General features: G+C 34.6%; 3 protein-coding genes across 3 annotated transcripts; 1 reads left to right on the top strand and 2 right to left on the bottom strand.

Annotated features, from left to right (window-relative positions):
- Positions 1–44,325: 44,325 nt before the first annotated feature.
- Positions 44,326–51,270, top strand: LOC141724305 (OVARIAN TUMOR DOMAIN-containing deubiquitinating enzyme 1). Its single transcript, XM_074526381.1, has 9 exons — positions 44,326–44,445; positions 45,969–46,177; positions 48,187–48,252; positions 48,338–48,421; positions 48,524–48,646; positions 49,934–49,986; positions 50,131–50,180; positions 50,296–50,396; positions 50,765–51,270. The coding sequence occupies exons 2-9, from the start codon at positions 45,986–45,988 to the stop codon at positions 51,020–51,022; spliced, it is 927 nt and encodes a 308-aa protein (XP_074382482.1). The 5' UTR covers positions 44,326–44,445; positions 45,969–45,985; the 3' UTR covers positions 51,023–51,270.
- Positions 51,271–52,401: 1,131 nt separating this feature from the next.
- On the bottom strand, positions 52,402–52,758 carry LOC141660274 (auxin-responsive protein SAUR77-like). Its single transcript, XM_074467244.1, has one exon. It carries the CDS (start codon positions 52,756–52,758, stop codon positions 52,402–52,404), a length of 357 nt encoding a protein of 118 aa, XP_074323345.1.
- Positions 52,759–57,293: 4,535 nt separating this feature from the next.
- On the bottom strand, positions 57,294–66,605 carry LOC141724304 (AT-hook motif nuclear-localized protein 8-like). The gene is made up of 5 exons (XM_074526380.1): positions 65,931–66,605; positions 65,389–65,441; positions 58,553–58,684; positions 57,897–58,055; positions 57,294–57,818 (listed from the first exon to the last, which is right to left on the bottom strand). Exons 1-5 carry the CDS (start codon positions 66,469–66,471, stop codon positions 57,570–57,572), a joined length of 1,134 nt encoding a protein of 377 aa, XP_074382481.1. The 5' UTR covers positions 66,472–66,605; the 3' UTR covers positions 57,294–57,569.
- Between the last annotated feature and the right edge of the window lie 5,484 nt (positions 66,606–72,089).

Here is a 72,089-nt window from a genome sequence, read left to right as displayed (position 1 = left end):
AGGGTGATTCACCATGAGTTAAAATTGATGGTTGAGGGCATAAGAGATACATATATTTTATCCCCTGTAAGTTGGGAAGATTCGAGGAAACCTTGAGATAATTCGAAGGATAAATAATGAGACGCGGATAGACTAAGGAGGCAAGGAAGTAAGAAACTAGGAAAATTGGATGAAGGAAGTGACCTTCAAGAATGTGAAGTGTAAGATCGATGGCTTGATACCCAGAAAGGGAGACGCCAGGTATGAGAGATATCCCAACATTGAGATGACTGTTGAGATAAATAACAAAAGTAAATAAGGAATTATTAAGAAGAAGTTCACGTTGAACATGACCAATATCTTCCAGAACATCCTTGTTATCGTTACCAAATTAGGCAAGAAAAGCAGATAACCATCGTTATCTTTTGGAGGCCATATGGATTGACCTCAATTTGAATAAGGATGCTATTATGAAATTAGGTATAGACTATCGAGGTGGGAATGATGAATAAGATAATCTATCAAGGATATATGACTTGATTTATCCATGAAAGGATGCAAGTATTTTTTTAAAAGGTTGAATTAAGGATATAACATCGGTAACTTAAAACGAATCCTAGGGGAATGCATAAAGGTTGGCATTTCACCCTTAATAGGGATAGTATGAGTTTTGACAGTATGAATTGGAAAGGGATTAAGGTAATAACAACCTTTAAGGATCAGTGGAGAAATTTTTCAGAAGTATATAGACAATGGTTTTAGTATTAGTAAATGGTATTTTGATATGCCCTGTATCTAGGGAATACAGGAGGAACGATTTAAGGATAACCTTAGAGGTTTTACAAGGAGAAAGGTAATATTCAAAATTCTCATGAATAGAAATGTTGATAAAGGAAATATGACATAATTATAATGTTGCCAAGTGGGGCACGTGTTAAACCACGAGAAAGTATGGATCGAACCAGTAATGGTCGAAATTGTTCAGGGCAATTAGGACTTAAGATAAAAGATGTTCTAATTATGATTGAGAGTCAGTCATGACAGTGATTAACCTCTAAAGACTGAGGGGATAACTTATGGAAAAATGGTAATATTTTTTTTTTACTCATCAGATTTTAAGGAAAGCATCTTCACACAAGCAGTGATGGAAATGAGGTAGAAAATTAGTGAAAGAGGTTAAGACAACATTGATTGTAAGGAAATATTACTATCAAGAAAGGCCAAAGAGGTGGCCGACACTTTAAGTGTAAGAGGATAATTATAGGCGCTTGTACCAAAGGAATACAGTGATGATGGTTAAAGCTATGAAGGTTGTATTATGGTTTGGAAGATTGACATTCCTTCTGATGACTGTGCAATACCCAACCATAATAGTAGTTGGTAAAGGTTTAATTCGTGTAATCGCCATGGGCGGGCTATCTATCTCAGAAGGTACTATCTTGAGATAAGCCAGGACCATGTTTCAAAAAGGACTAGATGAACCTTTGAGTTAAGTCTTCTATTTAAGGCATATGATTAAGAATTGTATTAACCTGCTATCGTTGCATTGATGGAAACTTTTCTGCAATTTTATCTGCTTCATGTCATGTATGTATGTCAGGATCAGGAGTGTTCTTCATGAATCAGGAATGGTGATTATGTTACCTCCTTAGAAGGATTTGATACGACATGTATGTACTCCGTATGGTTAGATATTAAGATTTCATGGAACGTGAATGACGACAGTAGGTCAGTAGTGGACCATAGTAATGCAACAATGATTCTGCGAGTAATGAGCTGGTTACAACCGTGAGAGTTGTATTGGAATGGATGTTGAGATTGAGTACCACTAAACGGGTCGTGGTAGTGTATAAGTTATCATTGATAGACTAATTAAGTAGAGTATCTACCTATTGAATATTTATTCTTTCTTATCAATAGAGAGTCGTATTATTATACGAGGAAGGTTACGGTGCAAGCATAGAATTCAAGTAACGATGATGTCTAGAATGAGATCCCAGGTTCGATTTTTGGTATCGAAGGAGTTTCAAAGGTGATTGTGTATAAGCTCGAGGAGGAGCATGGGTCCATAGAATGATGGACGGAATAGCAAAAATATTTAGGCGTGTGAAATACGATGTTATAATACTTGATGTTGATATAAATACATATATGTTTTGTTCTCCTATGACAAACCTCTATAGTTCAGAGGTAGGTTCCAATCCAGATATTTTGTGGCAGTATATTTTTTTATATATATACAATTCTCTTCAGTTCGTTCTTTTCTCTTCTTTTCATTTCATGTAAGCTGAGAAGAACAACCCTTCCAGAAGGGGAGGTATTGCCGAATGACTATCTATCTGTGTGATAGAAGCCTAGTAGGATACCATCTATTGTTTAATTGCTTGTCAAGTACTAAAGGCTGGCCACCTTCTTACTAACTATGCGATATAACAAGTGTTCATAATCATAGTGATCTCTCAACAAATTCCTTTACTTCTATATGATTGATCAAACTTTGGGAAATAGAAACAGCTGAAAAAGGAGTAGTAAAGTTGTGGTAGTATTCGGAATGGAAACACATTCGTGATACTAAGGTTGACGTGGTTATTAAAAGGTTATAGAACGCTAACGAGCAAAAGTATAACCAGTATAATATTAGGAACGAAAGGTAGTAGCGATTACGAACTGGAAAAGAATGGGTATTGAGAAGCAAAATCTCTAATGCTAAAAGCTATAATGAGAGTCTGTGCAATAGACTTGAAAGAAATTGGAATGATCACTTAACACAGATTGAGTTTTCTTATGATAATAGATCATATGTCAGTATTGAGATATCGCCTTATGAGATCCTTGAGGGAAGACAATGTCGATCCCCCTTATGTTAGGATGAAGTTGTAGAGCGCAAGATGCTCAGACCAGTAGTATATAATAGATCTAATCAGAGGATGGCTGGTAGTAGCCCAAGATGGACATAAAAAGTATGTTGATTTGACACGAAAGGACAAGGAATGGGAAGTAGGGGACCTAGTGCTGCTATAGGTATTCCCTCGGAAAGGATTGATGAGATTCGGAAAGAAAGAAAAGCTAAGTCCATAATGTGTCGGACCCTTGGATATATTAAGAAGTATTGGGAGGTTAGCATATGAGCTAGCCTTACCCCCGAACGTGTAGCAAGTCGTAACGTGTTTCACGTATCAATGTTAAGGAAGTGTAATTCGGATGCCAGACAAATAATGGCATATGAGTACATAGACACGCAACCCGACGTAACCTATATGGAGCAACCAAGAAGGGTTATAGAGTGAAAAGGAACAAGTGCTTAGGAGAAGGATTATCAAACTAGGCGGAGTTTGGTGGTAGGACCACAATGTGGGAAAATTTACTCGAGAGTTAGAAAGTGCAATGTTAAGAAAGTATCCCTATTCATTTTCTATCTGATTCCGGGACGGAATCCTTTTAAGGAGGGGAGACTGTAATAACCCCAAATTTTGGAAAATTTTTGAAACCCTTATGAATAGTGTTTTTGCTGAATGAGAAAAATTTTCATGCCACACTAGGTAGGGGTTCTTTTATGGATATTCTGAGATATTATTAGTACTCTATGTGGTATATAAGTGTATGTAAAGATCGTCAGAATCCAATTTCCGAACACTTTGATTTTTCCCGGAAATCCACTAGATACGGAAAGAATTGAGAAAAAGGTAACAGGATAAAAAGGATTTAAATTAAAGGATTATAAGAGAGGATCATAAAAAAAGAATATAATGTATTGAGATAGGTTAAGGGAACCTAAGTAATAAGATCCCGGGTATGATCCCTCAAACGAGAAACGAGAACGAAAGTTAAGCGAACCGTATAACAGATCAGCGGTCATTAGGCAAACCATTAGGAAGTTAATCAAAGGGATTAGAGAGAGTGATGTCACCCAACCAATGAGAGGAGGACAAAGAGGGGGGGATGACATCACATCATGACATAGGCATGACATGGGAAGGAAGGAGATGTGGTGGCTTTTTAACCACACAAAATCAAGGGCAACTAGGTAATTAACTAAAACAAACACAAAAATCAACCAACCAAGCAAACATTTCATTTTTTCACCAAACAAAACACAAACCCCCCATTTTCTTCTTCATGCTCTCGGCCCTTTTCTTAAAAAATGAAGATCCAAGCTCCACCACTTACTATTTAGCAAGGTAATTATCTAAGCTTCCCCATGGATAGTTACATACTTCCTATAAGTTTAAGCTTCTAATTCCAAGCCAATCTTTTTCTATAAATCATGGAAGAAGATGGTGAATAGTGTTTTTCAAGAACTAAAATTTGTGTTCTTGAAGTTTTGTTTAGATTAAGCTTGGATAAGGACTTTAAGGGTGATTCCAAGCCATTCTCTTGATTCTCCACTCTCCAAGGAAGGTATAAACTACAAACCCTAGCTTTAGTTTTGAGTAATTAGGAATGAATATGTTTGATATAGTATATGTGAAGCATGATGCTTGATTGTTTGAAGTTTGGTTGAGTTTGTAGAGATTAGTTGGTTTTGTGGTATTGTTGGAGTTGTAAATCTTGATAATTAGTTAAAGAACCTAAGTAAAGCTTTTAGTTCATGTGAGGAATAAGTATAAATGGTTAATGTGGATTTGTTGGGGCTGTTATGATGTGGTTTGGATGGATGTTGGTTGTGTGTTTGATTTGAGGTTGAATTGTGGTTGGTTTTGAATGGTTTAAAATTGGGAAATCGCGTAAACATAGCCGTCGTAATGTCCGATTTTCTTTAGACTGTTTTTGTGCATAACATTAGGACCCAAGAACCCCTGCTAGATTTTGACCATTTCCATTTTTAGATAGCTCATGTTACGAGCTTCGTTTTGATATGTAGTTCGTTCGATTCCGATGCACGGTTTAGGAGAAACGACCTTTTCAAGTAACGGTGTTTCACGAACGAAACTTTTCCCCTCGCCTTACTTTGAAACATAGGTTAAAGACCAAAAAGGGTTAATTAATGTATGAAACAATTATGGAAAGAGTTTTAGGCAGTTGGTAAGACACTCGCGAAGGAATTGCCTTAAAACTCATAATGGTTAATTTATTAAAAATGGTGGAGCCGAGGGTACTCGAGTGACTTAAGAAAATCAGTAAGCGCAAAATAAGCGTTAGAGTCTAAGTTAGTTAAAGTATAGATTTACAAGTGACTTTGGTTTAATTCCAACTTACTTGTTGTTTATAGGTTACCAGACTCGTCCCGAGCCATTCGTAACCCCCAGTCGCTCAGGCAAGTTTTCTACCCGTTATAACTGTTGTTGTGATGTATATATGTATATGCATTATCTTGCGCTAGATGCATGTTGGTTAATTAGCAAATGTTGCAATATATTGAAGCATGCTGCTGTGGTATATATATATGCATGCCTGTTTCGTATTCTTTCCATATATACCTGTTGATTCAGTTGATAATACCTATGCTAGAGGATAGCGGTAATTTGCATATACCCTTAGTATAGGGACCCAAAGGTGAAAACGTTTTCTAAAACCGGGAGTCGAGGATCCCGAGTAGATTTTGTATATATGTATATATATACATATATATTTATATATATATATGGTTATAGTTTTCAAAACTATTAATCGAATAAGGTTTATTCGATAACTTTATTTTATTTAATGAATATTATTTGAATATTCATTCGAGGGCTTATGACTCGTTTATATTTTTTATTGAATATTATTTGAATATTCATTCGAGGGCTTATGACTCAGTTTATATTATTTAATGAATATTATTTGAATATTCATTTGAGGATCTATGACTCCGATTATTTGCTGAGATATATTCTTTATTTTATTAAAGAATAAGGTGTCAATAATCAAACTTATTTTCGATTATTCAAATAAAGATAGTACTTTCATATAAGTATATCTTTGGTTATTTAATACTCGTTTCAAGTATAAGTTTTAATACTTCTACTTCAATTATTTTTATAAAGATTATTCTTTATGGGAATATTATTTAAATAATAATATTCAGACATTTTCTAAATATTCTGGTGACTGATTTACTTCATTAAATCAGCTTTACTCCAAACACTCTTTAAAGTGTTTTCGAGTCTTCAAAATGATTTTTAAAAGTTAGAGCGGATCCCAAAACTCATTTTTATATTTAAGATCTTCCTTTTTAAGGGGATTTAAATACTCGCTCAAAACCTGAGGGATCCGGCTCTGAGGTGTATTTTGTATTCGCAATACGGTTGCAGTTTTGGTAAATGAATTGATTACTTACCCAACATTCGGGAAGTAAGTCCATCTATTGAGTCGGCATAAGCAACATGGGCTCAGTGGACGTCCATGATAGTGTAAGTGGCTCAGTGGGAGTCCATCAAATGCATAAGTGGCTGAGTGGCAGTCCAGCATAAGGTCCTATTACGACCAGGGTGATGACCAGTGGGGAATTCGTCCATCTACTAGTAGAAAAGGTTACTTATGGGTATCTTTGCCTGATCAGCAAGATATCTAGTTTATGCCAAATTCTTTTCCTTTCCAAATTTATTGGATATTGCAATTATGTTCATACTTTACATGGCAGATGTTTTCAGGAAATGTATAAAGGAAGATGTATATGTGGATATATATATATATATATATATATATATATATATATATCAGAACTTAATGAAGTATATCATAACTTCATTTCCTTTAATAATATTTCAAAGGTTTAATCTATTCAAATCTTGTCTTGTAGTCTCATCTATGTGATGAACTGTTGAATGCTCATTATACTTTGAACAATGGTAGTTCAAGTAGCTTTATAAATGATATAAGTGTAGTGAAGTATTTGGTAACTTCATCTTTTAAACTTATATCTAGTTAATAATTGTCTTATGAATGACAAAGATTTTCAGAAAAGCGTTGAGACAAGGTTAGATTTATGAGAGCACCTTGCAACGATATTTTTTTATACAGTTATAAACTGGAACTTTGTGTATATTATGCATGGAAGAGGACTTCCAAGATTTTGAAAAGTATATATGTATATATACTAAATATTTTGCGACTTCCTCGCATTAAGATATCAAACTTGGTTCATTTCTTTTGACCAAGACTTTCATTAGTACTATGAGAAGGCTCATATATTGTTAATCATTATATACATATTATTTTGGTGGGCTTGCTGCTCACCCTTGCTTTCTTCTTTCATCACACAACAACAGATAGAAAAGATGAACAGGACTAAGCTCCCAATTCGCAGGCGGATAGGAAACATTCCGCAGTTTCCTGTAGGCGTGGATGTCGCTGTAGCTGAGGTAGGAACTACCAATAGGCTAGGTTTTCAACTTATGATGTACCAGACTTATGTATAATTATGAATTGTAATAATGGCAAAGAAATGTAAATTTATTCAGAAACCTTTTTAGGGTGTATTGACATATAATTGTGGAATAAAACGACTTGTGTTATTTTTTTGAGTATTCATCTCTGAGACTATAACTTGTGGTGTGTGTGTGTACATTGTGGGGTCACAGTAAAGAGTAGTTGATTGTTTAATAAGATTGGGTGTTGTTAAGGGAAGTGGAACTCGTGACAACCCGGATCCCCGACCCCGGATTTGGGGGTGTTACAGAAATGGTATCAGAGCTAAGCGTTATAAACCTCAGAGATGATGTGACGTTAAGATAATAAGTTCACTAAGATAATAAGAACTCTTGCCAAGTTCATAGTCGGACTACCTAACGTAGTACTGACAGTTAAAACCCTTATGGGAACCCTTATAAATATCGTGATAGTAGCGTAGTTCGTTATCGTATATGGTAGCGGGACACCGAACCCTGAGGTTGAGGAGCAACAACGCGATGATGTATTATTACTTATTGGAGACCAGATTATGGATCCGATAGAGCGTCCTAACGCAGGACCGGATGATGTTGATATTGAGGATGTAACGGTTGAGGATGTTGTCCTAGAAGGGATTGTTGCTGAGGAGGATTCCGTGAAGGATCCTGACAAGAATGAATAAAGGACCACTGAGGAATTGATGACCATGGTTAGGGCAACTCCCAGAGGTAGGATTGGTCGGTCACTACCGGCGGTTCATTCAAGTTTGTAAAGATAGTAGCCCCTTTAACGCGGCTTACTCATAAGACTGAGAAGTTCGAATAGACAGAGAAATGCGAGAACAGCTGTTAAGAACCGAAGCAAAGGTTGGTGACTGCCCCTATGTTGGCATTGCCGGATGGAAAAAGGAGATTTTGTGATTTGGAAGTGACGCTTCGCATAAGGAATTAGGGTGCTTCTTATACAGCACATCAAGATAATCGCGTCCGCGTCAAGACAATTAAGGGAATATAAAATTCGATATCCCCATCCATGAGCTTAGGCTCGTGGCAATAGTTTTGCCCTAAAGATTGGAAGCACTACTTGTATTGAGAGAAGTGCAAGATTTACACAAGCCATAAGTGCTCTAGTGCATTTTCGCGTAGAAAGAGCTCAACATGCGCCAGAGAAGGTGGTTAGAGCTAATCAAGGATTACGATTATGAGATTCTTTATCATTCGGGGGAAAGCCAATGTGGTGGCTGATGCCCTTAGTAAAAAGGAGAGACTCAAGATGATAATGTCTTTGGGAGAGTTGATAAGAGATTTTGAGAAAATGGAAATAGTAGTGAAGGTAACCGGAGCCGGTACCGAAAAGCTGTTTATAATTGCAATAGAGACCGAATTATTGGAAAAGAGCATATTGTGCCAGAAAAAGGTGATGAATGAAGGCAGAGAGCCAACAAATAAATATGAGATTAATACCGAGAAAGATGATAAGGGAATAATGAGGTATTCCTATAGAATTTGGGTTCCGAAAGTTCAAGAGCTTAAGGATGAGAACTTAGATGAGAGCCATAGTTTGAGGAATAGGATTTAGGGCAAACCCAGAATGTGATAGTCAGGGAGGTTGCCATCAAGAAAGAAAGAACCCATAACATAATAGAGTGGAAAACAAGGTTTTTAATGTATAAGATAACCCCGATTATGGGAGAAGGTTGAAACATTTCATACTAAGGAAACAGAAAGTCGAGTAAGGAAAGGAGACCCGAGATGGTACTCCTATACAACAATTTATGGACCTGTCTAGACAGAACTTAGACTATTATCCCCAACCACCACCTTGAGGAAACAATGTGATAGGAAATTCTTTCAGGACCTTTAAGTCTCTAAGCTCTCAGAGTTCCAAGGAACAGGTTGACCTAGTCGAGGCAAGAGCCTGGCTAAAGGAAATAGAGGAATCATTTGAGATTCTGAATGATTGACGAACCACAAAAGACTGTTTTTGTCACTTACCCTCCTAAGAGAGAGACCACCCACTGGTGAAAGACCAAGGAAGGCACGGAGCAAGAGATTATAATAAACTGATTTAAGTTCAGTCAATTGTTTTCGGGAAAGTAATTCCCAAAGATAAGGAGATAGTGTAAAAGCTTTAGAGCCAGAACAAAGGCAGACGAGTATGATGAATTATGAATCTAAGATGTAAAAGTTGTCAAGATTCGTTCTGAGGATACGAATCCAGAATGACGGGATGTTTGAAATCAATGCTTATGTTGTGTTGGTTCATGAAATAATGATAAGAGAAAGGAAAATAAAAAGAAACTGAAGTGGAAAGGAATATAAAGTCAATAGAGTTTGAGGTATGATAAAGGAGTTGGGTATGAGGAAACCCTAAAGATTCATAGCAATAGAAATAGAAAAGCATGTAATCGTCAGGATGAGGGTGATTCGCCATGAGTTAAAATTGATGGTTGAGGGCATAAGAGATACATATATTTTATCCCCTGTAAGTTGGGAAGATTCGAGGAAACCTTGAGATAATTCGAAGGATAAATAATGAGACGCGGATAGACTAAGGAGGCAAGGAAGTAAGAAACTAGGAAAATTGGATGAAGGAAGTGACCTTCAAGAATGTGAAGTGTAAGATCGGTGGCTTGATACCCAGAAAGGGAGACGCCAGGTATGAGAGATATCCCAACATTGAGATGACTGTTGAGATAAACAACAAAAGTAAATAAGGAATTATTAAGAAGAAGTTCACGTTGAACATGACCAATATCTTCCAGAACATCCTTGTTATCGTTACCAAATTAGGCAAGAAAAGCAGATAACCATCGTTATCTTTTGGAGGCCATATGGATTGACCTCAATTTGAATAAGGATGCTATTATGAAATTAGGTATAGACTATCGAGGTGGGAATGATGAATAAGATAATCTATCAAGGATATATGACTTGATTTATCCATGAAAGGATGCAAGTATTTTTTTTAAAGGTGAAATTAAGGATATAACATCGGTAACTTAAAACGAATCCTAGGGGAATGCATAAAGGTTGGCATTTCACCCTTAATAGGGATAGCATGAGTTTTGACAGTATGAATTGGAAAGGGATTAAGGTAATAACAACCTTTAAGGATCAGTGGAGAAATTTTTCAGAAGTATATAGACAATGGTTTTAGTATTAGTAAATGGTATTTTGATATGCCCTGTATCTAGGGAATACAGGAGGAACGATTCAAGGATAACCTTAGAGGTTTTACAAGGAGAAAGGTAATATTAAAAATTCTCAAGAATAGAAATGTTGATAAAGGAAATATGACGTAATTATAATGTTGCCAAGTGGGGCACGTGTTAAACCACGAGAAAGTATGGATCGAACCAGTAATGGTCCAAATTGTTCAGGGCAATTAGGACTTAAGATAAAAGATGTTCTAATTATGATTGAGAGTCAGTCATGACAGTGATTAACCTCTAAAGACTGAGGGGATAACTTATGGAAAAATGGTAATATTTTTTTTTACTCATCAGATTTTAAGGAAAGCATCTTCACACAAGCAGTGATGGAAATGAGGTAGAAAATTAGTGAAAGAGGTTAAGACGACATTGATTGTAAGGAAATATTACTATCAAGAAAGGCCAAAGAGGTGGCCAACACTTTAAGTGTAAGAGGATAATTATAGGCACTTGTACCAAAGGAATACAGTGATGATGGTTAAAGCTATGAAGGTTGTATTATGGTTTGGAAGATTGACATTCCTTCTGATGACTGTGCAATACCCAACCATAATAGTAGTTGGTAAAGGTTTAATTCGTGTAATCGCCATGGGCGGTCTATCTATCTCAGAAGGTACTATCTTGAGATTATCCGGGACCATGTTTCAAAAAGGACTAGACGAACCTTTGAGTTAAGTCTTCTATTTAAGGCATATGATTAAGAATAGTATTAACCTGCTATCGTTGCATTGATGGAAACTCTTCTGCAATTTTATCTGCTTCATGTCATGTATGTATGTCAGGATCAGGAGTGTTCTTCATGAATCAGGAATGGTGATTATGTTACCTCCTTAGAAGGATTTGATACGACATGTATGTACTCCGTATGGTTAGATATTAAGATTTCATGGAACGTGAATGACGACAGTAGGTCAGTAGTGGACCATAGTAATGCAGCAATGATTCTGCGAGTAATGAGCTGGTTACAACCGTGAGAGTTGTATTGGAATGGATGTTGAGATTGAGTACCACTAAACGGGTCGTGGTAGTGTATAAGTTATCATTGATAGACTAATTAAGTAGAGTATCTACCTATTGAATATTTATTCTTTCTTATCAATAGAGAGTCGTATTATTATACGAGGAAGGTTACGGTGCAAGCATAGAATTCAAGTAACGATGATGTCTAGAATGAGATCCCAGGTTCGATTTTCGGTATCGAAGGAGTTTCAAAGGTGATTGTGTATAAGCTCGAGGAGGAGCATGGGTCCATAGAATGATGGACGGAATAGCAAAAATATTTAGGCGTGTGAAATACGATGCTATAATACTTGATGTAGATATAAATACATATATGTTTTGTTCTCCTATGACAAACCTCTATAGTTCAGAGGTAGGTTCCAATCCAGATATTTTGTGGCAGTATATTTTTTTATATATATACAATTCTCTTCAGTTCGTTCTTTTCTCTTCTTTTCATTTCATGTAAGCTGAGAAGAACAACCCTTCCAGAAGGGGAGGTATTGCCGAATGACTATCTATCTGTGTGATAGAAGCCTAGTAGGATACCATCTATTGTTTAATTGCTTGTCAAGTACTAAAGGCTGGCCACCTTCTGTACTAACTATGCGATATAACAAGTGTTCATGATCATAGTGATCTCTCAACAAATTCCTTTACTTCTATATGATTGATCAAACTTTGGGAAATAGAAACAGCTGAAAAAGGAGTAGTAAAGTTGTGGTAGTATTCGAATTGAAAACACATTCATAATACTAAGGTTGACGTGGTTATTAAAAGGTTATAGAACGCTAACGAGCAAAAGTATAACCAGTATAATATTAGGAACGGAAGGTAGTAGCGATTACGAACTGGAAAAGAATGGGTATTGAGAAGCAAAAGCTCTAATGCTAAAAGCTATAATGAGAGTCTGTGCAATAGACTTGAGAGAAATTGGAATGATCACTTAACACAGATTGAGTTTTCTTACGACAATAGATCATATGTCAGTATTGAGATATCGCCTTATGAGATCCTTGAGGGAAGACAATGTCGATCCCCCTTCTGTTAGGATGAAGTTGTAAAGCGCAAGATGCTCAGACCAGTAGTGGTCCAAAGGACCAAGGATATAATAGATCTAATCAGAGGATGGCTGGTAGTAGCCCAAGATGGACATAAAAAGTATGTTGATTTGACACGAAAGGACAAGGAATGGGAAGTAGGGGACCTAGTGCTGTTATAGGTATTCCCTCGGAAAGGATTGATGAGATTCGGAAAGAAAGGAAAGCTAAGTCCACAATGTGTCGGACCCTTGGATATATTAAGAAGTATTGGGAGGTTAGTATATGAGCTAGCATTACCCCCGAACGTGTAGCAAGTCGTAACGTGTTTCACGTATCAATGTTAAGGAAGTGTAATTCGGATGCCAAACAAATAGGGGCATATGAGCACATAGACACGCAACCCGACGTAACCTATATGGAGCAACCAAGAAGGGTTATAGAGTGAAAAGGAACAAGTGCTTAGGGGAAGGATTATCAAACTAGGCGGAGTTTGGTGGTAGGACCACAATGTGGGAAAATTTACTCGAGAGTTAGAAAGTGCAATGTTAAGAAAGTATCCCTATTCATTTTCTATCTGATTCCGGGACGGAATCCTTTTAAGGAGGGGAGACTGTAATAACCCCAAATTTTGGAAAATTTTTGAAACCCTTATGAATAGTGTTTTTGCTGAATGAGAAAACTTTTCATGCCACACTAGGTAGGGGTTCTTTTATGGATATTCTGAGATATTATTAGTACTCTATGTGGTATATAAGTGTATGTAAAGATCGTCAGAATCCAATTCCCGAACACTTTGATTTTTCCTGGAAATCCACTAGATACGGAAAGAATTGAGAAAAAGGTAACAGGATAAAAAGGATTTAAATTAAAGGATTATAAGAGAGGATCATAAAAAAAGAATATAATGTATTGAGATAGGTTAAGGGAACCTAAGTAATAAGATCCCGGGTATGATCCCTCAAACGAGAAACGAGAACGAAAGTTAAGCGAACCGTATAACAGATCAGTGGTCATTAGGCAAACAATTAGGAAGTTAATCAAAGGGATTAGAGAGAGTGATTTCACCCAACCAATGAGAGGAGGACAAAGAGGGGGGGATGACATCACATCATGACATAGGCATGACATGGGAAGGAAGGAGATGTGGTGGCTTTTTAACCACACAAAATCAAGGGCAACTAGGTAATTAACTAAAACAAACACAAAAATCAACCAATCAAGCAAACATTTCATTTTTTAACCAAACAAAACACAAACCCCCCATTTTCTTCTTCATGCTCTCGGCCCTTTTCTTAAAAAATGAAGATCCAAGCTCCACCACTTACTATTTAGCAAGGTAATTATCTAAGCTTCCCCATGGATAGTTACATACTTCCTATAAGTTTAAGCTTCTAATTCCAAGCCAATATTTTTCTATAAATCATGGAAGAAGATGGTGAATAGTGTTTTTCAAGAACTAAAATTTGTGTTCTTGAAGTTTTGTTTAGATTAAGCTTGGATAAGGACTTTAAGGGTGATTCCAAGCCATTCTCTTGATTCTCCACTCTCCAAGGAAGGTATAAACTACAAACCCTAGCTTTAGTTTTGAGTAATTAGGAATGAATATGTTTGATATAGTATATGTGAAGCATGATGCTTGATTGTTTGAAGTTTGGTTGAGTTTGTAGAGATTAGTTGGTTTTGTGGTATTGTTGGAGTTGTAAATCTTGATAATTAGTTAAAGAACCTAAGTAAAGCTTTTAGTTCATGTGAGGAATAAGTATAAATGGTTAATGTGGATTTGTTGGGGCTGTTATGATGTGGTTTGGATGGATGTTGGTTGTGTGTTTGATTTGAGGTTGAATTGTGGTTGGTTTTGAATGGTTTAAAATTGGGAAATCGCGTAAACATAGCCGTCGTAACGTCTGATTTTCTTTAGACTGTTTTGTGCATAACATTAGGACCCGAGAACCCCCTGCTAGATTTTTACCATTGCCATGTTTAGATAGCTCATGTTACGAGCTTCGTTTTGATAGGTAGTTCGTTCGATTCCGATGCACGGTTTAGGAGAAACGACCGTTTCAAGTAACGGCGTTTCGTGAACGAAACTTTTCCCCTTGCCTTACTTTGAAACATAGGTTAAAGACCAAAAAGGGTTAATTAATGTATGAAACAATTATGGTAAGAGTGTTAGGCAGTTGGTAAGACACTCGGGAAGGAATCGCCTTAAAACTCGTAATGGTTAATTTATTAAAAATGGTGGAGCCGAGGGTACTCGAGTGACTTAAGAAAATCAGTAAGCGCAAAACAAGCGTTAGAGTCTAAGTTAGTTAAAGTATAGATTTACAAGTGACTTTGGTTTAATTCCAACTTACTTGTTGTTTATAGGTTACCAGACTCGTCCCGAGTCATTCGTAACCCCCAGTCGCTCAGGCAAGTTTTCTACCCGTTATAACTGTTGTTGTGATGTATATATGTATATGCATTATCTTGCGATAGATGCATGTTGGTTAATTAGCAAATGTTGCAATATATTGAAGCATGCTGCTGTGGTATATATATATGCATGTCTGTTTCGTATTCTTTCCATATATACCTGTTGATTCAGTTGATAATACCTATGCTAGAGGATAGCGGTAATTTGCATATACCCTTAGTATAGGGACCCAAAGGTGAAAACGTTTTCTAAAACCGGGAGTCGAGGATCCCGAGTAGATTTTGTATATATGTATATATATACATATATATTTATATATATATATGGTTATAGTTTTCAAAACTATTAATCGAATAAGGTTTATTTGATAACTTTATTTTATTTAATGAATATTATTTGAATATTCATTTGAGGGCTTATGACTCGTTTATATTATTTATTGAATATTATTTGAATATTCATTCGAGGGCTTATGACTCAGTTTATATTATTTAATGAATATTATTTGAATATTCATTTGAGGATCTATGACTCCGATTATTTGCTGAGATATATTCTTTATTTTATTAAAGAATAAGGTGTCAATAATCAAACTTATTTTCGATTATTCAAATAAAGATAGTACTTTCATATAAGTATATCTTTGGTTATTTAATACTCGTTTCAAGTATAAGTTTTAATACTTCTACTTTAATTATTTTTATAAAGATTATTCTTTATGAGAATATTATTTAAATAATAATATTCAGACATTTTCTAAATATTTTGGGGACTGATTTACTTCATTAAATCAGCTTTACTCCAAACACTCTTTAAAGTGTTTTCGAGTCTTCAAAATGATTTTTAAAAGTTAGAGCGGATCCCAAAACTCATTTTTATATTTAAGATCTTCCTTTTTAAGGGGATTTAAATACTCGCTCAAAACCTGAGGGATCCGGCTCTGTGGTGTATTTTGTATTCGCAACACGGTTGCAGTTTTGGTAAATGAATTGATTACTTACCCAACGTTCGGGAAGTAAGTCCATCTATTGAGTCGGCATAAGCAACATGGGCTCAGTGGGCGTCCATGATAGTGTAAGTGGCTCAGTGGGAGTCCATCAAATGCATAAGTGGCTGAGTGGCAGTCCAGCATAAGGTCCTATTACGACCAGGGTGATGACCAGTGGGGAATTCGTCCATCTACTAGTAGAAAAGGTTACTTATGGGTATCTTTGCCTGATCAGCAAGATATCTGGTTTATGCCAAATTCTTTTCCTTTCCAAATTTATTGGATATTGCAATTCTGTTCATACTTTACATGGCAGAGGTTTTCAGGAAATGTATAAAGGAAGATGTATATGTGGATATATATATATATCAGAACTTAATGAAGTATATCATAACTTCATTTCCTTTAATAATATTTCAAAGGTTTAATCTATTCAAATCTTGTCTTGTAGTCTCATCTATGTGATGAACTGTTGAAAGCTCATTATACTTTGAACAATGGTAGTTCAAGTAGCTTTATAAATGATATAAGTGTAGTGAAGTATTTGGTAACTTCATCTTTTAAACTTATATCTAGTTAATAATTGTCTTATGAATGACAAAGATTTTCAGAAAAGCGTTGAGACAAGGTTAGATATATGAGATCACCTTGCAACGATATTTTTTTATACAGTTATAAACTGGAACTTTGTGTATATTATGCATGGAAGAGGACTTCCAAGATTTTGAAAAGTATATATGTATATATACTAAATATTTTGCGACTTCCTCGCATTAAGATATCAAACTTGGTTCATTTCTTTTGACCAAGACTTTCATGAGTACTATGAGAAGGCTCATATATTGTTAATCATTATATACATATTATTTTGGTGGGCCTGCTGCTCACCCTTGCTTTCTTCTTTCATCACACAACAACAGATAGAAAAGATGAACAGGACTAAGCTCCCAATTCGCAGGCGGATAGGAAACATTCTGTAGTTTCCTGTAGGCGTGGATGTCGCTGTAGCTGAGGTAGGAACTACCAATAGGCTAGGTTTTCAACTTATGATGTACCAGACTTATGTATAATTATGAATTGTAATAATGGCAAAGAAATGTAAAGTTATTCAGAAACCTTTTTAGGGTGTATTGACATATAATTGTGGAATAAAATGACTTGTGTTATTTTTTTGAGTATTCATCTCTGAGACTATAACTTGTGGTGTGTGTGTGTACATTGTGGGGTCACAGTAAAGAGTAGTTGATTGTTTAATAAGATTGGGTGTTATTAAGGGAAGTGGAACTCGTGACAACCCGGATCCCCGACCCCGGATTTGGGGGTGTTACAGAAGCCACCGGAATTTATGGGTTCCACGGATCCTACAAAAGTGAGAGCTTGGCTGAAAAAGATGGAAAATGCTTTTTCGTTGGTAAAGGTTGAGGAAGAACAGAAGACGGATTTTGCTAGCTACTTTCTGAAAGGCGAAGCTAATTACTGGTGGGAATTGAAGAAAGCTTTGGAAGAAAAAGGTGTGGTGACCTGGGATAGATTCACTGATCTTTTCTTGGAGAAATATTTTCCTCGTTTTATGAAGAACCAAATGGAGATCAAATTCCTGGAGCTGAAGCAAGACAACTTATCGGTTGTGGATTATGAGACCGAGTTCACTGAATTGGCAAGGTTTGTTCCAGAGCAAGTGGATACGGACGAGAAGCGGGCCAAGAGATTCCAGCAAGGACTGAAACCATGGATTCGTAGCAGGGTAGCTGTGTTTGAACTAACAACTTATACGGCTGTTGTTCAGAAGGCTATGATTATTGAAGGTGAAAGCGAAGCAGCTCAGAAAGAGAAAGGACCAGGAAATTTTCAGAATCGTTTCAACAAAAGGCCGGGATTTCAAGCTCGAGGAAAAGTAAACTTTAGGAGGCCAGAACAAAACAACCAGAGGATGGGTAATCGACTTCCTGCCCCAACTCAGGAAAGGCTTATTCGACCGCCTGTACCTGATTGCAGAACGTGTGGTAGAAAGCATACGGGAATTTGTAACAAGCAAAATGTCACGTGTTTCAAGTGCAAGCAAAGGGGACACTATTCTGGAGAATGTCCAATGGGAAAAGCAGAAGTTACTTGTTTCCAATGTGGGAGAAAAGACATATCGCCAGAGACTGCAGAGGAATTGCAATGGCCGCTAGTATTCCAAGAGTTTTAGCATTACCTCCACCTCCACTACCACAGCAAAATCAGCCCAGAGCAAGGATATCTTTTGTGGGCATCGATAGATCTCATTTCATCTAGCTCATCCAGGTAAAGATTGATATCTGAAAACTCCTTTATATCACAGATAAAGAGTTGATCTCCTTTATTGACTGTTGGCTTGGGTTTAGATAAGGTTTTGGATTTAAATTGGACAGACTTGACTGGCTTGCTTGGTATGTTCTTTCTTCTTTTAGAGGAGGTTGGAATAGGGAGATTAAGCTCTGGAATAGGTAGGATTTCCTAGTCTATTGGTTCATCCTTAGGAATGATTGCCTCATCATGAAAATTCACACCATGATGAACCTTGATTTCAACTTGCTCCATTATGGGCATAATTGGTTGATTAGTAGTTGTAGACTGAGTTGGATTTGGTTCTTCCTCTTCTTCTTCTTCAAATACCGGCTTCATTTTTGCTCTTTCCTTCCTATACCCCTTTCCTCAATTCCTGCTTTGGTTCCTCCGGCTTCTCAGTTCCAGTTGTGGTGGCAGGATTTTCAGCTTCTGACTTGGTGACAAACTTTTCAACTTGTTTCTTAGCTTCTAAAGCAGCCTGCCTTTTTTGATGCTTAAGCCTCAATTTTTCTTCTTTCTTGGCTTCTCCAAATTGAGGATGTCCAGCCATCACACAAATTAGTTTTCCATTCCTATAGATTTTATCTATTCTTTTCTTCAACACTGAGTCTCTTGGATCTTTATGATTGGCAATGGAGTGACCAAGCAGCTTCTTTTCATCAGGTTGAGGCGTTGCATAGACTAGTTCCAAAGGATTCTTGCTTGAATGTTTTGATGAATGATTCTTGGGCTTCAAAATCACAGTGGCATTTTGATGTCTTCTAGCTGAGATTTGACCTCTTTCCATATTCCTCAAACTCATTTCACTTATTGGAATCTGTCTAAATTATGTGAAATGCTTCACATGTTTGTCTTTATTTTCAATTAGACCAAATACCTTTTCAATTTTCTCATCAATTTTCTTCATTTATTCCTTCAAATTGAGTTCAGTTGCTGCAATATTGATCAATTCAATATTGTGCAACACTGGTGGCTTTGAGAAAGTAATGGCTGGAACAAATACTTTGCTGACTTGAATGTGCACATCCTTCTCCCCCTCACTAACTTGGGAAATTGCATCCTTCTCCCCCTTTTTGTCATCATCCTTAGCATAGAAGTTATTATGTGCACCAAGTTTAAAGTCCTCTCAGCATCCTCATTGCACTGTTCAGCTAGAATTTAATATGTTGGAATAGGATGAGTAAATGCCTCATCATCAAAAGAGATATAATCTAAAATAGCTTGATATATATTTTTAAATACTTGCTCCTTTTCTACATCATTGACATCCCTTAACTCACTAATAATGGGATCTTCCCATTCTTTTGTACCTGCTTTTCTCTCATTATCTCTTTTTTCTTGCATCAAGGGCTCCCTTAAGATTCACACCCTCACCTTCAACATCTAAGGTGGGACTCATCTCACTCATTTTTTCCATGCTGCATGAAATATCATGCATTTGTTCACTATTTTCCTCTCCTTTTGCCTAAGAGCAACTCAGCCTCTCACTCAATTCACTCTCTTCCCTCAATCCTAAGAGTGATTGAACAACCACTAAGTCATCTACACCAGTAACATGTTTGGAAATTTCAAGTTGTGTACTTCCAACGGATGAGAAACATCCATCGAAATAGTAGTTGTGAATGTAGACGGATAATTGATGTGAAGCTTATCCGCCGAGAGACAATCACTTGTTGACGGATGAGAAATATCCGTCGAGAGAGTAGAAATGATAGAGTTAGGAGTTGAAACTACTATAGAATCTGTGGTGATTGATTTGAGAGTATGCACATATTTCTCAGTAGTATCAGAAAGAAATGGCAAATGTGCCAACAAATCATTTATAAGATGATACTCACTTGCTTTGGATTTTGGCTCCTCCATGAGTGTCAAAGATGGAGAATCAGGAATTGATGTGTTTATCATGTCCACATCCAGTGAGTTTGAGGGAGAATTGTGTGTATGGGGTGTTTCATTGTGAGATATTTTGGTCATGACTTAATATTTATTGGAGCCACATCAACCTGACTTTGTGATGGTGCAATAACTGAGTCTTGGACTGCAGTTGGCATTGTGTGTGCGCCCTGTGACTCCCCCATAGGTTTATATTTCTTCTTTCTAATATAAGTTTGAGGTTGGTTAGTGTCCCTTCCTCTTTTGGCATGTGCTTTTGGTTGAGAGCTTGTTTTAACAGTTACCTCCTTTTGGGAGGATGTAACTAGCAATGAGCTTGTTTCCTTATTAAGAACTACAGTCTGTTGGTAGACTGCAATGTGGCTGGTTTGCATCACACTTACCTCACTCTCCTTATCCTTAGGGTTTCTTTAATTTTAACCCTGTCCTTCACCTTCCTTACCACCATTCACACTCCCCTCTTGTTCTTTGGTAATTTTTGAAACTAGTTTCTTTTGAGAGGAACTAGAAGTGGGGTTTCTTTTACTTGGATTTAGAAATTTTGTATTTTGTGGCTTAGGTAGGCATCTGTTTGGTCACTGTCACAGAAGCCATAGCCACAGTAGTTTGTAAAGAAATTTGAGGTTGGGAAATAGTAGAGACATAAACATTTACCTCACTTACCTGAGGTGCCTCCATGATTGCCAAATAATTGAGAGGTACCTCACTGTGGAGATTGTTCCTGTTATGATCAGCAAGTATCCTCTTTGCTTGGACCCAACAATCAAGCTTGTTTGTTGGGTTCTCAATCAAGAGGTCCTTAGACATATGATTTGCTAGCATCATAATAAACCTAGCAGAGTATATGTTGGTAGACCTCTTCTTAAAGTCTCCTAACTTATACCCTAGTTCATACATGACAGAACTACTGAAATTGAAGTACTTATCACTTAAAAGCATGTAAAGCATGTTAACCATAGAGTATGTAATGGCATCAAAATTGCTAATCTTTCCTGAAAATACTTTTATAAAAGAGTCATAGAGAAAGATCCACTTTTTCTAAGGCCCATTCTCCTAACCTCGCCTAATTTTGCAGGATTAAGAGAATAACCCATAGACACAATCATGGTGCTAACATCTGTGTCTGTGTGTGGAACAAGTGTGTTATTTTCAGGCAATTTAAAGCATGCTTAAAATTTCATCATAGTTAATGCAATAGTCATTACCTTTGAGAGAGAAGGCAATGGTCTTATCTTTGGAGTTGTACACTGCAGTAGTCCAAATCTCCTCGACAACTTCACAGTAGATAACTAGAGATTCAAGCATCGCATAACTTAGTTTGTAACTTTAAATGAAGTCCATCATCTTGTGATAGTCTTCAGAAGCAGCAATATCTTTGTTTACCAGTGTTACAAAGTTGTTCTTTTCATAAACAAATCCAGATTGAGACATAATTTTGACTACATGTACCATTGGTGTGATTTATAGTAGTTACAGAGAAAAGGGTTTTTGCTTTAGAGACGAAGCGAGTAAAATTGCTTTGAGAAAGATAAAAGTAAAATGAAAAATGAAAGGGGGATTTTATACTTTCTCATAAATAAACAACTAAAAGTTAAAAGTACACTAAAGTACCCAATGAAAATTGCCCAAAATAGCCGTTTAAAAATGAAATAAACTGTAGAAATTCTAAAGATTATCCATCGACATATACTTATATACTGTAAGTAAATTCGACGGATAAGGAATAGAATTAACGGTTATGATTAAAGCAATTCAACGGATATAGATTAAATGGATATTCGTCGATATATAATGTACCCAGAAAAATATTTGATTTTCAACAGATAATGAAATTTAACAGATATTCATTTTTAACAGATAATGAACATCCGTCGAGATGTAATTTTTGACTTAGCCAAATTTTCATCTATATAAGAATAATCAAATTTGATGCTGGTTGCATTACAACTTGCTTAGACATCAAAATAATTTAGGAATAATAAAGCTGTAATATTCATGATTTTAATAATAATAATAATAATAATAATAATAATAAAAGTTTATTAGTTTAAAAAATGATTAATTCAATTTTATGTGATATACGATAAATTTTCGGGATCCTATTTCGGTTAAAAGATCCTCACTATGTATATAAACACGCCGCACAAACCCTTAATTTTTATATTCACTTAACACAAATCCTGAAAAGAAGTTCTTGTGGGCCGCAGTGGAGGAGACCATTTGCATCCATTATTCTCTGCTTATTGTGTGATGTGAGTTATCTATATTCATTATATTAAATCATGAAGTATTTTAGAGTTTCACTTTATTAAAATAATATACTCTATCTTTTGGTGTTCCTGCCTTGTTTTGCACAGCCATGTTTATACTTGTATAGTATTATATCCACCCATGTTTAACCTTTATGTACATTATTATATTAGTTAAGTTTCGTATTATATAAGTGTTAATTTATTTAAACACCACTTTATATTTATTTGCAAGTATGTTTTGTCCATATCATATATCGATATTAATTTAGATGTTAATTTGTATTGTCAAATCGTATTGTAACTTTGTGAGCTATTATTTATTTTCAATCATATGTATTAAAGTATGATAATATTGAGTTACTGAACAACTAAGTTTGTCAAATTATTATTAGTATAACTGACTATGTATATAATGGTTACTTGTTATTTATATATTTAATTATTTAAATGGGGAACCATCATAGTTTAGTTACTCTCGGATAAGTGTCATACTATGTGTGTACATGATGTATTAGTCTAGGGTTGCATACTGTATAATTGCTTTGTTGATTTTGTGTAAAATTTATGTTTAAATTTATAATATAGTAATGGCATCATCATGGTACATGGTATTCACGTCAATGTCATGTCATGTACTTAGCTAGTAACCGTAAGAGTACAAATTAATTATAAGAAATTTTACAGCAGGCTAGTTGCTGATTAATAAAATAAGCAATGAGTATTAATCCTAAATTATAATTTTGTAATTAGATCGCAGGCCGGGAAATTAGCAAATTGTTCTCAAATTTCATTAGTATTAGTGTTTACGGTTATCGAGGTACAAATTATATCCCTTTTTTTATTCAGCGTTACTCTTAGCATTTAGAGATATTTGATTCGTTCAGGTTACTCATTCCATTAAATATTCAATTTGACTTTTTCTGACTTCCAAAAATTGTTTTAAAATTTATTTGGAAAATTTAGATATCTATTTATGCGGTTTTCAAAAATTATTTATGACACCCTCTGCTTTGGAAATCTGAATTATTTTTCTCAGGTGATTTTTAAATTTTGCGAGAAATATTATTTTTCATTTGGACCCTTAGTGTGATTTAGGGTATATCGAGTTAACCAGCTGTAGGGGTACTACAGCCATGTTATTGCGGCACCAGTGACATGACACTTCTGTGACAGTGTGATTGGTCACGGCGTATCCTTCTGTTAGTTCTTGGGAGGAGCTTTTGCGCATATGATATTTGTTCAGGATAAGTGGGTGCACCCAGAGTTTGATTTGTGATTTGATTTATGGTGACGTTCTATATGCCGTACACGTTATCCATTCTATTGCACACATTAGGTACCTTATGATGTGTGTATTTGTATCTGTTCTGATTTCGGTATGAAATATCATAACCCCTCGTTGCTTCAGTCTTACTTATTATTAAAATTGTTGTTTTATTATAATTTGCAGATTGTGTATTTCTGATCTTTTTATTTTATAAATTGTATTCCAAATCTGTACTGGGTGTTTGGCTCAAGCCGTATTCTTTTTGTGGCAGGTGCTTAGGGGGATATGGGATTGTGTGATGGAGAGCTACCCAGTTCATTGATTAGAATTTCAGACTTTATCAGTATCTAAACTTAATTATTTAAATAGAGATTTCTACATTTATATTATTAATTTAGACAGTTTGGAGATTTAATATTATTTTGGAGATTTTAGACTATTAAATTATTGTTAGAAATATATTAGTGCTCTGTTTGCAGGTTTTTGGATTTTAAGTAATATCTCCCTTCTAAATTTAAGAAGGGGGTGTTACATAAGCATACCTAACTCACTTACCAACCTAGAAAAGGTGGACTCATCAAGTGGCTTGGTAAAGATGTCCTGCTCACTTGGAACAAAATGAAGTTCCACTGTACCATTCATGATATGTTCTCAAATGAAGTGGTACTTGATGTTAATGTGCTTGGTCCTTGAATGCTGCACAGGATTTTCAATAATAGCAATGGCACTTATTTTGTCACAAAAAATTGGGATATTTTCCACATGTAGACCATAATCCAATAGTTGATTCTTCATCCATAAAATCTGTACACAGCAACTACCAGCAACAATGTATTCAACTTCAGCTGTAGAAGTAGAGACCGAATTTCATTTCATACTAAACCATGACACTAGCTTGTTTCCTAGAAATTGACAGGTTCTTGTTGTACTTTTTCTATCAATTTTACAACCTGCATAATCTGAATCTGAATAACCAATTGGATTAAAACCAGAATCTTCAGGATATCAAATGCCAAGTTTCGATGTTCCTTTGAGATATCTGAAAATTCTCTTAATAGCTAATAAATGAGATTATCTAGGATCAGCTTGAAATCTAGCACAAAGACAAGTAGCAAATATTATATCTGGCCTACTAGCTGTTAAATATAAAAGTGAGCCAACCATGCCTTTGTAACTTGAAATGTCTACAAACATTTCAGTAGTGTTCAATTCTAGTTTAGTGGCAGTGGCAATAGAAGTTCTTGCAGATGTGCAATTCATTAAGTCAAACTTTTTTAAAAGATCATAAATATATTTGGTCTAACTAATGAATATTCCATCACTAACTTGCTTAACTTGTAAACCAATAAAGTAAGTTAGTTCTCCCATCATGCTCATTATATATTTATTTTGTATTAATTTGGCAAAAATTTTGCAAAGTTTCTCATCTTTAGAGCCAAAAATAATATCATCTACATAAATCTGAACAAGTATACTAGATCCATTAACATTTCTAATGAAAAGAGTTTTGTCAACAGTACCTCTTGTGAAATGATTTTCTAAAAGAAACTTTGACAAGGTGTCATACCAGGCTCTAGGTGCTTGCTTCAAACCATACAGTGCTTTCAAAAGATAGTAGACATAATCAGGAAAGTTGGGGTCTTCAAAACCAGGAGGCTAACTGACATAGACATCCTCCTCCAAATCTCCATTTAGAAATGTACTTTTAACATCTATTTGATAGACCTTGAAATTGGAATGGGCTGCATAGGCTAGAAAGATTCTGATGGCTTCAAGTCTTGCAACAGGATCAAAGGTCTCATCAAAATCTATTCCTTCTTGTTGACGATAGCCCTTGGCAACCAATCTAGCTTTGTTCCTGACTACTATGCCTTTTTCATCCATCTTGTTCCCGAATACCAATTTGGTGTCAATAGGATTCTTGCTTTTAGTTTTGGGTACTAGCTTCCATACCTTATTCCTTTCAAATTGATTTAGCCCTTCCTGCATAGCTAAAACCCAATCAGGATCCAATAAAACTTCTTCTACCTTCTTTGGTTCTCCCTATGACAGGAAGCTGCTATATAAACATTGTTCTTGAATTGCTTTTCTTGTTTGTACTCTTGAAGATGCATCACCAATAATTAGTTCAAATGGGTGATCTCTAGTCCATTTTCTTTATTGTGGTAGATTAGCTCTAGATGAAGAGGTCTTAAAGTTGTCTTGATGTGTGACTGAGTTTTGATTAGAAGAAACTTTCCCTGAATTTTTGGATCTTTGACTTGAAGTTGGGGTCCTTTCTGTGTGTGATCTATATTGACTTTCAACTCCTATTGATGGCTCAACGGATGTTGAATTTTGCCTTTCAATGGATGATACAGTTTGTCTCTCAACGGATGATGCACCTTGTCTTTCGATGGATGTGGAATTATGTGCTTCATTTGTTGCTGACTTTTCTGCATTATCCTTAGAGATTACTTCTTGATCACTTTCAGCATCATTATCATCACAGTTCATCTCAACATTGTCAAATTTGAGGCTTTCATGAAAACCTTCATCTTGCAATCTGTTATTCCCAGTGAACTAACAATGAGATTTACAGAAGGGGGTTGAATTTAAATCTCAAAACTTTTTCAAGTTTTGAGCAGTTTCTAAGCTATTGTGTTTTGATGAACAAGTGTGTGTGAATTGCTTTCAGCTAATGCAGACAGATATATATTCAAACACAAATGTAAAGAACACAACAGACTTAAAAACTTTTCTGGTGGATTTGTTGTTCCACCAGAGATGTGTTATTTCAGAAAATCTGTGATTCAAAGAATTAAATCACAGCTGCGTCCTAGTACAAACTAGATGATTTTCTCTCTGAATTTTTCTAAACAGCTCTGGAAAATTCACCATCTAATTACTAGCTGCTACTTGATTTATATATCACCAAGTTTACAAGTGAAGACAAAACTGTAAAATACAATTAAAAGATTCTTCACATATTTCTTCTTCATTTCTATATCCAATGCAATTTAGGTTTAGCTGTGAATCTTTGAATACTTCCTTGTTTGCACCAGAATGGAAATACTGCATTTTCTTGATTCCTCCTAGAGGCTGCCATATTCCAGTTTGTCTCTGTAAACCCATGTGCCTCTGTCAGCTTATGAATTATCGCTATCAACTGCTATTTGAACTAAGCATCCGTTGAAGCTTTCATCCGTTGATGCTTTATCCGTTGAAGCTTTATCCATTGAAGCTTTATCCGTTGATGCATTAGCAGTTGAAGCTTTATCCGTTGAAGCACTCATCTGTTGATGGATGTTACCCGTTGAAGCTTTAGAGACATCCGTTGAAGCTTTGCTTCTCATCCGTTGAAGGCCTTTAATATCAGTTGATACAACTTCATTTATACAAAATTACAAGGCATGAAATATTTACAATTAGCCCTCCTATTTACATATCCACTAGTAGTCAACATGACTGATAATTTCCCACAACATCTAAGAATTATAACTTAAATACAGAGAATGAAATGTGCTACAATACTAAACTTATTTCTAAGTAAAGCTACTCCTTCAACGGATAGCCAAAATGGTCTTATCCGTTGAGGCAAACACTAGATTTCTACTTAAGTGTTCTGTTTAACTTATCATCAAACTAGTACACATATTCCTAACAATCTCCCCCTATTTATGTCTACTAGAACTGTAGTCATAAATTTGGGTTTAATTTGATGATAACAAAACACTTAACAAACATATGAACTGAAATAAAGTAGAAATTCAAAAGTGCTGCAAAAGTGTGTATACTGAGATAGAATTGAAGAATTACATTATTTCCAAGGGTGCTCCTTTAGCCTGAGCAGATTAATTTCTTTTCCTTTGATCACTTGTTTTCTTCCCTAGCCTCCTGTCATTCTCCTCTATTTAGAGTTGGAGTTGTCTGTAGAATTCAGCTTCATCTTCTTCATTGATGTCCAACTTAGATTGCATATCCTTGAGAGTTTCATTACTGGAAATCTTGAGTTGATCTTCAAGTCTGAAAAATCTTCTGACTCCTTTATTGTCTCTGAACTCCATCAACCAATGAGGTGATTTATGAATTATAATTCCTCTCTCTTGGATGAGTAATGTTCTAGACAAGGCATTGGGCTCCCACCAAGTTTTCCTTATGCTGGCAATCTTGTTGAGAATATCAGTTTTGGCAGTCCTGGTAAAGCCAGAATCCCTTTTTATGGATGAGTAGACTCTAACCAAGGTAGAATAGCCTTCATTCAGAATCCTGTAGAGAGGCCAAGTCATTTCCCCACTTCCTTTATATTTGAACACTAGTATTTCTGGAAGTTGTCTGTAGGCATCTATTCCCCTTACTTCCTCCAGCTCATCCATATAGAGTTCAATGTCTGAAAATTCCTTTATGTCACAAATGTAAACATAATCATCCTTTGAGGCTGGTGGCTTAGGCTTAGGCTTCTGAGTGAATTTGATTGAGGTTAGAAGATGTGTTGATTTGATTTTCCTTTTCTGTTTCTTTGATGGTGGAGAAGTGGTTAAAAAGGTGGGCAATTTGATGGTGTCCCAATCAATTGGTTCCTCCTTAGGAGTGATTGTTTCACCATGGATGTTTATGAAGGGGTCAGGCACAATAGGTTCAGGAATAGAAGGTAGTGGTTTGGATTTTGATTGGATTTCTTCAGTTTCATCTACCATCTTCCTTTTTGCATTGGCCTTCTTTCTGTTCCCTTTCTGCCATTCCTTTCTTTCCTTACTTCTTTCTTCCACATCATCACTAATCATGTCCCCCATACCTACATCTTCACTCTTGTCTTCAATTTCTTTCTTTTCTTCAGCTTGACTTGACTTTAGCTATTTTTCAAGCTTTGCTTGTGCTCTTTTGTCAGCCTTTAGCTTTTTAGCTTCTTCCTTCAACCTTCTGGTTTCTTCCCTCTTGGCTATTGAGAATTTGGGATGTCCTTGTATCACACAGATACGTTTTCCCTCTCTAAAGATAATGGCCAAGTTCATCCTTTCAACTATATTCTTGGTCTCCTTGTGCTTCATGATATTACCACCCAAAACCTTGTCTTTATCAGGCTTTGGAAGAGGAAAATCCACTCCTTTCAACTGAGCAAGGCTTAGAAGGTTCTTTATAGAGTCCTTGTTGGATCTGTTGTTGGGCTTGAGAACCATAGGTTTCAGATTATTGGAAGAAGTCTCTCCAACCTTATTTCTCCTTACTGGCTTGAGCTCCACTTTTGTGCTATACTTCACAGATTGTGCTTTTGAAGTTGTAGAACCAAAAATTTGTTTCATCCTTTCATCAATTTTCTTCCTTTGCTCTTTGACTTTCATCTCAGCTGCTGCTATCTGGATTAGATCAATTCCATCAAGCTTTCCTTTGATTTGAAGAGTTGGAGAAGTGGTGATGGAAGGAACTAGCACTTTAGATATTTGAACTGTTGTTGATGGCTCTCCTTCGCTTTCCCTTTTATTCTCCCCCTTTTTGTTATCATCAAGGATAGGAGTCAAGCCTTGTGCTTTTGCCAGCTGCAATAGTAGATTTGTCTGAGATTGTTAATTTTGAAGAATGGTGACCACAGAGTCTTCAATGACTTGAACTCTTGTTTCCAACTTAGCCAGCCTCTTGTCAGCATCAGATTCTCTCCTCAGTCTCAGCAACAAATCTTGCATTGTACCATAAGGCATGACTGAATCCAACTTCTCAGAATTGTAGGATTTCAGATCAGGAATATCCTTTTTGAGTTCATCCACACTTAAATTCTGTCTGATATGCTGCAACTGCAAGAGATGCAGAGAGTCTAGATGAGCTTGAAGAATAGCCTTTGTACCAGCATCTGTAGTCTCCTGAAGGGCCTTTTGAATAGCCATTACTTGCTTGACCAAAGCTACACCAAACTGTCCTGGTGTAGATTTCTTTGTCCATGCACATTCAGGTAAATCTGGAACAGAACTTAGGTCTGCATCTCCCCCTAAGTTCATGCTCCCATCCAGAGAAATAGAGTTATCATCATTAGAATTTACTTCAAACTCTTCAGATGGCTCACCAGCTTGAGAAGGCATCCTATTAACAACAGCTTTATCTCTTTGAAGAGATTCTGAAGTGTGCACAATGTTCAAAGTCTGCTCTGCCTCCACATTGCCCTGAGCAGCCAACAGTTGATAGGCTGAAACAGGATGAGTAAAATTGTCAGCATCCAAGGAAATGTTATCAATCTCAGCTTTGTAATGTTGCTGAAATTGTCTTTCCTTTTCAGCATCATCCACAATCATTGACTCACTAGCAATGGCTGGATCCACCCTTATAGCTTCTGTACCTGCTTTTCTCTCATTTTCTCTATATTCTTGCATCAGGGGCTCCCCCTGGCTCACACACATCCTCACACCCTCACCCTCACCTACTAAGGTGGCACTCCCCTCACTTACTTTTGCCATGCTGGAAGAAATAGCATGCATATTTTGACTCTCAACCTCTCCTTTTGCCTGGGAGCAACCCAGCCTCTCACTCAAATTATCACTCCCTTCCCTCAATCCTAGAAGTGATTGTACAGTAACCATGTCTTCTACACTTGGAATTGATTCAGTTATATGTGTAGAGACCATCAACGGATAAGGAGTATCCGTTGAAGTGGAAATTGATGATATCAACGGATAACTGCTGTTAAGCTTATTCGTCGAAGAACAACCACTTGTCAACGGATGAGAGATATCCGTTGAAGAAGGAAAAGATGTAGATTTTGAAAGTGACATAATTGTTGAATCTGTGTGAATTGATTTTAAGTGAGGCGACACAGATTCTTCAACTAAGTCTGAAAGAATTGGTTGATGAACCAACAAATCATCTAACAGATGATGATCACCAGGATTTGAGTGGGGCTCCTCCCTGAGTTTTAAAGAGGGAGAATCAGGAATTGATGTGAATATCATATCCACATCCAGAGATGGTGATGGAGAATTTGGTGATTGTTGTGTGTCTATTATGAGATAATGGGGCTGTGACTCCACATTTACTGGAGCCACATCAAGCTGAGTTTGAGAAGGCAAAGATACAGGTGGATGTATATGTGCAGTGTGTGCCCTCTGTGTGGAAACTAGGGTTTTAGTCTTCTTTCTTCTTGAAAAAGCTTTGAAAGGTGAATGTATGGCTTCAGTGTCCCTCCCTCTTTTGTTTTGTGTCCCTGGTTGGGGACTACTTTCAATAGCTGCATCCTTTTGGGAGGATGCAACTAGGGATGTGTTTGACTCCTTTTGAACCACCACAGTCTTTTGAGAAACTGTGGTTTGACTGGCTAGGGTACCACTCACCTCTCCCACCTTATCCTGGGGGGTTTTTTGATGTTCACCCCTCCCCTTACCATTCACACCCTGTTCACTCCCTTCAGGGTTTATGGTAGATGTTACAACTGTTGTCTTTTGAGAGACAACAGAGGTGGTTTTCTTTGACTTGTGTTTTGGAATTTTAGTTTTGGTGGCTTTGGTAGGAATCTGTTGGGACAAAGACACATATTCCATTGCCACACTAGAAGGCAAAGAAACAATGGGGGTGGAAGATGTAGGAGTTGTAGAAGTATTTACCTCACTTACCTGAGGTGCATTCATTATTGGTAAATATACCAATGGCACCTGGATATTGAGGTTAATTCTCAAAAGATCTGCAAGGACCCTTTTCTCTTATGCCCAGCATTTGAGTTTATTGCTCTCATTAGTTATGACCAAACCTTCAGCAACATGGTTAGCCAATAACATAAAGAATCTAGCATAGTAGATGTTATGAGGTCTATTAGCTTTGTTACCTAACCTGGAACCTAATTCTAGCATGACATAGTTGCTAAAATTAAAGTACCTATCAAAAACTAGCATATAGAGCATATTCATAAGAGATGAAGTTATGGCATCAAAATTGCTAATCTTCCCAGAGAAAACCTTGATAAAGGCATCTCCAAGAAAACTCCATTCTTTCCTAAGGCCCTTTCTTCTAATGCTCCCTAAACTAGCAGAATCAAAAGAATAGCCTATGGAATCTAACATAGCAGATATATCATTATTAGTGTGTGGTGTCATGGCATTATTCTCAGGTAGCTTAAAGCAAGACTGTATATCATCACAGTTAATACAGTAATTCTTACCTTTGAGAGAGAAAGCAATGGTCATATATGTGGAGTTGAACTCTGCAGTTGTCCAAATCTCCTCAATTACCTCATAATAGATAGTTGGGGCTTCCAGCATTGCATAGCTTAGTTTGCAGTTCTTGATGAAGTCCATCATTTTGTGATAATCTGAGTGGGCTTCATTCTTTTGCACCAAGGCTACGAAATTGTTCTTTTCATAAACAAAGCCAGATTGTGACATAATCTTGACTACTGGTGTCATTGTTGTGAGTAGAGATTGCAGAGAAAAGATTGAGAGTTTTGGGAGAGAAAGAGAGTAAAAATTGCAAGAAAGCGTAAAGTAAAAATAAGAATTCAATGGGCTTTTATACTTTATCAAATTAAAAAGTAAATAAAATGATTAAATGATACTTTTAAATAAATTACAACCGTTTGAAAATAAAGAAAACTGTAGAAATTCTGAAAACTGCCTTTAATACAAATACATACAACAGTTTATATATGTATCAACGGTTAAGTAAACAAATCAACGGCTGTGACTCACTTAAAGTAACTGATGTGACACTTCAACGGATGAGGTAAATAGTTATCCGTTGAAGGTTAACACTGTTTTATCCATTGAAGGATAAAATTACCAGAAATGTATTTGTCTTTCAACGGATAATGAACATCCGTTGATAGAACAATTTTGGCTTTCAACGAATAGGGAATATCCATTGATAGAATAATCTTTACTTAAAGCCAATTTTGTTCTTATCACAAATTCATTTCAGGCTTCAAAGCAGATTTTAATGAGGACATGAATTTAAGAATAATTAAGCATACCTAGCTCACTTACTAATCTTGTGAATGTTGATTCATCAAGTGACTTGGTAAATATGTCTGCAATCTGCTTTTCACTTGGAACAAAATGAAGTTCCACTGTACCTTTCATCATATGTTCCCTTATGAAGTGGTACTTAATGTCAATGTGCTTGGTTCTTGAGTGCTGCACTAGATTTTTAATAATGGCAATGGCACTTGTGTTGTCACAGAATATAGGAATTTTGTCAACAGTTAGTCCATAGTCAAATAGTTGATTTCTCATCCACAATATCTGTGCACAGCAACTACCAGCAGCAATGTACTCAGCTTCAGCTGTTGATGTTGAAACAAAATTTTGCTTCTTGTTGAACCATGACACAAACTTATTCCCTAGAAATTGACAGGTGCCAGTTGTGCTTTTCCTGTCTATATTACAACCTGCATAATCTGCATCTGAGTAGCCAATTAGATCAAAACCAGACTCTCTAGGGTACCAAATTCCTAGATTTGGAGTCCCTTTGAGATATCTGAAAATCCTTTTAATAGCCACTAAGTGAGACTCTTTAGGGTCAGCTTGAAATCTAGCACAGAGACATGTAGAAAACATTATATCAGGTCTACTAGCAGTTAAATATAAAAGTGAAACAACCATGCCTCTATAACTTGAAATGTCTACAGACTTTTCATCCTTGTTTAATTCAAGCTTGGTGGCAGTGGCCATGGGAGTTTTTGCAGATGAACAATCCATTAAGTCAAACTTCTTTAAAAGATCATAAATATATTTAGTTTGACTAATAAAAATTCCACCACTAACTTGTTTAACTTGTAAACCAAGAAAATAAGTTAGCTCTCCCATCATGCTCATTTCATATTTACTTTGCATTAAGTTAGCAAACTTTTTACAAAGCTTATCATCTGTAGAACCAAATATAATATCATCTATATAAATTTGAACAAGTATTGTAGAGCCATTAACATTTCTAAAGAAAAGAGTTTTGTCAACAGTACCTCTTGTGAAGTGATTTTCTAGAAGAAATTTTGACAAAGTCTCATACTAGGCTTTAGGTGCTTGCTTTAGTCTATAGAGTGCTTTCAACAGATAATACACATAGTCTGGAAATTTTGGATCTTCAAATCCTGGAGGTTGGCTTACATAAACTTCTTCCTCCAATTCCCCATTCAGAAATGCACTCTTGACATCCATTTGATAGACCTTGAAATTGGCATGGGCTGCATAGGCTAGAAAGATTCTGATGGGTTCAAGTCTGGCAACTGGAGCAAATGTCTCATCAAAATCTATTCCCTCTTGTTGAGAATAGCCTTTAGCAACCAATCTGGCTTTATTCCTTATGACAATGCCATTTTCATCCATCTTGTTTCTGAATTCCCATTTTGTGTCAATAGAACTCTTGTTCTTTGGCTTGGGTACCAGCTTCCATACTTTGTTCCTTTCAAATTGGTTTAGCTCCTCTTGCATTGCTAAAATCCAATCAGGATCCAATAGAGCTTCTTCCACTCTCTTAGGCTCCTCCTGTGATAGAAAGCTACTATACAGACATTCATCTTGAGTAGCCCTTCTAGTTTGCACTTTAGATGTAGCATCACCAATGATTAGTTCAAAAGGGTGATTCTTGGTCCATTTCCTTTGAGGTGGTAGGTTAGCTCTAGATGAGGTTGCCTCAGTATTGTCATGATGTGAGATAGTTAGTTGATTGGTTGAAACTCCCCCTGAGTTGCTGATCCTTTGAAAGGAATTGGGAGTTCTATCAACTGATGAAGTCAAATGATTATCCGTTGACAGACTGTGATCAACGGATGCTTCATTATGAACTTCAACGGATGATGCACTTTGTCTTTCAACGGATGCTGCATTGCTTCTATCAACGGAAGCTGAATTATGACTTTCAACGGATGCAGCATTATGTGCATTATCCAAAGGCAAATTTTGAATTCTTTTCGAGGTGCCTTCTCCATCATTCTCATCTTCACTATCATCACAATATATCTCAATGTTGTCAAATTTGAGTCCTTCATGGTGTCCCTCATCTGTTAGTCCATCAATCTTTTTATCATCAAACACAACATGCACAGATTCCATGACAATGTTGTTTCTTAGATTGTAGACTCTATATGATTTTCCAGCAGAGTAACCAATAAATATTCCTTTATCAGCCTTTGCATCAAACTTCCCTTTGTGATCAGGTTGATTCCTTAGAATGTAACATTTGCAACCAAAGACATGCAGAAAGTTTAAAGTTGGTTTTCTTCTCTTGAAAAATTGATAGGGAGTCATGCCTTTTGCCTGATTAATTAGAGAAATATTCTGAGTGTAACATGCACAGTTAACAGCCTCAGCCCAAAAGTATGTTGAGAGTTTTGACTCTTTAAGCATTATTCTTGCAGCTTCAATTAGTGATCTGTTCTTCCTTTCCACCACACCATTCTGTTGTGGAGTCCTTGGAGCTGAGAACTCATGCATGATCCCATTTTCTTTACAGAACAACTTCATGGTTGTATTCTTGAACTCAGTTCCATTGTCACTCCTGATATTCCTTACTTTGAAATCTGGATGATTGTTGACTTGCTTGATATGATTGATAATGATTTCACTAGCTTCATCCTTTGATCCAAGGAAATAAACCCATGAAAACTTTGAGAAATCATCTACAATCACTAGGCAATATCTTTTCCTTGAAATTGACAATACATTGACTGGTCCAAAAAGATCCATGTGTATCAGTTGCAATGGTTCATCAATTGCAGATTCAAGCTTCTTACTAAATGATACTTTCTTCTGCTTTCCTTTCTGACAAGCATCACACAGTCCATCCCTTGTGAATTACACTAGAGGAATTCCTCTAACTAAGTCCTTTTTGACTAGATCATTCATTGTCTTAAAATTCAAATGGGATAGCTTCTTGTGCCATAGCCAACTTTCATCTGGACTTGCTTTGCTGAGAAGACAAGTAATTGATTATGAATCTGTGGAGTTGAAGTCAGCTAAGTACACATTCCCTTTTCTAACTCCAGTTAGAACCACTTTGTTGTCCTTCTTACTTGTGACAATACAGGCTTCAGAATTGAAGGAAACAGTATTCCCTCTGTCACATAGTTGACTGATGCTCAATAGATTGTGTTTGAGACCATCAACTAATGCAACTTCATCAATGATGACATTTTCTTTTGAAATCAAGCCATATCCCATAGTGAACCCTTTGTTGTCATCTCCAAAGGTTATGCTAGGGCCAGCTCTCTAGTTAAACTCTATGAGCAGGGTGAAATCTCCTGTCATGTGTCTTGAACAGCCACTGTCCAAGTACCAAAGATTCCTTCTTTTTCCCTGCACACAACAAAATCAATCAAGTTGATTTTGGTACCCAAGTTTCCTTGGGTCCAGCCTTGTTAGTCTTTTTCCTAGACTTCATTCCTCCTGCATCTTTTGAATTAGGTACCTTTGGGTCAACCTTGGTCTCAGATGTAGTTGGTTGAATTGTAGGGTTAGTCACAGAATCATTTAGCACATTTGATTGAATTTGATAAGGCATGGATTGTGCAAACATATTATTCCACATAGGCATGTTGTATGGCATCTGAGGTATACTGAATGCAGTAAAATAAGGATTATTAACATATGGCATGTTTGCAAAATGTGCATGAGGATTCTGATGAGACATAACAGGCATAACATGCAGAGGTGACATAGACATGTTAGGCATGGAGGGAGTTAAAGGCATGGGAGCATTCTTAACAGATTTGCAGTTATCAGATAGATGATTAACACTTTTACAATGCACACAGCTTTTTCTAGGAGCATACTTATCAGGTGTGTAATTGTTGTGTTTGTTAATCCCTACCTTCCCATTTCTATTAGATTTTCTTTTAGTTTCCTTTTTATCCTCAACCAATTTAAGCCTATTTTTCAGCTGATCCAAAGTCATGTGTCCTATATTCACCTTACTGGCATCTTTGGATGTGCTAGCTCCTTCTTTGACAAAGTTCTTGAAAGTTGAACCATCCTTCTTATTGAGATTATTCTTTTTAGAATCACTTGCCTGTTTTAATTGATGAGCTTTCAACGGATGCTCTTTTTCTTCCTTCAACTGATAACTTTCATCATCCGTTGATTCCGCATCTGTTAACAATCCATCAATTAATTTTAACTCCTTTTTGTTTTTCTTCCAGGCATTCTCACAGAAAGATTCAATTCCCTGAACCTTGATAATCTGAGCACTAACATCCCTAGATGTTTTCCAGGTCTTGATTACCTCTTGCTCACTTTCTAACTGTTTAGAAAGAATTTCTACTTTCTTAACAGCTTCTTCTAGTTCACTTTCAACAGTCAAGCATTTAATTTTAATCTTTTCAAGCTCAATTACCTGATTCTCTAACAGAGCATTCCTATCACTTAAAAACAAATTATTCTCTTTGATTCTTGTGTTTTCTTTAGCTAGTGATTTAAGGGAAACATGCAAATGATATAATTCATTGGACATATCATTTATGGCTTCATTACATTCAATCTTAGAAAGTTGAGAGAGATCAGTAGTAATTACTTGGTTGCTTGATGAACTAGTTTCATTTTCATCAGAATTAGCCATCAGGGCTAGGTTGACATATTCCATATCATCATCTTCATTGGCTCCATCTGCTGCACAATCTTCTTGAGTCAGAATAGCTCTTTCGTTTTGTTTGAGCAAATCAAAATACTTCTTTTTGTAATCAACTTGCTCAAATTTCTTCTTATCAGAGGTTGGCTTCCTGCACTCATTTGCAAAGTGTCCACTAATGCCACAGTTATAACATTTGAACTTAGATTTGTCCACCATGTTTTTGTTTGGCTTAGTGAATTTTGTATTTTTCCTGAATTTCATCTTTGCAAACCTCTTGGACAGAAAGGCCAGATGTTCATCAACATCATCAGAGTCATCTTGACTGGAATTGTCTTCATCCTCAGCTACTTGCTCATTTCCCTTGCTTGATTCTGATTTGCTTGTGCCAATTTTGAGACTTGGCATTGTCTTTTCCTCATTCCTGGCTTCAATCTTCTCATTGTCAGCTACAAGTGCAACTGATCCTCCTTTTTTTCTTTCCCTTTTCCAACAGCTCATCTTGCTCCATCTCAAGTTCATATGTCTTCAAAATTCCATATAATCTTTCAAGTGTGAAGTCCTTATAATCTTGAGAATTTCTTAGAGAAACAGTCATAGGCTTCAATTCCTTTGGTAGAGACCTCAGAAATTTTAAATTGGAGTCCTTGACTTGGTACACTCTGCCATACAGCTTCAATCCATTCAACAGTTTCTGAAATCTGTTGAAGGTATCATTCAATGATTCTCCTTCTTCAAAATGAAAATATTCATATTGTTGAATGAGAAGCTGCATTTTGTTTTCTCTAACTTGCTCAGTACCTTCACAAATAAGTTGCACAGTATCCCAAATTTCCTTAGCAGTTTGGCTGTTAATGACATTGTCAAACATATCTTGATTTAGGCCATTAAACAGAATGTTCATGGCTTTCTTGTCCTTGTGAACCTCTTCAATATCTTCAACAGTCCATTCTGCTTTTGGCTTGGGAATAGACTGTCCAATAACAACTGTTGCAGTAGCAGCTGTGGCCACCTTGTGATGGATGTGAGGACCATTTTCAATGCAGTTTATGTAGCTTTCATCTTGAGAGAGAAGATGTAAATGTATCTTCACTTTCCAGTGATGATAGTTATCTCTTTCCAAGATTGGAATCTTTACACCAATATCCTTCTTACTCATGATGTTAGCAGAATAGATCTTTAAACTCTTTGTATGTTAAGAGCTTGCTCTAATACCAATTGTTATTCCCAGTGAACTAACAATGAGATTTACAGAAGGGGGGTTGAATGTAAATCTCAAAACTTTTTCAAGTTTTGAACAGTTTCTGAGCTATTATGTTTTGATGAACAAGTGTGTGTAAATTGCTTTCAGCTAATGTAGACAGATATATATTCAAACACAAATGTAAAGAACACAACAGACTTAAAAACTTTTCTGGTGGATTTGTTGTTCCACCAGAGATGTGTTATTTCAGAAAATCTGTGATTCAAAGAATTAAATCACAGCTGCGTCCTAGTACAAACTAGATGATTTTCTCTCTGGATTTTTCTAAACAGCTCTGGAAAATTCACCATCTAATTACTAGCTGCTACTTGGTTAATATATCACCAAGTTTACAAGTGAAGACAAAACTGTAAAATACAATTAAAAGATTCTTCACATGTTTCTTCTTCATTTCTCTATCCAATGCAATTTAGGTTTAGCTGTGAATCTTTGAATACTTCATTGTTTGCACCAGAATGGAAATGCTGCATTTTCTTGATTCCTCCTAGAGGCTGCCACATTCCAGTTTGTCTCTGTCAACCCATGTGCCTCTGTCAGCTTATGAATTGTCGCTATCAACTGCTATTTGAACTAAGCATCCGTTGAAGCTTTCATCCGTTGATGCTTTATCCGTTGAAGCTTTATCCGTTGATGCATTAGTAGTTGAAGCTTTATCCGTTGAAGCACTCATCCGTTGATGGATGTTATCCGTTGAAGCTTTAGAGACATCCGTTGAAGCTTTGCTTCTCATCCGTTGAAGGCCTTTAATATCAGTTGATACAACTTCATTTATACAAAATTACAAGGCATGAAATATTTACAATTAGCCCTCCTATTTGCATATCCACTAGTAGTCAACATGACTGATAATTTCCCACAACATCTAAGAATTACAACTTAAATACAGAGAATGAAATGTGCTACAATACTAAACTTATTTCTAAGTAAAGCTACTCCTTCAACGGATAGCCAAAATGGTCTTATCCGTTGAGGCTACAAACACTAGATTTCTACTTAAGTGTTTTGTTTAACTTATCATCAAACTAATACACATATTCCTAACACAATCCTTCAATATTCTTAACATCAAACATAACATGTACAGATTCCATAACAATATTGGTTCTTAGATTGTAGACTATGTATGCTTTTCCAACTGCATACCCAACAAAAATACCTTCACCTGCTTTGGAATCAAACTTTCCATGTTGCTCAGTTTGATTCCTTAAAATATAGCATTTGTAGCCAAAAACATGAAGAAAGTTTAGTGTTGGCTTCCTGTTCTTGAATAATTGATAAGGAGTCATGCATTTTGCTTGATTAACCAAAGAAATATTTTGAGTGTAGTATGCAGTTTTTACAGCTTCTACCCAAAAGTAAGTTGGTAACTTTGATTCTTCTAGCATTATCCTCACAGCTTCAATAAGAGATCTGTTATTTTTTCCACCACTCCATTTTGTTGTGGAGTCCTTGCTGCTGAAAATTCATGCATGATCCAATTTTCTTCACAAAACAACCTTATAACAGAATTCTTGAACTCAGTTCCATTGTCACTCCTGATTCTTCTAACTTTGAGATCATAATGATTGTTGACTTGCCTTATATGATTGATAATGATTTCACTAGCTTCATCTTTAGATTTGAGAAAATATGTCCAAGTGAACTTTGAGAAATCATCAACAATCACTAGGAAGTATCATTTCTTTGAGATTGACAACACATTGACCGGTCCAAACAAATACATGTGCAGTAGTTGTAGTGATTCTTCAATTGTAGATTCAAGCTTCTTTTTGAATGATGCCTTGATTTATTTTCCTTTCTAACATGCAACACACAGTCCATCCTTTGAGAACTCAACTTGAGGAATGCCTCTTACAAGATCTTTCCTGACTAGTTCATTCATAGTCTTGAAGTTTAGATGAGATAGTTTCTTGTGCCACAACCAACTTTCATCTTGGCTTGCTTTACTAAAAAAAACAAGTAATATAATTTGCACTTGATGAGTTGAAGTCAGCTAGATACACATTTCCTTTTCTCACTCCAGTGAGAACCACTTTGTTTTTCTTTTTGTTTGTAACAACACAGGCTTCTGAATTGAATGTTACTGAGTTTCCCTTATCAAAAAGCTGGATGACACTCAAAAGATTATTTTTGAGTCTATCCACTAGAGCAACTTCTTCAATAATGACATTATCTTTAGAAATCAAGCCATATTCCACAGTATACCCTTTGATGTCATCTCCAAAAGTGATACTTGGGCCAGCTCTCTCCTTGAATTTTGTGAGCAGGGTAAAATCTCCAGTCATGTGCCTTGAGCAACCACTATCCAAATACCAATGATTCCTTCTGTTTCCCTGATTGCTTGAAGAATTGACTTCTGCTTCATCTGATTTGGCCATTAGAGCTATATTGACATAGCTTGTTTCTTCATCTAATTACCCCATCAGCTGCCCAATCATTTTCTTGAGTCAAGAAAACCCCTTCCTTTTGTTTGAGCAATTCAAAGTACCTCTTTTTATAATCAATAGGCTCAAACTTATTTCTTTCAGAATCAGGCTTTCTGCATTCACTTGCAAAATGACCACTCAAACCATATTTGAAACATTTGAACTTGGATTTATCCACCATATTTCTATTTGGTTTGGCTACTCCAAAATTCTTTTTGAATTTGAGCTTGTCAAACCTTCTTCATAGAAAAGCTATATGTTCATCTATGTCCTACATTTCATCCTGACTGAGATGATCTTCATGCTCAGCCACCAGCCCTTTTCCTTTGCCTTCACAAACCCTGGAGTTTGGTGCAGATTTCACAGCTTCAACCTTCATCTCTTTCACTCTCTCTTGTTCAACCACCAAAGCTATAGATCCTCCCTTCTTCCTTCCTTTCTATATATGCTCATCTTGTTCCAACTCAAGCTCATAAGTGTTTACAATGCCATACAGTCTCTCCAAAGTAAATTTTTTGTAATTTTGAGAGATTCTGAGGGAGACAGTCATAGACTTCCATTCTTTTGGTAGAGATCTAAGGAATTTCAGGTTTGAATCTTTTGTCTGATAGACTCCTCCATGCAGTTTCAGTGCATTTAGCAGTTTTTGAAATCTACTAAAAATGTCACTTAAAGATTCACTGTCTTCACAATAAAGTGCTCTTACTGCTGGATTAGAAGTTGCATCTTGTTTTCCCTCACTTGTTCAGTTCCATCACATATGATTTGAATTGTATCCCATATTTCTTTAGAAGTTTTACAATTGATGACATTGTCAAATATATCTCCATCAAGATCATTGAACAAAATGTTCATAGCCTTTTTGTCTTTGTGTACTAGCTCAATGTCTTCATCTGTTCATTCTGATTATGGCTTAGGAATACTTTACTCATTGCCTACAGAACCTTCAGTGTCTGTAGCAGCTCTTTGAGGAACATGATGACCTTTCTCAATGCAATCAACATATCTTTCATCTTGAGAGAGAAAATGCAGGTGCATTTTCACCTTCCAATGGAGATAATTGTCTTTATCCAAGAAAGGGATCTTCACTCCAACAACCTTCCTGCTCATGTTGTTAGTTGTTTTGATCTTTAAACTCTTAGTGTGTCAAGAGTTTGCTCTGATACCAATTATTTTCCCAAACAATCTAACAAGTAGAATTACAGAAGGGGGGTTGAATGTAATTCTAGGTTTCTTTTCAATCTTTTAAATTTCTTGCAAATATAAATATAAATGTGTATGAATATGCTAAGTGCGGATAATAAATATTAAGTATTCAAACATAAAGTAAATAAACAAGGATGTTTAAAAAGTTTTTGGTGGATTATTGTTTCCACCAGAGATATATATAAATGTAGAAGATCTCTGTGATGCAAAAAAGCACACAGCTGCTTACAAGTAAATTTACAGAGAGAGAACTTAGAAATTCTTAACAGATTATGCCTTATTTATTTCTCAGTTCTTTCAATCGATATTTTTATACTTGGTTCATATATCACCAAGTTACATGTGAAAAATACAAACTAATAGAACAAAAATATCTAATTCTAATCACATGCTTCTTCATTTCTCCATCTAGCATCTTTGTATTTCTTCAAGTTAGCATGGAAATGGAAATGCTTCCTGATCTTCATAATCCTGATTACAGGCTACCACATTCCTTTTGTATACAATCAACCCATGTGACTATCAAGTCACTATCAACCCCTATTTGAATTTGTTATCCGTCGAGATTCTGTTGGATCATCCGTCGAGACTCTATTAGATCACCCGTTGAATGATACTTGGGTCATCCGTCGAAGACTTGTATAAACATCCGTTGAAAGTATTTCCATAGCAGTTGACTCAATTTCACTTATGCAAAATTACAAGGCATCTAATATTTACAATTAGCAAACCTATTTTGCATATCATACTAGAAGCCAACATGACTTAGAATTTTCTACAACTTCTAATCCTTCAAGACATCGCAGTATATAAGAATGTGCTACAAAAACTTATTCAACTATAAGCTACTCTTTCAACGGATGACAAGTAAGTTTATCCGTTAAAAACTACAATTTACACTTAATTAAATCAACTAAGGTATTTTGGTAAAATATCATCAAGCCTACAACATGTTCCTAACAATCTTGATTGAATACACCCCTCTACGTATAATTTGTAGTTTGATTTACATTTTTTAACTATTTAGGTTTATATATGTTACAAATAAGTATATGTTATAATAAATTTTCGGATAAGCAAGAAACCAACCCAAAATCTGGTACTATAGTAGATAAATCCTTAATCACATGAGTTATGTCATCGCGTTCATTTGCATCTTTTTTATTCGTTATCCTATAACAGGTGTTTTTTATCGTATCTCGATAACAACGGTCAGATCTCCCTAATCAGATAACAAAACCATTAAATTTAAATAGTAAAAAATATATATAATCCAAGTTTTCACGTTCGAATTCGGTGAGGAACATATTAAATTAAAAAAATTACTATTATTTTTAAGATACAAAAAGGTACATTGTTCAATTTAATCAACCGCATATCATATCTATATATTATAAATTGCTCGATAACCCTTTCCTAAGGTTTGGTATCCATATTTTGGTTCGGATATAATTTTTAACTTTAATATGACCCAGTGGACTATCCATTTTTAGGTTTGGTATCCATATTAGGTTTATAAAAGATCCATATATTTATTATGACCCATTTTAATTATAGAAACTTTGCAATACAATTTTAGATATAAATTATGTTATTTATGGTAAGTTTTTAATACAAATTTGAACTAAACTTTAAATTTTGACAGATCTATTTATAGAAATAATTTCAAAAAACATATAACATAAAAATAACTTATGTAACGAAAGTAGTTCTTAAATAAATTTATCATAATATGCAGATGCAATACACTTATTATATAGATAACTTAATCTTTCAAAATTATATTATTCAATTTTAATTATAAATTTATTTATTTATTTTATTAAATAATTTTTGAAATACCCGTGTGCAAAGCACGGGCTATAAACTAGTATATCAATGAATATGTATCAAAAATTAAACAGTTTCATAATACATTTATATTTTTGTATTTAATATTGTTAATATTTTATAATTGATATTAATTTTTTAAATTACAAAAAATAAAATTAAAAAAATAAAATTTAAATGTTGTAATACAAGATAAGTAAAAGTACGGTCACTTAGCGATCTGGAAATAAAACGACTATTCATTTAGCTCCTTTATTTGTTTGTCAACCGGATTGTATCATCAGTTTTGGGGTTTGTCCAAGCTGGATTAAGCCTTTTCGATGAAATGCATAATATTTTGGCAAAAAAAAAATGTTGAATTTGGTAAATATATTATAAATAAAAAGATAACGAAAATTATAAAAATATAAGATGATTCGGCATAAAATTATACAAAAGCAAAAATGCCCCATTTTGTGGCATATCAAAGAGGGACCTAGCCTAGCTACAAAAGCCCCGACGTAGAGAAGACGCAGAGAGAGACAGAGAGATCAATTCCTTCAAGGTTCGTATATGTATATGTATGTTTATATATATTTGGATATCATCACTCTCTTTAGTAACACACAACAGTTGATGCTGATGTTTAATTGAGATAGATACATACATAGATTGTAACATAATTGAAGCTAGGTCTATTCTGTGTAGATATTCACGTGAATGTTCTTCATTATCCCACAGTTGCTGCTCAATTAGGGCTTTTTTTGTATAATTGTTTTGTGTTTTTTAATTATTTTTTGTTTATGTGATTAGAATTTTAAGCATTAATAGGTTTTGTATTATTACTCAATTAGTAGTTGTTTAACTTATGGATACTCTAAGATGTGGCGAAATGTGGTATGGCAATTAGCCTCGTGTTAAATATTTTATCTCGAGGTAAGCCAAGTGCAGGTTTCGTGCATAGTTGAGGTCCGGTGAAGTGTTGAGATTGTGTTTTGATTAGGAAATTGTGCCTGATCAATTATAACCAGTGTTGCGGTAACTGATAGCTAGTGGGTGGGAACTGCTAAGTGCTTTTCGTTTCTCTTCGGAAAGAAGGGTTGACCAGATCTGACTTATTTTTTTTAGTTTTGGCTGTCAATTGTTAACAAAAAAATGTGCCAATTGCGATGAAGTTTTTTAATATATTTCAAGAAGAAGATGGTTAAGAAATGAATACCATACAATGTTATTGGTAATATGGTATTCGAATCTTTTGATGTTGAATGAACAAATTTGTTATGTCGACTACATGCTACTACATCCTGTTTGCTTTGGACAATGATGTTATTTTCTTGTTTGTGTTAATTATTGATTAGTCAGCGTATATCTGTGTTGGAGTTTTTATCTAGTGAGTTGATTTGTGATTTGTGCTTAAGCCATAGGAAGTCCCTTGCACGTACTACTGTATTTCAGTTTAACAAATGTACTAGTGTATTTTAGTACAACTGTGCTTTTGTGGAAACACACTTAAAGTCTTCCTAACTGAATAAAGATTTGGTATAGAAACATATAATCTTCATGGACTGCAGTTGTATGTCAGGGGAATCCATTATCTCGTTCTAAATATCTCGATCAGATTAGTACAACAGCAGTACATATTCGTGCAACGAAAGCTACGCTGGATTACAGCAGCAATTTGTTTAATGGGATGAAGCTAGCTGTCTTGGCAAATTAATCTCAGAGTGGATATGATATGTGTCAGATTCGGCTGTTAATTTCACGAATAGGACATCTATATTTTTATAGCAGTTGCCGAAGAAACTTTTCGAAAGAAATTGTCATTATGGCATGGCCAGTTGTGTTTGTCAAGCAATTTTACGTCTGTGACATACTTCTAGGTCTCACTTACGAGTTAGGACTGATCCAACTAATTGGTCAATGTCATTCAAGTTGTATTTATAAAAAGTTTAAACTCCTTTTCGTTATTGTAAAGGCCTTGTCATTTACCCATTCTAGTAAACTTGCCAATGGAGATATATTGTTGTTCTCTGCTTCCACAAAATACTTGGTGATGCAACATAAAAAAAATTTGTATATGTTATATAGGTTGACTGCATAGCCGCATGCAATTAATTGCCAATAAGGAGATGCAAAATAAAGAGGACCTTCCAGATAATGCATCAGTAGAGGCGGTGACACCTGGTAAGGCATCTGATGTTGATTACTGGGAAACTATCAAGGACAATGACATTATGCAGCAGCAGTCAGAAATATTGGCTGTGGAAGCTGAGAAAATTCAGTATGTTGGTGACAAGGTATGATGATTTTGGATCATGAAGTGTTCTTTCCCAGAATAGCGATGTAATGTCTTTTGCTTGTTTACTCATAATGAGTCGTATATGCTCTCCCCTTGATATTTTTAGACTGCCCATTTGAGTATCTTGTGGAAATTTAATGAGTTCACTCTTATCAATGGAAATGAAAAGGAGGTCAAGGAATGACCTACTTGTTTTTCTTTCAAGACCTTTGCTGATATGTATGTTTAGATCAAATTGAGGAACCTGGTGAACTTCATGTTAACCGTTCTTCTTATCTTTTTGTTTTGAGTTATGACTTTGCTAAATTTAAGGAACTTGGTGAACCTATTACATTGTTAGGAGGGAGGAACTCGTTGAGCCTATAACTTTATGGCTAAAAAATATCTAATTTTTTTCAGCCCATGGCTTTTGTACTTGTTGTGCTATATGTTAAACTGTTGAAAAATAATCTTAAACTTATTTTTATTTGTAGTAAATTATAGTAAATTAATAATGTTTTCTTATTTGATTTGTTCAGTTGATGACTTAGTCATGCTGTTAGTAGAGAAATTGTAGGACTCATAATAAGTGGCAGGGGATTAGTAGGAGTTGTTAGGCACATTACTAGTTTTCCTAATTTATAGCTAACAATACGTTAGTTCCTTTCTATATATACTGTATCATTGATTAATGAAAAAGTAGGTCTTTTGGTGTGCAAATCTGTGTGTGATTTGTGTTTTACTATTGAGAAGTAAACAGATATATACTTATGTATATATAATCAGTTAAAATTCTACACTTGGTATCAGAGCCTCATGATCTAGGGCTTTGTGAGATATTTTAAAATATACACCTATATATATATGTTAAGTATTTATCTATCATATTTAATGGCATCAAAAAAATTCTCCATTTATATTTAATGAGGTATCAAGAAAAAAATCTACGAGAGAGAAGCATGGGAAGAAGAAAAAGAAGCATGATAAAAAAAATTAAGGAGAAAATTGAGCAGTGAAAATAATGAGAAAGATATCATGGTACAAGTGGTTGTGAAAAAAAAAATTGTTTTAAAAGTGTGGGTGATTACGTGCACCAGGAGAGAAGTGCTCCAGCAAACAAAAATGACGTTGATGAGGAGTGCATCAACAAAAAAAATTGTTTTTGATGAGAAGTGCATCAACAAAAAAAATTGTTTTTGATGAGAAGTGCATCAAACTTGATAGTGGTGAGAAGTACATCACAAAACTCTAAAATTGTTTTTGACGAGAAGTGCATCAAACTTGATAGTGGTGAGAAGTGCATCACAAAATGAAGAGATGGTGGTGAGAAGTGCATCACAAAAATGAAGAGAAGTGCTTCATAAATTATGTTCAGCTAAGTTTAAGATTACGGGGGAGATTGTTGAAAATTAATCTTAAACTTATTTTTATTTGTAGTATATTATAGTAAATTAATAATGTTTTCTTATTTGATTTGTTCAGTTGATGACTTAGTTGTGCTGTTAGTAGAGAAATTGTAGGACTCATAATAAGTGGCAGGGGATTAGTAGGAGTTAGGCCCATTACTAGTTTTCCTAATTTATAGCTAACAGTATGTTAGTTCCTTTCTATATATACTGTATCATTGATTAATGAAAAAGTAGGTCTTTTGGTGTGCAAATCTGTGTGTGATTTGTGTTTTACTAGTGAGAAGTAAACAGATTTATACTTATGTATATATAATCAGTTAAAATTCTACATAAACAAGGTGTATTATTATTGGCTATATGTACAACAATCTGTCAATAAAATAAACAATGTTGCGACTGACATACTCGTTTCTTTGTTTAAAAAGGGATTGGGAGTGGTTAGTGACCTGTGGGTTAAATATTTTTCCCATAAAGACGGGGGAAATGCAAAATGTTTGGAACCAGATTCGTAGAAAGATTTTTAAAAATGATTGAACCTAAGGTTATGGATGAACTTGTGCACTTTAATTTTACCCTTCCCGTAAATTAGACTATAATTTTCTGTGCGTCCTGGCTGCAGGAACCTGTATCATCATTAGCAGTTGAGTATCAGTCAGGCAGTGCTATATTATTGGAGAAGATAAAGGTTTCATCTTGTTTTTATTAATATTTCTAGTTGTGCTCTTTTTTCTTCAGTTCTTTTATATAAATCACTCTGACACTAAATGCAGGTGCTGAATGAGCAATATGCTGCTCTAAGACGGACAAGGGGAGATGGGAACTGCTTCTTTCGAAGCTTTATGTTCTCTTACCTTGTATGTGATATGTTTATAATTTTAAAGGCTTTTTCAAATTTTTACCCTTGTTATTGATTGTGTACTTTCAGTTAATTACAAATCATTTGTTGCCAAAATAAGGAGCATATTTTGGAAACACAAGATCAAGTGGAAGTTGATCGTGTCAAAGGCAGTGTTGAAAAATGCAGAGAGACGCTTCTGGATTTGGGATATACAGAGTTCACTTTTGAAGATTTTTTTGGGGTAAAAATGATGATATGCTTTTCTGTGAAATGTTGTACAAAATATATTTACATCTAAAACAAATTAAAGCCTTTTTAAACAAAGATAGAGGTTTTCACAGCCATCTTCTGTCTTATTTGCTTTACTAGAATTGGATAACTTCGTTAACTGCTGCAGAAAGTTATATAGTTTTAAAAGCAGGGGAGGTTTTGTTAAAATATGAGTATTTGTATCCAGTGGAATATTTGTTAGTGAAAGAGATTAGCTTTATGCTGTTCATTTAAAGCATGTCATCCTATTTAGCAAAAAAAATGTAATCCTGTATTCTAGTTATGCTTCTTTTCAGCAAAGTATCTTCATTTTCAGAAGATGACAAAAACTACTCCTTCAAAGCTAATGAGCTTTTCTAGAGAGCATTTTGACCTATATTCTTTCAACATGATAATGATCTGATGTCTCCGTTAACACACAACAATTAGAACTTCCCTATCCGTGTGATGCTTTATTGTGCCACACCGAGACTCCAATCCCTTTGTGGCTTTGTGTACGTTTAAATGGTAGATCATGTCTTTTAATATATTTTGCGGATTAAAGACTGAAAAGATTGTTATTTGTTACTCAATGACAGATGCGTTGTAGAAAAAACTAATTTCTAGAAATAACCTTTTTGTGCAACTCCACATGTTTCTTGCATCAGAATATAATGGTAAAGATGAGAGAAGTCTGCAGTATAACTTACAAATAGTGACTAGAGAGAAGATTATGACTTGTGGGACTATTGGGATTTTTTTTTCTTTGTGAGACTTTGTAAAGCTATTCTCATGAGGTGAATGAGGTTTCCATTATTTTCACACTTTCAATAAAAGTCATCTAGCTCTTTGGTAAAATTTAAATAATGTTATACATGTATGTGGTTGTATTCTGTAGCTGGCTGCGACTAATGACTGATATGATTGGTATCTAATTAAAATGGTATGCATACATATTTTGCTTATTTCATAAAATGGGCCAGTCACTTGAAATTTAAATTTGTTCTGCACTCGTTGCTTGGAATGTTGTCAATATGTGCAAACATCACATTTTTTGTCATGCAATTATATAATATTTTTTCCTGTGCAAACATGGGAGAATGGGTCTAAATTGTGTTGATTTGAAATTATAAAGCATAGAGAAACCGGATGTTTTGATATCTTATTCTTGCCATCCCTGTAAGAATATTCTGTTTTTTGTTTCGGTAAAGACTTATGTCTTCCAACTGGAATACAAAGCTGTTATAGTAATCCAATGTCTTCCTATACAAATTTTCAGTTATTTATTGAGCAGCTAGAAAGTGTTTTGCAAGGAAGTGAAGCTTCAATAAGGTTCGGAGAGTTGCATTTGATACCCTCAATATTTTATGATACTGCTACAAGAAAAGCGGTTTATGAGTCGAGTGGCTGTGTTTCTGTTACTGTCAGTTATAACTCTTTTGAATTATGTTTTTAATGTAAGTTTTTTTATCTCAGTCAGGAAGAATTGGTTGAGAGATGTCGAGATCAGTCAATATCTGATTATGGTGAGTATAACAGCTAAAGAACATTTTCATAGAAGTTCTTGAAAAAGTCATCTGTTGGATCAAGGTTTAATTGCTTTCATTAATTTGTTTATATCTAACACGGTCTATTGGATAGTTGTGATGTTCTTCAGATTTGTAACCTCTGGTGAAATAAAAAGACGGTCAGAATTTTTCGAACCCTTCATTATGGGATTAAGTAATGCAACAGTGGAGCAGGTTTGTTGCATTCTTAAATTGTGTCTTGTATATTTTTACTAGTCCCGCATAGTATCTGCCCCTTTCTAATCATTTACATTATCTACTGCATGGCTGTAATCCTTTTGCAATCATCATATTCCTTGCTGATTGGCTGTTTCTAGATTACTTATTAACTTGTGTTCTGGGACTTGGTGAGATATCTCGTTTGTCCATTAACAAGATTGTACATCAAAAACAGTATTTAAAATTTACAATGTTGCAAAATTGTCTGTTGCTGTATCAAAACGTCGTGTTTGTGGAATTTCAGTCAACAGGTTAATCTATAATGATATGTGTTTGGTTCACTTCTGTATTGCTTCTGCTTATTAACCCTATTTTTTACATAGTTTTGCAAGTCTTCAGTGGAACCAATGGGTGAAGAGAGTGACCATGTTCATATAACAGCATTATCAGATGCACTAGGTGTGCCTATACGTGTTGTCTATCTCGATCGGAGTTCATGTGATACAGGTGGCACCAGTGTAAATCACCATGATTTTGTTCCTACTTCCGAGGGTACTGCTGGTGGTGGATCCGAAACCAGCAAGCCCTATATCACTCTGCTCTACAGGCCGGGCCACTATGACATTCTGTACTGCAAGTGAGTTTTAAATATGTCACAGGTGATTTGGGGGATGAGAATTTCTTTCCAAATTCTGTTGCAATTTCTAGCTTCTTGTGATGAAGTCTTATCCATGATTAAAATCATTTTATCATGTCGCCGACTAAAATGAATATAACAATTTGCAGCGACATTCTATTGTTTCAAAACAAGGGTGACTCATTTACTGATCTGAATTCATTGTTCTTTTCGTAAAGTTAGCTATGTAAAACATTGTTAGATGTGTGCGCATTTCATATGTATGTCTGCTGCTGGGTTTTTTTTTTGAATGATGGAAGCTCCTGTTTGGCAAGATATTGTCAACAATTGTAAGAGGTATCCGGTTCAAATTTCAGTTGAGGCATGTGTGCGTGAGTTAAATTTTTGTTATTGACCAAAATAAGTAGAAAAATATAATTTGTTGCAAGTGTTATTGTACAATAATTGGCGATTGAATAGAAAAATGTAAAAGGTTGTAATTGTTACGTTAGAACTGATCTTGTATTATAGTACTGATATAACGTTTATGTGGGAGTAGTCTCATTTGCCACCAGATATGGGTATTACTTATAAAAAAGAAGGGGGCTAGCTGCATATAGACATATATGCCAAGGATTTTCATTGTGAATTGCAGAATCTTATATGAAGTTGCGCATTATGCAAAGAAATCTGTGTGTATATAAATTATAAACGGGAGACGAACAACAATTCTACATGATTTGTCTAATAACTTGGCCTTGGCCCTTGGGCTTATTGCCAGGTATACCGTATAGGATAGGATATAATATATAGGTGATCTCATCAATAATTATGCACTAATGTAAAAGTCATTGTTTTAGGTGGATGCTGAGTATGGGATTAAATACATACAAATCCCACACAAATTTTAGATTTATTGGAATAAAATTAAAATTGAGCAAGATCATATTTAGAATTGAGTGTTTAGAGTTTGCAGGTTAGAAATACTTTTAATCGAACACAAACCCTATATAAATATTTTAAAAGTTAAACTCTAGTGAAATATTTATGGGGATGCAACTTGTTTAATTGGGTATAAATTCATGTAAAAGTGAGTTCCCACGGTGCATATTTTAAGTTGCATATCACTCTAGGAAGGAGCTTATAAACGATAAGTATCTACGATCCATTATGCAGGGCAGCCATGTTCGATCCTGTTGCTTGTAGCTTAATTTTTTCTTGGGAGACACGAGTATATGTAATATATATATATATATATATATGCAATTAATTGTTTTTAACAATGTAGGCCTATGTAATACGTCGGCGCCAGTAGCCTAGTAGTTTTACGAATAGACATTAATTTATTGAAAAGGCATCTTCTATGATCACACACAAGTAAAGTAAAATTGGATGGGCGGAGGTCTACAAATCTTGAGCATAGAAATCAATAATCTGTTGAAGATTAAGCTGAAACAAAGAAGGATAATCATTGTGCATCAGCCACAACATGTGCTCGAACAGAATAACATCCACATCTATAAAAACCACTTGTTTATCATCAACTGCACTTTCCTTGTCATTCTTTCTAGCCAAATCAATCAACACCCTGAAAGGGTTTTCTTCCAGAACAAGTGGATCCACCAAGAACTCTTTCCTATCCTTACCCACCACCACTTTCACCCGACCATCGTAATCCCTCACTGATGATGATATTCTCCGGTAGCCTAGCCGCGATCGCCTTCCTAACATCGAATTTGTCACAAATAATAAACACCCCATTATAAAGGATGTTGTACAAAAAGAGTAAGTTGCTCTAGGATATTGTATGTTGGTCAAGATATGATCAAGGATCAGAGGAAACTCAGCATGCATCTTGTGCTCAACTGTATATTTATATCTTTGCTCATGTTTGCTTCATGATATTAAATATAACATAGGATTATATTTTTTTAAATTTTCTATCGCATATTTGTTTTGTAAAAATTTATTAAAATTTGACTCGGGTATTATAATCTTTTAAATCATCATATCTCGTTTTTATTTTGTTATTATAATCCCATTTTAAAAAAATAGAATTTAGAAAATTTAAAGTATTATGGTACAATCCCGATGATTATTTTTCAAAACATACATATGATAAAATTTTGAAAGATTATAATTCAATCCTAAATTTAATACTTTCAGACAAATATAGAATATAATTATTTAATCCTTAATATTAGTAATGATGTCATTAACTATTTCGGATAATAATCCCGGAATTATAATCCCCGAAACAAACCCGGAGATGGTGAATTGTATGCTTACCTAACAAACTGTTTGTAATGCACCACGGTTGAACAAGGTTTTGGAACATGCATTGTATAACCCAATACTGCTTGGTTTGGGAGTCAAAGATGTGGATATTGTAAGAAAAGGGAGCTTTCCGGGGTTGTCACTGGATTGGCCTGCTAGGCTAATACTTTATGTATTGAGTGTTTCTATAACCATCACTTCCTAATATTAAAACAATGTTTATTGAAGATTCATTATCAAGTTTGGTAACACACGAATTTTATTTTAGGTATATAATTTATGTATCTTTTTCAATTTAATTTTGAGAGTAAACTAGACAAATAAGGGTCGGAAGCATGAGCATATTATGAGAGTGCTTCCTTGTCATGGGAGAGAGATGAAATTAACATTATAACAGTATTTTCATATGGTATATGGTCAGTGGAGAACAAAAAACTGACCAAATCGTAAAATCGATCCAACTCACTCCTTATTTCGATCGATGGAGCCGAATTATTAAAAAACTGAAATTTAATTAGTTTAATTTTTTGTCAACTCGAATATAATGAGTTGGGTCAAGATTCAAAAAATGTTCAATCCGGCCCGATTTTATTATTATATTATTATTATTTAAAATTTTAATTTTACGTACTTATTATGTTAATTAATATATTCAAAATAAAATTATTTTTTTTACGGATAACACACCATACGTTATTGACTTTAAACTATAATAGTACACGGTACGTATAGTAATCAATACTCCCTCCGTCCCTGCCAAATGTTTATATTTGGATTGGGCACGGAGTTTAAGAAAAATTATAAATTAGTGGAGTAAAGTTAAAAAAGTGAGTGAAGTAGTGGGACCGATTAATATTATATGTATAAAGTGGGTATAGTTGAGAGAATTATTTGTTGTAGTTACTTTTTATATTATAAAAACTTTACTATTTTTGGAAAATTTTGAAATGTAAACAATTGGAAGGGACATCCCAAAAAAGAAAGTGTAAACAAATGGGAGGGGCAGAGGGAGTAATATTTATCTTATGTTAAATTATGGAGTATTACCAGTTTACTTCAACTTTTAATTAAATTTATTTGAAATTTTGACTCCTAAGAAATATATAAATAATATTATTCAAGTTTTAACTCAAACCAACCCGACCCAATGTATAAAAAATAGAGTTGTTGAAAATATTTTTTTGGTCAACGGGTTCATATTTTTAAAAACAGAACTAATTGGTTTGGTTCAATTTATTACTACTAACCCGACCAACCCGGCCCATGTTCACCCCTGGATATGGTCCCAACAACGATTTGCTAGGTAGCTGTTATGCAACAAACAGGTTTTTAGCTGTTGGATCAAATCGTTTGTGATTCAAAAAAAAATAGCTACAACGATCATGAATATTGTCTACGGTTCAGAAAAATTGCCTTTTTGCTCCTATTCACGGAGCGTCGACATTATCTGCTGTTGAGACATGAAGTAGTCTTTTATTTGCTAGGTGTTAAATTGAAATCAATAAGTGATTATAGGTCTCAACCGTAGACAATATTTACAGTCCGTGACTAGGGGCAAAAAGGTAATTTCAAAAAATTGCCGACATTATACGCGATCCTTATGATTATTTTTTTTAACCACAGTCATTGGATTAATCATCCAACGGCTGACAAGGTATTTGTTACATAACACACACGTCCCTAGCAAACCGTGCCCACACACGTGCCCTTATAGTATATATCCATGTTAAGTTTCCCAGCAAACTTGAAATCAAACGTCAAATGGATAATTCGGATACGGATCTGCTTATATTCGTATCCGGATCGGAAATCGAAAATTCATATCCGTATCCGTATCTGAATCCAGAAATATTTTAAAAAATAATATCTGAATTCGGATCCGACGAACAAGGATAATATCTGAATCCGATTTTCAATCAGATTTTTTATTTTTATATTAAAAATTCAAAAGAAAATTGAAAAAAATACAGTAAAAATTAAAATTTCATTTTAAAAATTAACATAAGAGTAAAACGATTTAATCCTATTTTAATTTATTCAAAAATTAACTTTTATTTATCTTTTCAATATATTTGTTATTTTTAAATTGTTGAAATCAAATGATTTTTTTTATATATGTCAATACTGTTTTTACAGTTATATAAAATTTGTATAAACATAATTTATATATATATATATATATTTATGTGTGTACACACACTATAAATTTAATATAATAAATTTTAAATTATATAAATATTTAATATAATATATTTATTCGGATTCAGATATTATCGGATACGAATATGCTCATATCGCGGATTCGAATACGGATAATATCTATTTTATTTCGGATAAAAATACAATTTTTTCAGATAAATATGGAATTTTTTGACATCTTGAACGAAGAGTAGGCGCCTAACTATGGGGAATAGGACTCCCTCCTGCATCTCATGTTGGCACCTGTTCGGTCTCGCCAACTCATATATACCATATACGCCGATTAATATGGTAAACGTTATTACATGTGCAAAATTTGTTCCATTTGCAAGACCGTTTTTGAATGATTGCCTATGCCGGACAAATCTAGTGTTTTTTTTTCGAAAATCAGGTTTAGCTTCAAAATAAAATTTAAACGCAATTCGGTACACTTTCAAGTTCACCGTATCGTCTTTGAATTCTATAATGATTTTTTTTGGTGACTTGGTGTGCCTTTTGTATATTTTTTGCAACATAATCTAAGTAGATATTTATCGGCACATATTAAAAAAATCCATAACTTTTTATTCAAGGCTGATATATTATTCTTCACATAATATTATGAATCGAGCATAATAATAATGAATTTCTGAACCTCTCTCTCTCAAATCATGATTCTCGTCCACACTTTTTACAATCGTCATATTTGTGAAATTTCACCAAACAAGGTAGATAGCAAAACACAGGTCGAGCATGGATATGGACGTTATTATGCTAATTAACCTCACGCACATATTTCTAATAGCAACTTGCATGGAGTTTTACGGTAACGCCGACTGGACCATCAAAGTATATTTGTTTTATACCTTCATCTTTTTAAAGCTATAACTTCATTTAGACATTAGTAAGTTTAGCTTAATTTATGCTTCAAGTTTCTCTCTCTCTGCCAAATGCCACCTTCTTCATCATTTAGCTTCCAAATACTTATTGATATTTTTTTCAATCAAATACTAGTATATATGTACACAACTTTGTCCATTTATGTGCGTATATATGGAATAAATAAAGAAATAAAATAAACTCTAAAATAGTAGTAGTGAATTAGTAAGCTCTCACCAAAATTGGTTACATCCAACCAAATCAAACCGAGAGCCTCGTCTAGTTTCAAAGAGCTTTCAAATCATGCTATTATTTCCACCTACGGGTAAACGAGCTGAACTGTTCTTCAATTACTCGAGTTCGGCTCGTAAAAAATTCGAATTCGACTTGAAAATAATTGAGCCAAGCTCGAACTTTTCTAATTTTTAACCAAGCCGAGCTCGAGCTTCAAATTATTCGGCTCGTAGGGTTCGCGAGCCTTATTCAGCCTCTATTATTTTTAATTTTTTAATTGTAAATATATTTTTATGTAAATATTTAATAATATTTAGATATTATTTATTTTTATCGAGTCAAACTCGAGCCAAACTCGAGTCGAACCGATTATATTTCAAATTTTTGTTAATATTTAGTGAATTAATTCAAATTTTCGAGCCGAACTCGAGCCTACCGAACCTTTTACAAGCCGAGCTTCGAACTTGAAATTAAAGGCTCGGTCGAGCTCGAACTATTTTAATCGAGCTCAAGCCGAGCCTGACAATATTCGGCTCGACTCGGCTCAATTACACCCCTAGTTCCAGTTCCACCTATTCCAAGTAATACTTTAACACAACAAAATAAAGATAGAGAAGTTGCCATCATTTTTACCAACTCTAAAATCAAGATAGAGAAGTTGCCATGATTTTTACCGACTCTAAAATCTAATCACCCAATAATAATATGCAGTTAAATAATGCTACAGATAATAAAACTCTACCGGTACATAGATTATCCCTAATTAATACCGGATCAAAATATACTCGGACAAGTACAGGTAAAAATTATGACATCCTCCTAATGCCTCTTCTTGCAGCGAACTAAGCCTGGTTCAAAGGGAGGCAAATGTGTAGAAACACTGAACAATAAAACTATCCACGAAAAAAAAAGAAGAAAAAAACTCAGGTCTAAATTAAGAAAGAAGCTCCTATTTTATTGCTAGCATTTGCATATCAACTTCTAACACAAGCAGAGAATCTGCCCTAAGCAAACATAATGTTAGACCCTGCATTGCCATACATTGGTGGCATGGGTTGGCTAGCGTTGCTATATGATCCAGGACCCTGGTTAAGTTGGCTACTACCACTCTCATCTGATGACTCACTTGAACCTCCTTCTGAAGGACTAACCCCAGGCACTTGAGCACCAAAATTCAACATATGCGGTGGTGGTGCCGGAGATAGTCCAGATTTTGGTTTTTTGCCGTCAGCAATGAAGCTTCCAACAATAACCTGGTAAACATGAAAATAATTCCAAATTAATATAGATAAAGACTGCACTTGTTCACACATAAATAGAGAGAACATTACCTGTACAGGTGTTGCTGCCAGCAACACTCCTGCAACTCCACCACCCAGTACTCGACCATCGGTACCAGCCAAGGACACACTGAGAACATTTGTTCGGTTGTTACCATTGGTGTCTGACATCGATAAGGAACCTGATAATGAGATAATCTCAAATCGTCCCTAGGGAAATAAAACGAACCAGTGAGATGAGGAATATGTAACAAAGTTCAATGTAACATCCCACAATAAATACTCTACGACTTTATAGGTTATACTTGTGCTACCACCATTAAGATAACTATTTAACAAAAAAACCAAGAACTTTCAGATTGGCCCATAGGGGTTTGCTAAATGACCCCTAGGGATAGTGGTTCTTTTAGTAAAAATTTTGCACTTTAATTTCCAGTATACCCGTTTGCCAAATCCCTCCAACAACAGTTGCATTTGGGCAAGTAAACTCGAGCTAATTTAGAATTTAAATGGATCACTTGAATTTCCATTTTGAGCATGGGATTTGACTAAACTGTAAGAGAGTCTTTGATGAGGCTCACTGCCTTTTCAATGGTCAGGAGATTGATGTAGGAGCAGAGGATTGCAAAAGTAAATAAATAAAAACATGAAGCTTATACATAATAATATTATTATCAGAATCAATTTTTAACCAATCATGAACACACCTCATATGACACAGTTCCACCAGACGTTGCTGGTTGCCGAAGAGTCACATTGCTGATGGCACCATTTGCAGACAAAATACAAACAGTCCGTGGCCCTTGCTGGGAAAAAGCCATAATCTTCGCTGCTACATCCTACAAATCAAAAGAGAAGAATGCATGTTATATTTTGGATTAAGGTCTTTATTTCAACAAGAAGCAGAAAAAAAATAAGGCACAAAGAAGTCACATTGGACAATCAAGGGTTAATGATGGATATTGAGTAAAAATCACCAAAAAGTAAAAGAGCACGCACAACATGAATGTGCACAATACTTGCAAGTTCTATACAACTTATACTACTTTTAAACAGTGTGATATCGATCATTATGCACAGGACTACAAGTCCTCCAACCTATCTTCCACTTCCAATGCTTAAGAGGTACTCCCTTCCTAATATATCAAAGTGGAGTGGGAGGCTCTTAATATGTACTACCTCCGTCCCCCTCAATTCTTTACCTTGTTTTCACATGCTTGACACGCATTTTAAGACAATTATAAAATATAGTTCCGTAATTCATTTTTAAAATTTCCTTTTTTGTATAAAAATTTGAACATTATATTTTTATTTAGAAGAAAAAAAAATTTAAAAAAATTATACAACTACATTTAATAAGAGCATTAAAGTGCGTGTCGAGTCCCCGTTCCCCAATGTAAAGAATTGAGGTGGGCGGAGGGAGTATATACTACATATTATTGAGTAATTAGGTAAGCAGATTATTAGGTAATAGGTATATACCAAGACACTAAACTAGGTATATACCAAGGGTCCAAGACACACCAAACACCTATAAAATCTAAAAAAAACGAGAAACAGTTTCACCATTTCCTTACAGAACACACACTAGCCAGGAGGTATATAATAAATAGGTACCCTCCTCTGCAAATTTACCCGAACGTTCGATTTATCTAACATCAAAAGCCAACCAAAAGTTTTGATCTTAAAGGTACTGTAACTCTTCCATAGAACTTTTCCCGCCATTTCTGATATTCTTGTTGAGAACAAAGTATTTAAAATGGACACCCAATGACGAAAACATCTCACTCGAATATAGCTGATTCTCCTATCATTTAACATAGGATGCACCAAGACAAATTTTCGCAATTGATTTTGGTATTTTAAACTAGGAACTTTCGTATTATATAAAGGTTCCTGAACCCAAAACTCCAGACAATCACCTCGTTATCCCTTGCATCATTGTCGATCACCACCTTAACAGTGCAAAAATCACGAATCATCTAAACAGCATAAAGTCTGAGAAAACGATCTTGTAAAGCCTCATCTCTAATTTACGCATTCTACTAAATAGAAATAAAGTCACCTCTTAGCGGTTTAAAACTAACTAAAGAAAAAAACTCATCATAGACTCAAAATATCCTTCCACAAACCTTTAGTCCATAATCTACCACTTCTCCCAGAATCCCATTATCTAGCACGGTCAGCCCAAATCAACTCCTGACAACCTTATGCCACCAGGTATCTTTCTACCAAGGAAACTCATTAGAATTGGGAGATTTCTAGCATCTAAAATTCCAAATCACAATCCATTCTCCAACCTAGGCTTACACACCACATCCCAAGCAACCATATGATCTTCCTCTGACAACTCTGCACCTTTCCATAAGAAGTCACATAACATTTTTATGATTTACAAGCTAAGTTACCCGGACTCTTCAATTTTTCCCTCATACCGGTATCCATCGGACATGGGATGGGTGTGGGTATGGGATCTTAGTCGGATTCTTCAGATGGAAACCGGACACTTAAAGCTTAAGATCTAGTTCAAAATAATTTACAAGGCCTCACAAAAACTTAATCCTCTTAATTCTAGGGAGGGATGTCTATAGATTACTATTTTCATGTTATGCTTTTTATTTATGTTATAAATATGACATAAACAATTATGTATATGTTTACTTTATATGGTAAAAGACACGAAATTACAACTGTAATGTATAAAAAGTAGGAACAGTTTCGCTAATGTGAAAGGTTATATGCCGAATTCCCGCACCCATGTCCAATTATGGATCCATAACTACGAATACTAATTTTTTAGAAGCTAAGAGTGACGCTTGGATCCACACCCGTATCCGACACCTGTACAAGACCTGTCTTGGAGCACAACATACGCAAAGATAATATACTAGGAGTGAAAATAATAGTGATTGATTTTAAGTAAGTATTACATACATGACTTCATCTATCTAACCCTCTAGGAACTATCGAAAAACTAGTTCCCAAAACTTCGGAAATCTGTGACTATCCCGCTAAGGATACCCAAATATTTTATACACCATTCTCCTATCTCACAACCTATCTCCATAGCACAAAGATAGAGAGCATCACTCGCCAAATTTGACCTGACAATTGACACTTTCGCATAATTACCCAAAAACAGTTGGGAAAATCTTTAGTTTATGTCAGGATTAGTAATACAGTTTGAGTACTGATAAGATAATATTATCCAGTAGTAGTAGCATGATGTAAGGGGTACTTAAGTCATTTTAAGTATTTTAATTAGCACTATAAATAGCATGACCAGTTGTAACTTTGATATTATCTGATAAATGAAAATGGCTTTGCCACCACTCTCTCTCTAAATTCTATCCCCCTCTTCTCTCTGCCTACTTTTCTTCTTTCTCAAGCTATATTCTCCCTCACTCTTTTCTCTATCTCTGTTTCTCTCTGATTCTATCTATATTTCTGCAGTATCTATCCGTTATTTACTTGTTATTGTTTAATTTCTGTCATATAAACCATAAAATACCAAAAATATTAAAAAATCTCATATAATAAAACCTTGAGTTCCTGACAGTTTAATTATGGTAGTATATCAATATTGAAAAGTAGAAATAGATACAAGTTATTTCTTCTTATTTTTTCATTTAGAAGACTTGTCTTCCTAGTAATTTAAGCTAATATTAAAACACGTTATTAGTGAGGGTTCAATATTACGAACTGATGAATATTTAGTACAATTTAGGCTTGATTTGTGTCTACTGGTTGGACATTGAATCACTTCATAGACAAGAGTCTCCTCAAACCCAAACCCTCCCCAATCTTCATCCAGAATTCTTTGCAATCCCTCATCCCTATCCCACCGGGGAATACACATCCGTGGATCCTTATATTTAGTCGTCTTTAGACTAATGTGAAAATATCTTCATTTTACTTTATATTAACCATACATTTGTTGAATCACCATATTTCTTAAGTACCCTTACTTTTTAGTTAGGTACTTAAACGGAGTTATTTATATAGTACAGAAACTAAGTGGCGTAATTGTAATTACTAAGTCAACCCCTATTAATACCCTTATATTTTAAAAAATCATTATTACCTCAAGCAAATATCCGATGCGAAATGTAAGCCCTTTGGTAATAATAATTGAATATGCATATGCACATTAATGTTATTTTCCACTTAGAACTATATGGATCTTAGAACAATCAATCTAATTTAGATATTCTTCTGCAGAACAAAATATTTATCTAGAAAAAAATGTACTGATATATTTATAATAATTATAATTATATGTTTTTACAAATTTGTTATTTTAAACGTTTTATACAAGTGAAAAACAAATCTTCATGTGTAGAATAACAATTTGTTATATAAAAATATTGTAAGATAAAGAAATAAATATTTGGTACTGCAGAGTACTGTGTTTAGCATAAAAATCGAAGAACGAGTAGATATGAGTTGATCAGATATACATCCAAAAATTTATATTGGTTCAAGTTTCTAATTCTACTAAAGTTCTAACTTGATACCATTTACGTAAGTGTACATACAAATAAGGTTTATTCTGGATCGGGTAATTTCACGTTGAAAAGACGTTGAACTGCAGACTCACTTCCTTCCGCAATAATTTTATAACAAATTTCACATTCCTCGAGTCGTACCGAAAAAATACCATATCAAAGTTAAATTCAGAAAAAATACAAAAAATAAACGACAGAGGTTACATTTAACTAAAAAAATGGTTTGTATAACAAGGAGCTAAAAAAGTTATTAATAACTTGAGTAATATAATTAATATGAAAACAAGTGAAGTCGTATTTAGATTCCTACAAAATATTGTCATATATCACATCATCGTTCTCTTTCTTATGCTTCATCTAAAATTAGTAATCACTTTTATTAATAACAAAAAGAAAATATCAAATATAATTCTAATGAAAATTTACGGCCTATTAATTACTTACCCAAAACTTTCCACCCAACTTCATGAAGCTTTCATGATTTCTAATAAAAAGGGTAATAGTATCACTTCACACCTTTCGATTGAAAAAGTGTAAAGCGTTAGGTGAAAAATTATTAAATTTCATGTTAGTGGCCTCGTAGAAATCTCCATTTAATTATTCTTCTGCTCTAATATCAACTAATTTTAATTACATATACGCCATCGTATGCAATCACGTTCAAATGACTTAATCAAGTTCGTTTTTGTTGTACATGACTTTGTTTACATTAAAAACATGAATCTTCACCTCTTTCCATGATAAATTCACTAATTTTAACACCACTCTGATATGAGATAATTATAACTTGACCCGAGTCCTGTGCATTTCTTTGTAGACCACATAAAGTTTACAATTTTACATATATATTAAAAGTTAATTGCGGTATGCATCCCAACATATCACAATAATTTATCGCCATTTAGACTTTAGTACACTATCATCTAAAGATCTTACCTTTATAACCACTGCTTCAAAACTCGAAACTCGGGTGTGCATCACCTTACAACATTTCCATCCAAATGATTGTGACAATGTCAAAAGCTAAGGGCAAATATATATAAACATTTGAACCTATGAAAACTCGAGTGTTTTTAAAATGAAGAAAGAAACACATCACACGCATACTCCTCTATACACCAATCTCATACGACCCGAACCACATCACATCAATGGCAACGATGAAAACTAGAGGTAATTTAGCAATCAAATTTGATTCTCAACACCCCATTTCCGACTCTCAAAGACATATTTCCATCACGATAATATTTGTTTTAATTCTCTCCAATTAATTATAACCTCGTATTGTAACTTGACTTTGGTAGCTCTTAAAGCTATCAAAAAGAACTTGAAAGTGTGTAAATTTACCTTTTTGGATAATGGTAGTGGCCAACTTTCGACATTATCAATGATTTAGTTCTTGACTATATAGATATAATACTCCCTCTGTTTTAATTTATCAGTCGTTTAAGGTCAGTGCAGAGATATTAAGAAAACTCATTGACAAAGCTGAATCACAATTAATAAGGTATAAAATTCCTTGAATGCCCTCAAAAAACTTATGTAATAATTAATGCTCCAAATGAGCAAGTATAATAAACAGGGGTAATCAAGGAATAAGATTAACAATGTTGCATTAGGCTTAGAGAACGACTAATATTTAAAAACAAGGACAATTTTCCGGAACGACTAATAAATCAAAACAGAGGGATTATTAAATTAATAAATTCTAGATTAATGAGTGATGACTAATATAAAATTCTGGTTTTGATATTCTATTTTAAGTATTGTTCCTATGATTGCATGGTACAACATTTTTGGCAGGATAAACAATGAACTATAATATTTTAGGTCTTCTATGATGATGTGGCAGGGTACAAGTAAAAGTTGACAAGACCAGTCCTTCCTTACGCTGATTCAATCGTTTTCACCTTTTAGAAATCTCTAATATTTAATCATCTAGCCCAATCCCTCAATTTATTGTTGGATTCTTCAATACATGGGTTCAAGCTCGATTGATTTTTGTTGAAAAATTACATTTGATTAGAATAATGAACTTTAGAGGTTTGAATAGGAAAGCTTAATGGGGTTCTAGATCGAAATTGACAAACTACAGATTCAAGATATCCTATTTCCAAGCTTCATCATCTTTAAAAAGCCAACAAATTTGTAGAAATTTGGATGGGAACGTTGTCTGCAATGGACCAATTTTTTGAAGCTGGAGGTTGCCAATTGACCTCCAAATATTGTGTACCGAAGTCCATTTGACGATACATTGGGACACACAAATTTATAGTAAAAGAACATTACTTTTTCAACCACAAGAAGCTAATATCCTGCCTAAATGCAGACAATATACCTAAAGGTCATTCTGTAATTTGGTTACTCGTTCCACAAGAGGAATTTTTTACTTTAATTCAGATACTGGTTGTACACAGAAATAAGAAAGACGGGATTTTTATAAGTAAACAAAATATACTTGAGGCTGTTTTAATTTGGATATTGGCTGTACAAAGAAATTTAAAAAGACAGGATTTTTTTGAATGCACAAAATATACTAAAGGCTGTTTTTATTTGGACACTGGTTCTACACAGTGTAAGAAAATTTAGTAATTTGGCTACTTTTGTACAAAGAAATCACAAAAACTGGATTTTCAAAAACAACTACTTACGATATACCCAAGGTTGTTCTATGATTTATAATTTTAAAAATGAATCTACAAAAAGTAAAAGTTTTGTAATTTGGCTACTAGTTGCACAAAAACACAAAAGAAAACTAGATTTTTAAATGATTGTTTGAATTTTACCCCTCCAATTTGGCATTTTGTATCCAGGATAAAATATTTAAAAATATCAAAAGATAACCCATTGATTCTCTAGTCTCTAGATATGGGAAATATAATAGTCACCTATTGATGACCAAATACAAAAATAGCAATTAACGTAAACTCTTAATTCTCTAAATATAACACAATTATAGTTTACCAAAAAACCAAAAGACTAACAGCAACAAAATATAATCGGTGCGACGAAATTAATTTAATTAAGACATATACCTCTCCAGCATTGACCGTAATCACATGAGGCGTAAATCCAACTCCATAAGTGCCTGCACAAAAATACAATCAATTAATATACAAACAATTAATCACCACAATTTTTTTAAAGCATTTACAAATCAATGCTCATAAAATCAATAACCTCAAAGGGTGATAAGTTTTGTCGCACAAAAATAAAAATGTCCATAGTGTGATTCAGTGGAGAACCAACTTACTAGAAGAACAGGGTCAATCATCAAAGTCCTCACAATTATTTGATGATTCAGTAATTAAAAGATCAATTTTAACTAGTATCTATCTGTAGTAAAAACTACTACTTTTGGGTTATTTACAATGTGATCCTTAAGTTCTCACAGTAAATTTAGTCCTTGCTAGAACCAAAGCCTACATAACAGACAAAGTGTATTTATAATCTCGATAAATTAATAAAATCTACATAACAGACAGTCAGACACAGTGTATTCATAATCTCGATAAATTAATAAAATCCTCTGGTCAGAGGCTATTAATATGTACAACAGAATAAATAGAGTATAGACCTAGAGCATCAAGCTGCTTCTTTCCTGATCCAGGTGGCCTCCCTCTACCTTTCTTCGAACCCTCGGTTCCCGCAACCACACCTCCAGTCCCAGAACCACCAGAATTACCATCTCCATGACCTCCCACCACGACCGCACCAACAGGCGATTGCGATAATCCAAGCGCAATGTTGCCATCGGCCGAGTACTTCCTCGGCCTCCCTCTCTTTTTCCTCGCCGGTTCCATACCAAACCCGGCCGATCCATCACTATACTGCGAATTAATCGCTTCTAACGGCTTCGGCTCACTCGAATTATACGCGAACCGGTTCGGATCGTGCTGCATCATCGCCGAATCAATGTTCATACTGTTGTTATTGTTGTTAATGTTTGTGTTTCCGTTGTTGTTTTGGATTTGTGCGTACGAATTGAGCGGCGGTGACATCATCATTACTTGTTGGTGATGGAGGTGCTGTTGCTGTTGCTGTTGCTGGAGGTGTTGTGGTGGTTGTTGGTGGTTGTGCGGTGGTTGTTGGTGGTGGTGCGGCGGGGGCGATTCCATTTTGACGACGGGGATATAGTGAGTTTTAGAGTGAGAAAGACGTAGTAGTAGGTGAGAGAGAGAAGGGGGGAATTGAGGGGAAAAGTGAGATTTTATGGATAGAAAAATAACGCGGCCGAAAGATTTATATTTTTTTTTTGTGTTTTGGGGGATTTTATGAATTAGAGTTAGGGTTTAATGCGATTGATCGGTATCTATCAATGTATCTAACAAGGTTACTTTTCGAGTTAGGACTTGAGATAGTATTATCTATTCGATATTTTTTAATAAAAAAATATTAAAGTCATTCTTTAACAAAACTCGGGTGAAGGACAAATTTATCGTTTAAAGAATATTGAAGACCCCTTTGGCTCTCCAAAACCCAATTTATGATTTGTAAATTGAAGTTAATTATGTGAATATATTAGTCATTGTATTTATCGTAGACTAAGGCTCTATTTGGTATTACTGTTAAAAATTGTTGTGCTGTTAGAAAAAGTGCGGCAAGTGCTGTTGTAAAAATCAGATGACTGTTTGATAATTTTTTTGATACGTATATGTGTTGATGCAAAAAATTAAAATTAATGATGCTTTTGGTAAAGTTTGATGGTGAAATCATCATCTGCTTCCCGCAACAGCTGAAAAGCAGCTTTTTCTAAAAGCATGAGGGAACTTACTTTCTCTAACAGCAGTTTTTAGGTCAAAAACACTTTTCTGAAAAACAGCTTTTAAATTTAACAAACAGTTTTTTAACTGCTTTTCAGCGAAAAGTTGTTGTTGCTGTCAGTAACAGCAATACCAAACAGAGTCAAAGTTGGAGAAACAAATTTTTTATTTTTCAGAATAATTGGAATAAGGGCATCATATACATAACTCTTATTTTTCTCACACTCTATTCTAAACAGGATATACTTATATGTTTGATTTACTTATTTACGAGGCTTGAGAAATGAAGTCACTAATAAAAAATATCATGGATCATTTTGATCAAATTTCAAAACCGGCTAACAGGGGTTTTGATTTTAAATAAATAATAACAATTCATGAATTTTAAAAATTATTGTTGATTTTCATCGTATGCGGATTTTACCAAAAGTGATAAACAAATCTTGTCGAGACTTGATGATTTCATAAAGTTTTTCAAAAATAATTCAAATTCTAGTATAATTTAGAAAGATTTTAAAAGATTAAGAGTTATATTGAATTTAGACTTTAGAGCATTTATAATAATCGATGAATTTTAAACGATTGTAGCTGATTTTAATTCTAAGCGGATTTTAACCGAGTTGTTGATAAATCTCGTAAAATTTTACTGATTTAAATGAAGATTTTAACAAATATTTTAAAGTCTCACACATTTTGCTAATATTTCAAAATACATAAAATACACTAGTAAATTTATCAAAACTAGTACTTATTTGACTATATTTTTTAGTGGTAAGTTTTGTAGTTTGATAAATCATCGTAAATGGAAAACATACTAATAGTTGTTAATATTTATTGCAGTTAAGGTTGTATCTGTGTGAGTAATATTATAATACTCCAATATTTTATTTAAATTTTTTTAGCACTTAATTTAAGTTATATAAATTATAATAAAATTCATATTGGTTTATATTTTAATTATAGAAGCATCTAAATTGTGGAAGCGGGGTTCTAGTTGAAATCTAAAATTATATTGATAAAACTAAATCAATTTTTAGATAATATTTCTCTAACCCATTTCTACTCGGGTTATAGTTATCTAAATAGGCTTATAAATATTATAGTGAATATACCTACAAAAGGTGTACAACCGCGTTTTATAGCATCTGGAGAGAGGTGAGTATCCAACTTCTAAATATATTAATTATTTACATGTTTCGTGAGTTGGGTTAATATAAAGCACTAATATTTATATGCACGTGGTGATCCACGGTGCAAAGACAAGACAAGACTCTGATCCTATAAGGCATAGCTAGGTTCCTACTTTGGCTCCTTTTAATCAAGGTACATGTGATTATATATAATATATAATATTATTATTTAGGTAGTTATGTTATATATAATATTATTTTGAAGATGGTTGAAGTATATCTTTGCATAGAAAAGCTTGAAGTATATCTTTGCACAGAAGGAGCTTAACATGAGACACATGCGATGGAATGAACTTTTAAAAGACTATGACGTGAGTATTCAGTATCACCCTGGAAAAGCTAATAAGGTTGCAGATGCATTAAGTAGAACGAATTCTGGGAATTTGGAAGCATTATTGACACATCAGCGACCTCTTTAGCACAAGATTGAAAGGTTTGGCTTGGAGTTTTATCGTGAAAGCGCATATGGTATATTAGCAAGTATGTATGTCGAGCCTGGTCTTATCTCTATGATAAAGGCAACTCGATATGGTGATGGAGACATATGGTATCTTATACAGAGCATAAAATTAGGAAAACAACCAGATCACGTTGACGAACATGGTATTGTTTGGAAAGGTAGCCGATTGTGTGTGCCTGATAATAAGCAACTTAGAGAGGAATTATTGAAGGAAGCCCATCAATCTCCAATCTCGATTTATTCGGGTGAGACGAAGATGTATCATGATGTAAAGGTTCACTTTTGGTAGAATGGTATGAAGTGTGACATAGCTGAGTTTGTTTCAAAGTGCTTGACTTGTCAACAGGTGAACATTGAACATCAGAGCCCAACTAGATTATTACAGCCTCTCGCATTGCCTACTTGGAAATGGGAGAACATTTGCATGGATTTTGTAATTGGATTACGGAAAACTTTGAAGAAGAATGATGCGATATGGGTGATTGTGGATATGTTTACTAAATCTGCTCACTTTTTGGCGATTCGTGGAAACATGTCTTTGGAGAGTTTAACACTAGTATACAGGAATGAGATTGTTAGACTTCATGGTATTCCAGTTTCAATTGTGTCTGAAAGAGATCCGAGATTCACTTCAAAATTATGGCAGGGATTTCAGAAGGCATGGGGTACCACGTTAAACTATAGTACATCTTTTCATCCCTAGTCAGATGGCAGTCAGAGCGGATGATTCAGACTTTGGAGGATATGTTACGAGCTTGTGCATTAGAATGGTTTGGAAATTGAGATGAGTATTTACCGTTGGTTGAATTTGTGTACAACAATAGTTGGAAGGCGAGCATTGGTATGGCTCCTTTTGAGGCATGTAGGTGTAGGATACCGACTTGTTGGAATGAAGTGGGAGAAAAGCTTTTAGATAGTCCTGACTTAGTTTAGGTAACTACTGATAAAAGTATCATTTGCTCTGTAGATGCTTAGGCAAGCTCGATCTAGACAAAAGAGTTATGCAGATAAGGGTAGATGAGAGTATGAGTTTAAGGTTGGAGATAAGGTATTTCTTACGGTATCTCCGACGAAGGGTATTCAACATTTTGGTCAGAAAGATAAATTAAGTCCGAGATATATTGGTCCATTTGATATTCTTGAGAAGGTTGGAGCAGTAGCATATAGAGTTGCATTGCCACCTCAGTTATCGCGAGTGCACAACGTATTTCACGTATCAATTTTGAGAAAGTATGCATATCATTCGCATCATATTGTTCAGTATCCTTTAGACACATTTGACGAGGATCTATCTTGTGAGAAGGAAGCTGAAGCTATATTGGAGATAGAAGAAAGAGTTATGCGTAAAAAAATGATTCCTTTTGTGAAGATTATTTGGAAAAATTATGATGCTCGAGAGGCTACATGGGAAATGGAGGACAATGTTTGCACAAAATATCCATACCTTTTCGAACCTAGGAAGCTATTTGAATTTCGAGGACAGAATTATTTAAAGGGGGGGGGGATATAATACCCCAATATTTTATTCAAATTATTTTAGCACTTAATTTAAGTTATATAAATTATAACAAAATTCATATTGGTTTATATTTTAATTCCAGAAGCATCTAGATTGTAGAAGCGGAGTTCTAGTTAAAATCTTAAATTATATTGATAAGATTAAATCAGTTTTTAGATAATATTTCTCTAACCTCTTTCTACTCGGGCTATAGTTATCTAAAGAGGCTTGTAAATATCATAGTGAATACACCTACAAAAGGTGTACAACCGCATTTATAGCATCCGGAGAGAGGTGAGGATCCAAATTCTAAATATATTAATTATTTACATGTTTCATGATTTGGGTTAATATAAAGCACTAATATTTATATGCACGTGGTGATTCATGGTGCATATACGGGACAAGACTCTGAGTCCTATAAGGCATAACTAGATTCCTGCTTCGACTCCTTTTAATCAAGGTACATGTGATTATATATAATATTAAATATTATCATTTAGGTAGTTATGTTATATATAATATTATTTTGAAGATAGTTGTGTTTCTTATATTTTCAGAAATTCAGATTTACTGTCCATTTGTCAATTTCTTTCGTGCAACACTTCTCGGATCAAAATATCGTAAGCCATCATTTTATTATTCACTTTTTTAACAGTATCTTTTATTTATGTTATTGAACGTCTTTTTCTTGTAATTTGATATTGATGGTATAACAAGACTTGGTATAATTTGGTAATTATTTATTCTCTTTTAATATTTAATGGGGCCTGATATTAGTTTACTTATTATGGTATATAATTGTCGAGTGTTTTTTTTATTGTGACATACCATGAGAATATTTAATTTGGTATATAAGGTGATTGATTTCTATTTTACAACTTTGTAAATTGACTTTCTGGTAAAGTCATTAGGCTTGCGGATTTTTGCATCATCTTGAACCACGTACTAGTATACCGAGTCCTGTTTTTATAAATTGTACCCCTTTAATTAAAATTTCTGACATTTATATCTTATTAATTTCTCAAACTTTTATTATTATAAAAGATTTTATTAATTCTATCTTACTCACTGAGCATGATATTTTGAGTATTTACATAATTAAGTACATATTTTTGGTATAAATGTTGAGGTTTTTGTAACCTATTTAATTAAGTTACTATTGCACGCATAAGATTATACTAACAACTATTACATTATTTTAAAGTTTGCTATTTTATAGTTTGAGTACTTGTTTTCTTATTTGGTTACAGTAGTACTAATCAGGAGATGATACGAGAGTATATACCAAAGTCTCTGTTAGTGTATACTGAAAATATTTATTTGAAGTATATACATTTATTTATGGTCAGTTTAATTGAGAATCATTTGAATGTTTATATGTTGTCTAATATTATATATTGTGAACAATCTAGTATCAAATGGGATACATAATATTAGATTGTTAAATACGGTTATATAATATAATAAGGTTCACAACACAGGTGGTGTTGGACAATCCACTGGTATGGCTGTAGTATTATTTAGATTAGTTTATATTGACTAATAAATAATACTAGTATACTTTGTGTATATTGAACATAATCAAATTTAGAATTGTTCCCTTAATACTGATTAAGAAGGAGAACTAAGATTCTATGTTATTATTAATGCTTAGGTTCTTAATCCGGAAATAATAATTGACACGTGTATATTATTTACATGCTTTGATTTATAAATGAAGTAATTCTTTTGAATTATATCATTATATTTTGGGTGATGGAATTATATACATGGTGGATATTATTTATTGAAGCAATCCATGTCCTGATAATATTCGGGTTAA

This window comes from Apium graveolens, chromosome 5 (assembly GCF_009905375.1).
Source record: "Apium graveolens cultivar Ventura chromosome 5, ASM990537v1, whole genome shotgun sequence".
Lineage (NCBI taxonomy): Eukaryota > Viridiplantae > Streptophyta > Magnoliopsida > Apiales > Apiaceae > Apium > Apium graveolens.
This window is presented reverse-complemented; position numbering and strand designations above follow the sequence as displayed.

Coding starts and splice junctions, on each gene's coding strand:
- LOC141724304 (XM_074526380.1), bottom strand. CDS start 66,471: ATGGAATCGCCCCCGCCGCACCACCACCAACAACCACCGCACAACCAC. Junction 65,442..65,930: donor GAAGCAGCTTGATGCTCTAG/GTCTATACTCTA, acceptor ATTTTTGTGCAG/GCACTTATGGAGTTGGATTT. Junction 58,685..65,388: donor TTACGGTCAATGCTGGAGAG/GTATATGTCTTA, acceptor TTTGATTTGTAG/GATGTAGCAGCGAAGATTAT.
- LOC141724305 (XM_074526381.1), top strand. CDS start 45,986: ATGCAATTAATTGCCAATAAGGAGATGCAAAATAAAGAGGACCTTCCA. Junction 50,181..50,295: donor TCAGTCAATATCTGATTATG/GTGAGTATAACA, acceptor TCTATTGGATAG/TTGTGATGTTCTTCAGATTT. Junction 50,397..50,764: donor GTAATGCAACAGTGGAGCAG/GTTTGTTGCATT, acceptor TTTTTTACATAG/TTTTGCAAGTCTTCAGTGGA.
- LOC141660274 (XM_074467244.1), bottom strand. CDS start 52,758: ATGGGGTGTTTATTATTTGTGACAAATTCGATGTTAGGAAGGCGATCG.